At 36.2% G+C, this 72,089-nt stretch overlaps 1 protein-coding gene across 1 annotated transcript; it reads left to right on the top strand.

The window, feature by feature from the left end:
• Nucleotides 1-35,956: 35,956 nt before the first annotated feature.
• Nucleotides 35,957-36,316, top strand: LOC149144196 (aspartyl protease family protein At5g10770-like). Its single transcript, XM_089452065.1, has one exon. It carries the CDS (start codon nucleotides 35,957-35,959, stop codon nucleotides 36,314-36,316), a length of 360 nt encoding a protein of 119 aa, XP_089308191.1.
• Nucleotides 36,317-72,089: the final 35,773 nt, after the last annotated feature.

Here is a 72,089-nt window from a genome sequence, read left to right as displayed (position 1 = left end):
ATGTTGTGCATGTCGGCCTTAAATTCTACAAAACAATGCAGATTGTTGTACACTGTGGGTGACAAGCATGGCTTCTGGTTGATCCACATTCGGATGTTCATCTCCATGAGCACCCAGAAGATCTTGTTGTCATAATTCCTGGTAGCATCCTTCGTGGCCTAGAGAAAAGCGTACTTCGCAACCTCCGATAACTCTTTGTCAATCATGGGGAATTGACTATCCTCTGACAATTCCCCTTCTACAAGCACTATGGATAGCAACAACCATGGATAGTGGAAGGTTTTACCCTGCTCCTAGGCTTCACGACAATTCTCTAAGAATTCCGTGCAAAGGAATTCAAACCAGTTAAAATGGACCCCCTCTGCGCACTGCTCGGCCAGTGCAACCACTGGCGCAGGTACCTGTCGGTGTGGCACTTGTGCATAACTTTGCCTATGAGGACATGGGTAGCTATGTAGACTACTTTGTCCTTGATGCTGGAGATGGCGTAGCCCCTCTTCTTCTTTTCCAACTTGTACTTCATTTTCATGGCCTCCGCGATGGCCAAATCACTACCCTTTCCTTCCGATATGGTTGCGGGGTCCTTTCCTTCGTATGGGAGCAGGGAAACACGATGAATCAAGTCTGCCGTGATGGGGATCGACTCCTCCAGGCATAAGTACCCATCATGAACCAGGTAGAGAAACTGCCTGATGACGAAAATGGTTATTCGTGCATAGTGGAAATGCGGCACCCATAGTAAGTTTAGCAGCCCAAACTTTTCCACACCGCGGAACCACTTCTGCGGCTTTAATGTCGTCACCACCCTCGCGGTGTTCTGCTTCATGATATTTCTGGTCTCAAGGTGAGGGAACTTCTCATGGTCAACGAGGTCCCAATCTTCAAATTTCATGGTCGGCACACAGCCCAGGGGCATGCCTTCAAACATAATGCCATCTGGAAGGAGCAGGGACTAGAGCGAACTCTTGGGCTCATCCAGGACTTTGGGCACTCTGGCCTTCCCTTTTCATGGGGGCACATATGCAAGAAGTTTTTTCGCAGAGTGCGTAGGTTGAATATCCACCTCCATGCCTTCGTCTTCTTCCTCTGTGATGATAAAGGCTTGCAAATCTTGTTCTTCCTCATCTGTTTCTATTGTGACAACTTTCCCTTTTTCTTCCATCAATAGCTTGCTGCGCAATGAGTTCCATGGGGACATGCATATGGGAGCCATTACTTGTTTATCCTTTTTGGGTCTTGGTGTACACAGTGATTTTAGGATCTTTGCCACAATCCCGGCACCTTCTAGAACATCCTCCATAGTTAGGGCCTGTACGGCCTCGCCGACGGTTATCTCTTCTATTCCTAGACCATCCTTAGTTGTTGTCATTGTAGTTGTGCTACAATGTGTCACTCGCGAATTTAGGAGCTCAATCAATACTCGACTCACAATACTCAAGGCTCTGCTCAATCGCTCAATTCGAAAATGACCAAGTGTTGTTTGCTGGGTAGCCCTTTGTGTTTTATAGTGTTTTTTGAATTTGAATTTGACCATTCCCCCAAATTCCAATTCATTAATGCTTTCTTGGCGGTAGATTTTCCCAAATCTTGCCCATAAATCACGTCTTAAATGCCTGCCGCCCGCTCCATTTGGCCTCAAGTCGAGAATCCCATTGTGAATAATGACTTCAACGGTCACTTTCTAGCCAACGCGCGGGGTCGCGGACCTTGTGACTCTCTGCTTCTGCGCACATCTCCAATATCACGCAGCTCCCAGGCAGAATAGTTTATAGTCTTGCACTTCCTTCCAACTGCCTGGAGCACTAAGACTATTCTTCCCTTGGCTAGTCAGGTGGTCGCACCACCCATGTAGAGGTCCATCCTATCCTCTATCATGGTTCTTAGAGAATCCCCACCTTGGATTGTTACAGTTGGCGTCGCGCACTTCACCATCTGTAACGCGCTACCCTGGTCACTATGCTTAGCAATATGCGGTCCTAGCCAAGGCATTAGATTGGTCAATTCACAGCAATAGGTCTTAACCCTGTCATCGTGATCGCAAACCTCCTGTCTTACCATTTGGTCTTTTTGCAGAGAAAATATTTCTTTATTTCGTCCTCGATCTTCTTGACTTCTGTGTCCATCAAAGCGCTTTTCTTCCTGTTGTGGCCAACAACAACCCCCCTCCTTATTTAGTTTTACCACTAATACTAAATAAGTGGGGACCCTTATCCATAAAATTTAAAAAATAAATTAGTGCTTGTATTCCCTTTTTGAATAAATCTTACTATCATAAACTTAGGAGAATACTCGAAAAATCTAAAAAGACTTAAGTTTTATGATACGTTCGAACAAAATCGTTCTCTCAATAAAGAGCGTCACATCGCAAAAAGGTAATAGATGCTTTCCTATAAACAAAATCCTAAGATTGCGAAATTGCGATGCAAAATCACGCACTAAAGACACTCATCGCATCGCAGTTTTCATGTGCCTGAAGGTGAAATACCTCAAATTGCTGATATTCGATGGCGCGTCTCGCAAATCACATTTCGTAGAAAACATATGGTAATGGATGATTGCCACACGCAATGATTAGCGATATTGCGATCTGCAATATTGTGAAAATCACCTTATCGCAGATCTTCAGGGCTCGTCGTTCGAAAACATTTTTTCTATAAACCGATGCCCAGTTATGTGCGTTAATGTTAATTTAATGAGTTAGTTGGTAATCATTAATGAAATATGGTTTTGATCTTATCAAAGGGCCATTTCACATAGGGTGATATATTTTATATAATTTTGGCATTTAAAGCTTTCCCATCACCTTACTTCTTATCATTACTCTTTTGTAAATTGTAGGAGCAAAAGGCATAGAGGTATACATAGCAGTGTTCAGAATATTATGGGAAAAAAGGGAAAAATCTGAGTTTTGAAGACAAATAAATGATGCCCTTATACACAGACAACACCTGTAACAGAGATGTCGGCGTTACTACTTGGGAAGGCATGCACAGCCTACTCGAGGAAGAAAATCCTAGAGTAATGGAAGTTACAGCTACTGTAGACTCACGCAGGTCATCTGAGGCGTCGATTACAGAACTAGCATGCTCGTTCTTGCACCGGATAGCAACGAGACCCAAGATTCTTCCATACACGAACACGGTCAAATGGGTACTAGACTGTCTTGACATAATGGACAGAGAATTTAAAAATCAGAACCAAGAACTCACGGAGTCGTTATTTCCACAAAATTTAAGGTTTATATCCTCTAACAAAAAACGCGCAAGAGGCGAAAAATAGCACCAGGGAAGCCCAGATCGAGAAACAGAGGCAGTTTCTAGGGCAAAACCCCTTGAGAAGGAAAGCCTCTAAACACTCAGTCGCCTGTAAGCCCGGAAAATTGTGGGAAAATGTGCTAAAGGCGAAATGGCAAAACCTAAACTCTAAAAACCAGTGGTATTTATCAGGAAAGCAGAACAAGCGGCAGAAGAAGAATCCACAACAGCAAACAATGTCATTGACTGTGTCAATGAAAATTTACACAAGGCAAATCTCATATCAGAGACCACTCCAGGATTTCTACCAAATGTACTGCATCTACAGACAAGCTGGAGACAAAAGGCTCAAGAAAGAGCAGAGTTCATCAAAAGGTTAACCAAGTTGAATTGGGATTCTTACTGGATGTACTTGGTAAAACCACACAGCCAGTGCATGACCCTCAAATGTATCATTAACTCTGTCGAGAAGATGGCGCCAGAACTTTACGATTCCATTTTTGCAGGACAACTAAAGTCAAAGGTCGGCCAGCCAACTCTCCTCAAGCAAATGCTGAACGCTTGCGACTACAAGGAACAGATACATAGATAGTTAATTGCCAGTTTTAGTTTTAGATTCAGTTTTAGTTTTAGTTTTGCTTTATTTTTGCTTGAAATGAGGATGGTCATTTAAACCGCTTCCTACATTTTTGTAATAAACTATTTTTAGATTTAGTTAGTAGTATTTGAAACCTTCTCATGCATTTAGAGAAGGGTCCTGAAATTTGTCAAAAACTTGTCCTCAGAACATGCACTTTTGCACCCTTCGAGGAGGTTTTGATGAATGAATGGAACAAGATTTATTGATATCTGCGTTTAATATCTACTACTGAAATTTCACTTTTGTACTCTTAGTAGATGTTGGATTAAGAAGAGATAAATCATTATTGCTGAAGCTCATGAGTAGAACTAGTTATAAATGGTACTTTTATCTCTTAACGATTTCTACTTATGTGTTAAGGTGATATTCATGTTCAATTAGTTATGTATGAATGCTTGAATGCTTAAGTTATCATTTGGCACTTCTATACAGCGATAGCTATTTGTCTATGCTTAATATATGAGTAACTTATTATGCGATATGCTTTTCACAATTGTTTCGTCTAACTTTTTATACGAAACAGTTTATCTTTATTGAATTCTCTTCTCATAGCAATTGAATGATCTTTATTACCAATTGCCATTAGAAATTATTTTAGATCGCATAACTGAAAGATTAAATCCTGGGTTAGTTTTAGAATTAGATATTTATGTTCATTAGAATACAATTGCATGTTGTTAAATTAGATTTAGAATAAAAGCATTTTACTTAGAAATTATTAGGAAGGAAATATCAATTCTCAACACACACACACATAAATTGGGAAACTGGTCCCATATCCCCAGTCGGACCCACTATACCAAATGGAAAAGGAGCTGCTAACCAAGGTCTGGACTGGGTGGGTATCCCCCTTGTTGTAGACCCGATTTTCAGGGCTTCAACACTTCCTTAATTGTAACCTTTCTTTTTCAAGTTCATGGAGTCTAAGGTTTTCCTGGTGGATTTCTTCGTCAAGTCCCATGCGTTTTGTTCCTTGCAGTTGTGTGATCCCTCCTTCCCGGGCTTCGCAAAACATCGTATTTATGGGTGCTACTGTGCATGGTCTAGGTTCTCACTACTTCTTAGGAATTACAACATTTGCTTCATACTTAAGCTTTGGGAGTGCCCGCGTGGTTAGGGTTTTGCACATGGTCCTATAATCCCATAGAATCGCTGGTACGCATAGGTCCCAGTCAGTGCGTTTCACATGGTGGACTGCGTTCAATACTTTGCATATTTTGTCAAAGGCTTCCACGTGGATACTCTTCGCCATGCTTGGTCTTATCATGCTTCGTCATTCATGCCATTATCTTGCCCATTCCTGCTTGTTGGTCGTGTTTCCTATCGCGAGGATGGTGTGCATTCGTGCAAGTTGCGCACCATACGCCTGTACCCATCTGGAGAGGTGGGCGCATAGGCTGTTTCGTTCGTCATAACCGGCTTTCATCTGCATCTGAGGCTTTCCAAACTGCCTGAGCATCATCCTTCTGCATTCGCATTAGTCCTCAACACTTCTTTGATGCGTACCCCACCATCTTGTGGGCTTAGCGCACAGTGCCCATTTCAGAGCATCGAAACATTACTGTTTCGGTACTTCGTTTTCAAATGTGTTTAGGAAATTATCCACCTCGGTCAATCCATCATACATAGGTAGATATCTTACCTCTGTCGTCATGTAGCACAACGATCTTGTCATCATGTTGCAGTTGAGCGTGGTTACCTTGTGTAACCAATTCTGCCATCATTCTACCTCCTCATTTGAATTTGAGGTGTAGGAGCTTTCGCGCTCCCATGAAATCCTACCATCCGTTGTTGGATTCACCCTGTCCTGCTCCTGAGCAGTTATATTGTAGATACAGTCTAGATTGTCATCGCTATCATAGTCATGCATTGGCTCTATGTAGCGCGATCCTTCCACAGGGTCTAAAGGTACCACTACACGTAGTGACTTTTTCTCTAAAATCGTCTTACGCTTCTTTAGATTTATCACTCCATTCATGTTAGTTGCCCAATCTATTCCCAGTAGTGTGGGATAGGGATTTTTGTCATCAACAATCTCTATCACTTCGAAATCTGCAAGCACGCTCACACCTTCGATATCCATCGTTATTCCCTGCAATCTTCCCATGGGTAGGATCTTTTGCTGGTTCGCCATTCGCAATTGAATCAGAGACCATTACAACACGGGCTTGCCCATGCGTTCCTGTGTCTGCTTTGGCAAGACATTTGCATCCGATCCTAGATCCAAAATCACTTGATCCATTTCATATTCCCCGATCTATGCGATCAATATCATCTCCCTTCATGTTCATCTTCTGTGCTTCTCGAGCTTTTAGACTATGCGCGATTCTCCTCGCGCGGTCCCAACACATCTAGTGATGAGTTTTTGCAATCCCTTCACAGCTTTGCTATCGTGCAACAGCTTCATGCATGTCTCCAAAAAGGTAGCGAGCATTTATGGGTCCATTTTCTGTTCTAGTTTGTCTTTACTACATGAAGTGGAGGCCTTCGCGAAGTTCTTCTTAGCTTCCATGGATGTCTCCTTAGCACGCTCCAAATCAAATTCTGGCTCTTTTGTTGGAGCCTTGCGAACCCAGGAACTCTCTTCGGGCTGCTTTCCTTTGTCATCTCCTATCGTAATACCACTTCAAAATACAATATTTACATTCAGGTCTTCCTTGTGCGGCTCAGACCTCATCATTTGCAGGTTCTAAGTTAGGGGAGGTTGGAGCACTCCTTTTTGTGCAACCTTGCTATCAGTGTGGGAGAGTCCTCCGTCTCATGATCAAACTGGGTACAATATAAGAATGAAGGTCTCGTCGGATTTGTACAATCATGGGCATCATGCCCTGGCCCTCCGCAATTGTAACAGATCAGCTGCCCGCGACCTTTTCTTGGTCCCATTCCACCTCGACCTCTTCCGCGCCCTTGAAATCTAGTGCGCGTCATCCCTCCATTTTGATCGAGGGCCTGTGTTTTGGTTTGAACTTTATAGGAAGGAGACCGATCCATCATCAGTTCATAACTTCTACAGGTGCATTCATCATGACATACTGACTTGCAGAAATTACAAAACAACTGCTGGGAACTCTGCGTATACTTCTGTAATAGATGGCAGTTATCTGTAGCATGCTTTCCCCCTATCTAACAAATCACGCACCATAATGCAGGCACTACGCTCAGTCCTTCTTGGGCCTCTAGTCTCAATGGCATTGGTCCTCCCGCCGCTAGGTAGTTCACGAATACTAGACAATGGTCCTTGTCATGTCCCTGGCCTTTGGACTTTATGCACCATACCTCCTCGCACACTTCTGGGCGAGCCAACCTATCTTGTTTCAAACTCTGCATTTCAGGGCACAAGCTCTTCAACTGTGCATGGATCTATTGAACTCCTAGGTTAAGATCTTGTATCGGGGTCTCATGCAGTCTCTTTGCGATCTCCAAGGCCCCGGCTTAAGTGGATAGCTTCTGCTGTGATAGCGCGTTCCTTAGATGCAACGTTAGCGATGCTACAAACCATGCGTGGTGTTGCCCATCTGTCAAGGTCATATTGGCTTCATGAATCATACACTTCAGTCTCTGATCTAGCTCCCATGGGGTCTCTCCTAGAAGCATCGCGATGTCCTTAAATCCAATAATCGACTGTCTATGACTTTGGCCTGATAAATTCCCTATTTAGTGCAACTTGGATATTTGTGATCCCTGCGTTTGGATTTTCATTGGAATGCTTAATGTACCACGTCAGTGCATGATCCTGCAAGGCACTGAATTGCATTGATTTCTTTATATTTTCATCTGTGACTCCCTGTGCTTCCCATACAACCTTTACTATGAACCAAAATTGGTCCGGATCTTCGTTCCATACTCCTTTGAACACCGACAACTTTATTGCACTCACCATATTAAATTGTGGTGGTGGTGGAGGTGGTGTGGGTGAAGATGGGGGTGAAGGTGGTGAAACTGGTGGTGGTGTAGGTGGGGGTGGTATGCTCGGAATTCGTTGACTTATCAAATTGATCGCACTTCTTGGTGAAAATTTTGCGAGTTCATCCTCGCTTTCCCGCGGAGGTGAAATCAAGGGACTAGTATCTAATTCTGCGCTACCTTCGTTTATATAGATCCTCAGACTTCACGTAGCCCCAAACATCAATTTATTCACATAAGATGCTTTTTACATAGTAGCATCTTAATCCAAGTATTCAAAGATTTAACATACTTACCTCGCGGTCCTTTGAGGAAGCATCGTTCCGTCTCACTATAGCTGACTGAAGTATCTACTGTGAACTCGGTGATAAACCATCTAATTATTAGATCGAGCCAATATTCCACAGTGCACGTAATCTTATCTTCTGATGCTTCCAGACTGCGCACCAACTCTTGAGTCCACACAATAGGTTTGTTGAGCCTACACCTTCCTTGACGGTCTGCTAGCTTCGCAATCCACTCATACAGCTCAGAGGGGAAGGATGCAAAGAAAATTTCGTGGATTTCCATATATAAGTAGAAACCTAACCACTCTTCCTTTGATAACTGTGGATTCCTGTTTTCCTATTGAGATTGCAACAAGATGATGGAGCTTAGTGAAAAGAGTCGCCTTCACTAAGTGGGCCCGCAGGCAAATTATGGCGCAAGTTCTATTTTTTATCCCAGCATGGATGATCACAGTATGGGTGATCACAGTATGGGTGATCACAGTATGAGTGATCACAGTGTGGATGACCACAGTGTGGGTGACCACAGTGTGAGTGATCACAGTATGAGTGATCAAAGTCTATTTTTAGACTGGCTGTCAAAAATAGAAAAGTCAAATATTATTGTCTCATAATAATATTTGGACTATAAACTTGATCTTATTCTCTTGGAGCACTTCAGTTTGAGCTACAGATGTGGCCCATGCAGCTGTCAGAAGGAAGTATGCTTTTCTTATGAGTCAGTTGAGTTGTTGCATGCATGACTTCAGTTAGAACTCAATCAGTTGAGTTTGGTGGAGTTGATTGTGGAGTTGATGGAGTTGTGTTCAGTTTGACTTGGTTAAACTAGTTGTAGTTACTCTAACTGCAAATAGACTAATGATGAGTTGTTAAACTAATTATTAACTCATAATACAACTATAGAATACATCATTTAACTCAGTTGCATGTCAATGCATGTTCAGTTTAGCAGGGACAGGTGTTAGAGAATCAGATTACTATCAGTTGTGACTATAGTTGTGCATCAGATCTTGCACGATCAAGGGATTGAGTATGCCAATGAGTTTGCTCATGTATTTGCCCAGTATTATAGCCTTTGCTCATGTCTTACACAGTGTGAGTGATTCTTTGGAGGTGAAATACGAGTTTGGTAAACCATTCTCATTCATTCTTTAGCAGGTATTGAGCAGTGGAGGCAGGCAAGCAGTGGAATAGATTTGGAGATCAGATCTTAGCTGTATTGTGTGTAACAGGTGAAGATGGTACTGGATTGCTTGTGATAAGCATTGTACTTTGTAATGTTACATGGTCTCAATCATTAATATACAGATAGTTGGGGTTTTTAGCGAGATGCTTTCCCTGGGTTACATACTGTGTTAATGTGTGAATGCTCTTGATGTTTTATTGTTATTGATGCTGCTATATTGATGATCAACATAGAGGAGCTTATGTATTGTGTATGTATTCCGCAATAGTACATGATCAGGATAATCTCTATTGAATATGTGTTAAATTATTCAAAATTTCTACATGGTATCAGAGCAAGCTAGATAATTGTAGAAAAAATTTCTACATGATATCGGAGCGAGCTGATTTGTAGAAGAAGTTCTACATGGTATCGGAGCTGTTGATCATCAGATCTACTATTCAGGAAGTGTTTACATTCTATTTCTTTAGGCAGAGTCTGTAATCGGGCCAGGTAGCCTCTGGATTCATCCTTCCTTTGGAAGGTGAGATATCCGGTGAATGCCCATACAGTCAATCTCTGTACGAGAAATATTGTGTTCTCACGAATCTTAGATCCAAGGCGGTTGAGTTGGTTTCTAGTGGAATTCGAATTTGCAGCAGTGTTTTCTTGGTGACAACGCAGCAATGTCTTTCAACGGATTGCGATTGGAGTATGCTCTTGAGGGCAGCTCAAACTATATTGCATGGAAGGACAGGATGGAGGCACTATTGGATGATAACGGGTTGAAGGATTTCATAGAGACGGATGTCCCAAAGCCTACTGATGCTACTCAAGCTGATGCTTAGCAAAAGAAGACCGCAAAATGTCGAAGGATTCTGTTGGAGGGCGTGAAGGATCACATTGTGTCCAGCCTCCATGGAAAGGCTACTCCATATTTGATGTGGAAATCATTAACAGAATTATTCCAAAGTAAGAGCAATCAGAGGAAGCTGGCGCTCAAAGATAAACTCAGAAACATCAAATGCGAGAAGGGTGAAAGTATACCCAAGTATCTCACGAAGTTCACTCAGTTTCGAGATGAGCTGGGAAGTGTGGGGGTTACTGTCGATGATGAGGACTTGGTGAGCTTGGCTCTCCTTGGTCTTCCGAAGAGTTGGCATTCCTATCAGGACTCTGTCAATGGTCGGGAGAAATTGCCAGGATGGAAAAGACTATGGTCAGATCTTGTGCAGGAGGAGATCAGGCGGAGTACCAGGGACGGATCTTCGTCAAAGGGAGCTGATGAAGAGAATTGTGCTTTGGCTGCCAAAGCAAAGAAAGGGAAGAGCAAGAAGCTTCTCAGTCTGGTGCGAAAGGTAAGAAGCAGGATATGTCCAAGGTGAAGTGTTTTCACTGTCACCAACACGGACACTATGCCACTAATTGTCCGCAGAAGAAGAAGAACAAGCAGGGTGCTGGATCTTCAGTAGGAGAAGCTCTAGCCTCACAGTTTGAGCTTGATTTTTCATTGATCGCATGCTTGGTTTCAAGCATGATGGGATCGGTGTGGTTCTTGGACAGTGGTGCATCTTTTCACATGACGGGAGATAGAGATTTGTTCTCTGATCTGGAGGACAAAGATCTTGGAGTGCACATCGAGATGGGCGATGATGGTAGATACAGTGCGACCGGTATCAGTACCATTTCCTTTGAGAGGGAGTCTGGTAAACCCTTTGTATTGAAGAAAGTCATGCATGTTCCAGGATTGACGAAGAATCTCATCTCAGTGGCGATGTTAGAAGACAAGGGGTATGATGTTGTTTTCAGTGAGGGAAAGGCTTTCCTGCGCAGCAAGACAACTGGTGAGACCTGGAAGATAGGGGTTCGAGTGAGGAACCTTTATCAGTTGCATGTAGATGGATGCACAGCAATGGAGGGCAAGGCAGAAGGATTGGTGAGCCGGGATGATGGCGAGTTGTGGCACAGGAGATTGGGTCACCTTCACCATGGAGCCTTGAAGATACTGCAGTAGATCACTACAGGGCTTCCTAAAGGCACACTTGCGCAGTCAGATCAGTGCAAGGGGTGTACTTTGGGGAAGTTTGTGAAAGCCACCTTTCACGAGAAGGATAGTCGCACCATGACGATCCTTGAGAGAATTCACACAGACGTGTCTGGACCTTTCTCAGTTGCTTCGACAGCAAAACACAGGTATTATGTGATTTTTGTTGATGATTTCTCTCGTAAGTGCTGGATCTTCTTGATGCAGAAGAAGAGCGAGACATATTCAAAGTTCTGTGAATTCAAAGCACTGGTCGAAAATGAGTCAGGGAAGAAGGTGAAGGCTCTTAGGAGCGATAATGGTGGTGAAACATCTCGGACGAGTTCAAGGATTTCTGCAAGGCAGAAGGGATTCATAGAGAGCTCATAGCTCCCCATAACCCACAACAGAACGGGGTAGCTGAGCGGAAGAACAGAACGATTGTGGGTGTTGCATGGGCAATGTTGCATGATCAGGGCCTACCCCTTCACTTGTGGGTGGAAGCATGCAATACAGCAGTTTATGTGTAGAACCATTGTCCTCATAGGATACTTGGCATGAGTACACCCGAGGAGGCTTATTCTAGTAAGAAGCCTGATCTTTCTCATTTGAGGATTTTTGGTGCTAATGTTTACATGCATGTGACAAAGGATGCCAGGAAGAAGTTGGAGCCAACCGAAGAGGTTGGGATATTTGTGGGGTACACTGATACGACCCACAACTATCGTGTGTATTTGCCAGACAGTGGAAAAACTGTTGTGCGACGGGATATAAAATTTCAGGAGGAGAAAGCCATGAAGTGTTCGCTTGAGAGGGAGCTACACTTGCATGCAGATGAGGAGCTATTAGTTCCTAAGGATGAGCTTCAGGACGTGGATCAGCCACAGGATGAGGTTCATGGAGTGGAAGAGACCACTCATGCAGCGCCAACCATCAGAGGGCGAAAGCGCTTGACAGAAGCTGAGCGACTGGCTCAAGATGCAGAGAAAGTTGTAGGACCACCTACAGCCCAACGCAGGCAAAGATAGTCACCTGATCGGTACACTGGATACATGGCTCTGATGAGCAAGTGTGTTGTGACTGAGCCATCCTCTTTCGAGGAAGCTGTGGAGGATCCCGCATGGGTAGATGCCATGGTGGAAGAGTATGATTCCATTGTCAGAAACAGTGCATGGGAGATTGTTCCTAGACCGGAAGGAAAATCAGTGGTGGGTTCGAGATGGATCTACAAGGTCAAGCAGGCAGCTGACAGGAGTGTGGAGAAGTACAAGGAAAGATTTGTTGCCCGAGGTTTTTCACAGATAGAGGGGATCGATAATGAGGAGACCTTTGCACCTGTCACAAGGTATTCTTCCATACGGACGATTCTTGCTCTCTCAGCATAGATGGGATGGCACATTCATCAGATGGATGTGAAGACTGCGTTCCTCAACGGAGTCATTGAGGAGGAGGTGTACATTGAGTAGCCCAAAGGCTTTGAGGTCTTCAGCAGCGAGTCGCATGTGTGCAGGCTCAAGAGAGTGCTGTATAGGTTGAAGCAAGTACCACGTGCTTGGTACACACAGATAGACAGCTATTTCACAGGACTTGGATTCTCCAAGAGCGAGGCGGATCCTAACTGAGACCAGATTGTGGTGGAGGGTAAGTTGCTTATCATTGTACTGTATGTTGATGATTTGATTCTAACGAGTGATGAGTTGTTGACACTGTCATGCAAGAAGGATCTTGCTACAGAGTTTGAGATGAAGGACTTGGGCCTCCTTCACTATTTCCTAGGATTGGAAATATGGCAGTGCAGTGGTGGACTGTTTGTTTCTCAGGGCAAGTATGCTCGGGAGATACTGGAGAAGTTCAACATGCATGGCTGCAAGCCTGTTGATACTCCTCTTCCTGGAGGTTGGAGGAAGGAGGATGCCACTTCGGGAGAAGAAGTGGATGCCACTGTTTATCGACAGTTGGTGGGGTCGCTGATGCATTTGGTCAATACACGACCTGATATATGCTATGCAGTTAACCAGCTTTCACAAGCTATGGTTAAGCCTACCAAGCTCTTCTGGAAGGCGGGCAAGCATGTATTGCGCTACTTGAGAGGCACATCGGGATATGGTTTGTGGTACAGACAGGAGGATGAGGTGAAGCTATGTGGCTTCACGAATACAGATTGGGCAGGGAGCCCAACAGACAGAAAGAGCACATCAGGAGGGGTCTTCAGTATTGGATCGACAACAGTTTCTTGATACAGCAGGAAGGAGAGATCCGTGGCACTCAGTTCAGCGAAGGCCGAGTATATGGCAGCAAGTTTGGCTGCATTCGAGGCTATATGGATGAGGAAGATCCTGGTTGGTTTGTTTGGTTCTCATTTGGATCCTACTGTGATTTACTGTGATAACCAGAGTTGCATTAAACTCTCGGCTAATCCTGTATTTCATGATAGATCTAAGCATATTGACATCAAGTACCATCATATCAGAGATTGTGTGTAGCGGAGGATCATGTTGCTTTCATACATTCCAACAGAGGATCAGGATGCTGATATTCTGACGAAGGCTCTCACCAAGAGCAAATTCGAGTACCACCGAGGCAGGATAGGGGTTGCTGATAATCCATATCTTGTCGAGAGGGAGTGTTGAGATTGCAACAAGATGATGGAGCTTAGTGAAAAGAGTCGCCTTCACTAAGTGGGCCCGCAGGAAAATTATGGCGCAAGTTCTATTTTTGATCCCAGCATGGATGATAACAGTATGGGTGATCACAGTATGGGTGATCACAGTATGAGTGATCACAGTGTGGATGACCACAGTGTGGGTGACCACAGTGTGAGTGATCACAGTATGAGTGATCAAAGTCTATTTTTAGACTGGCTGTCAAAAATAGAAAAGTCAAATATTATTGTCTCATAATAATATTTGGACTATAAACTTGATCTTATTCTCTTGGAGCACTTCAGTTTGAGCTACAGATGTGGCCCATGCAGCTGTCAAAAGGAAGTACGCTTTTCTTATGAGTCAGTTGAGTTTTTGCATGCATGACTTCAGTTAGAACTCAATCAGTTGAGTTTGGTGGAGTTGATTGTGGAGTTGATGGAGTTGTGTTCAGTTTGACTTGGTTAAACTAGTTGTAGTTAGTCTAATTGCAAATAGACTAATGATGAGTTGTTAAACTAATTATTAACTCATAATACAACTATAGAATACATCATTTAACTCAGTTGCATGTCAATGCATGTTCAGTTTAGCAGGGACAGGTGTTAGAGAATCATATTACTATCAGTTGTGACTATAGTTGTGCATCAAATCTTGCACAATCAAGGGATTGAGTATGCCAATGAGTTTGCTCATGTATTTGCCCAGTATTATAGCCTCTGCTCACGTCTTACACAGTGTGAGTGATTCTTTGGAGGTGAAATACGAGTTTGGTAAACCATTCTCATTCATTCTTGAGCAAGTATTGAGCAGTGGAGGCAGGCAAGCAGTGGAATAGATTTGGAGATTAGATCTTAGCTGTATTGTGTGTAACAGGTGAAGCTGGTACTGGATTGCTTGTGATAAGCATTGTAATTTGTAATGTTACATGGTCTCAATCATTAATATATAGATAGTTGGGGTTTTTAGCGAGATGCTTTCCCCAGGTTACATACTGTGTTAATGTGTGAATGCTCTTGATGTTTTATTGTTATTGATGCTGCTATATTGATGATCAACGTAGAGGAGCTTATGTATTGTGTATGTATTCCGCAATAGTACATGATCAGGATAATCTCTGTTGAATATGTGTTAAATTATTCAAAATTTCTACATTTCCTACGCCGCGAACTCGTGAATCTTTCTGTCCAACCACTCTTTAATTTATTTCTTTGTCGGATTCCAGTGACACAACATGAGACATCTCTTATACAGATCCTGGTCTCGACAATGGAACCATTTGTTGGCTTATTGGGGCCTGACCCAGGTTCAGAGTTAATTTAGCCAAACAAATCCTAGTACTACTAGCCCTTTTAGCAAAAATCCATGGAGTGTGAATTAAGGTCTCACTCAAAGTAGTATGGGAGGGTGCTAGAACCAGGTTTCCACACCTTGGAGATGTTTAATGAGTTCAAGTGGTTCATGGTTCGGCCATATGCTCCCGTCGCTACGCACACTTTCCCGTACCTCGCAACTTGAGATATTACCTTCGCGCAGCCCTACTCGGGGGCCGAATGTTGTTATTACCCAATTCCTTACTAGTATTCCAATGTTAGTTGATTATTTTAGCCTACTTGTGTGCTTTAAGTTATACTTAACAACATAAATCATTCATACAGGTGCGCACAATAAATAAACAATATATTTGCAATTTATATCAAACATGCATTAACCCAAGAACAAATACACAAATTGATAACAAGCTTCTCTTTATTAATTCCTTCCTAGGTTACAGACTCGATCTGCCCTGCGCACTTAGCTGCGGACTACTAGGCCTATGCGCACTCAGTTGTAGAGCCTTCTCCTACTCTACGACCCAAAGACACACTTTACCCTTGCGACTCAATCTCTTAGACTTGTTCTATTATTCCCTCTCCCTTTACACTTAGAGCCTTGCTCTATTTATACAATCCCATGGTCCACGGACCATGGGTAGGTCTATCCAGCCGACATTACATTACAAAACTAGGGCGAACAACCCTGTGACTCTATCATACATTTCGTGCTCTGTGCCCGCAATTCGCGAAGTCTTTACAGCAATATTGGGTCAAAACTTGGGCTTTGAACCCCAAAACATGCCTTGGGGGGGATTCCATGCCCAACAATATCGACACAAAATTTCCATTCCAAAAAGCACTAGGGGGTTGGGGACTAAAAAATCTCCATTGGTTTTCAAAGACCCTTGTAGCCAAATGGGTCTAGTCACCTACCAAAAAATATATAAGCCATGTTATGTTACTAAACTAGAAATTTAGATGTCTGGATAATCCAAATATTGATGAGTGTTTTCACAGTGGCTATCAAAATAACATAAATCACATCACAAATAACTCCCTCTAATAGTGGCTTCGGGTATATGGTTGGAGAAGAAGCAAGCCATACTTGAATATAAAAGCACATCATCAGCTAGGATAGCCATACAAAGTCAAGACATTGTAAATAACTAAATCAGAAAGGACCCTCCCCACTCATATACTCTATTTAGTAAACTAAAACTAAAATGGACTCCCCTTGGGATTTTTTTGATGGGGCGACACAAGGCTCCCCCTCCTTGCATGGATATGGTGGAATTTTTCATATCTCAAATACTGTATCTTTATCATTTGTTACAAATATTAGGACAACAACAAATAACTATGATGAACTATTTTCTTTAAAATTAATCCTACAAATAGTCATTTCATAGGGAATAACCTCCTTCCACATATATGGGGACTCACAAACTATTGTAATTTGGATGAAAGAAGCAACATGAATCTATAATTACACTCTTCTTATTATTGTTAAAAAATTTCAATAACAAGTATCTCAATTTACTTATGTATCTTCACATCATATTTACAGTAGTAGAAGCTCCATGGTAGATGCCATATCGAAGATTGGACTAGATTTGGAGAGAGACACTAATCACAAAGAATGAAGAAGGTGAGTAGCAATAATATATTTTTTTGTTTTTGATATGGTATATAATAATATATGTGAGGCTATTTTTGAGATGAGAGGCTCATTCTATGGCCCAGTATGAGGCCGATTAACATTCAAATTTGAAGGGTTGGTCTTAATTTCATTTGGAAGGGCATATATTCATCTAACCCTTCAAAGATGAAAGGTTATAAAAAAAATGTACTTCTATTGATAAGTGTACATTAAATGAACCCTTCATAAAAAAATGCCAAAATGAAATAGTGTCCCTCCAAATCTTTAAAGTCTTAAAAATGTAAAGAAATGCTACATTAAAAAACTATAAAATCTTAATACAACTTAGTCAATAAGCAAACATTTTTCTCAAATTCCATGAAAAAAAGGTACACATATGTTTCTTCTATTCGTTCGATGACCTTCAAAAGTATTTGGACTCACATCATTGAAATTTTTTTTTTTCCTAGTGGAAAAGGCTTTCTAGTTTTCATTTTTTTTCCAAACATCATAAATAACATTCACATCTACCTCATTTAGAACATGAGGTGCACTAAGAGACAAAAAAATTAACATATCTAGTGTCTCCAATGAAAGTCTTGATCTATCATAATTTTTTATCCTATTTAATTTTGAGAAGCCTCTTTCACACATTGTTGTGCTTGCTGGGATAACGAGAATAACTTTCCATAATTGCATCAAATATGGAAAGCCTTCAAACCATTTAGGTTCATCTCCACATAGATCTCATGCTCCATACATATGATTTTGGGGTATGATTTATAAATAGTGCAAACAAATTCATCCATTTCACCCAAACATCTAGTAGTATCCACAATAGATGATATCTTAACACTAATTTTTTTACATAAACATTTCAACCACTTTTTGTTTGAGAGTCTCTATCATTCACTTCTTCATAATAATGTCAAGGAATGAAAAAATTAGCAGCATTAAATATGTGTAAATTTGTGAATCTCCTATCTAAAGTTTCAATCACCTTTACAACAAAACATTTTCTCAAAATAGTACAATCGTCTAGTGTCCTCTATCTTTACATATTTGCAAAAATTTGGAACCCAAAAATGCTTCCCAAAAATTGTTTGTGAAGCATGCTAATAGAAACATCTAAAGGACTGTCAATAGATGTAATATCAACATGATCCTCTTCAAACTTTTGATTGAAATTATTTAATTCAATGAGCACATCTGCAAGTATATGGATGCAAAATTTCACTTGAAATATTGTTTCCAACTCATACATTTTTTTCTCCCTTAACTCCCAATCCTTTAACAAAGAAGACATGAGTTTAACAAGTCTTTCAAAGACCTCACATCTAGAGATCCACCTAATTTTATGAATTTGTGAGACCTCTAACTTACTGATTTGAAATGATTTCATCATCTCTTTCAATTCTCCATGTCTTTTAGTTGATTTCCCAAGCCATGAATAAACTTTGTTTGCAAATTTGTCAATATATTGCAACTCTAGAAAATGAGATGAAGCATCATTAGTTGCTAATGCTTCCCTAGGAGCTAATAAATGGAAATATAATAAATGAGGAGCATCTCGGTGAGATTAAGATAAACCTTCATGAATACCCTTCATTGTAGATGCACCATCTGAGCCAAAACCAACTAACTTAATCAAAGATAGATCCATTTATGCTAAAAGAGTTCTCATTGCATCATACATACACTGAGTTGTTCCATCCTTTATTTGAAGCAAACATATAAACTTTGTTACACATTGACCTCTTCCTCCATTTGTCAAATATGTAATATAAACAATCAAATGGTGTTCCATAGTTCAATCAATGCTTTCATCAACTAAAATTGAGTAAAATGGGCTATGTAAAATCTCCTCTTTTAGTTTGTTCTAATACACCTCTTTAGCAACTCGAAGAAACTCTTTTCCTGATGATGTATTTGTGTATGCAGAATATTCATCTGTTAGAGGCATGTGTGGAGTGCATTTATACCTATTCAAGTCACATATTGACTTATACATTTCTAAAGATAAATCATGTACATGTTTTCAATCACTGATATAATCCTATCCTTCTCAGCATCTACCATTAGTTCAACATGTTTATTGATTGGAATATTACTTCGTTTTCTTATCCCTCTAAAAGTTGTAAAGATAATTTATGAGCTTATGATTCTACATGGCCACTAAGACGACTAATTTGAAGAGTGGTACTTCTCTCTTTTTCAAATGGAATGTCTCTTTTGATTTTAACACACTAAGAAAATTTTATCGTTTCATTAGCATTACAATATTTTACAACATAATCCCATGGAAATCTTGTCTTCCATTTAGATTTGAATATTCTTTTGCGTTTCTTTGGCCATTTTTCTCTTTCAACAAGCTCTACACTCTTTGATTCATCATCTTCATGTATATTAGCATGAACTTCATTTTGAAGATTACATTGTTGATTAGAATGTTGTGGGAGACCAAATGCATCAATAACCAACAGTTTCTTTTTATCCTTCTTAGAGCGACAAACAAGAGACATTTTTCAAGATTTACACCTATTTAATCAATAAAGACAATATAATAAGTAAATACACAAGCACAATAACATAGTTACTGATGAAAAAAATAAAAGCAACTTCATATTAATATAAAAAAATTAAAGCTTTTTAAATTATGGTCAATGAGTTGATGGGCATAGTATGATGGTCTAAAAAGATCCCTTTCAGTTAGGATCCCAATGTCAAAATCTATTGCATGACAGAAGATAAATTTCAAAAAGGTCTCCGAGACAAGAAAAAATATTATTTTACTTTATTGCTTTCTTCTCCATATTTGAGGTGGTTATACCTTTTTGCCTTTCATTAATGTGAAAACTAAAATAAAAAAGTAAATCCATGGATTACTTTGCCAAACTTTAAAGCTTCATATTTTTTTTGTAAATGTTTATTTTCCTTTTATTTTTTTTAGCTTTAAAACTTTTTAAAATTAAAATCCAAAATGACATAGTTAGAAATTAAACATGTTAATTAACTTGAAAAATCAACTTGCAAGCTTGAATATTCCAAGCTAAATTGAACAAAATAAAGATGAAACCCATGGATTATGCTGCCCAACTTAAAAATTTAGAAACATATTTGTAAGCGTTTATTTTCCTTGGATTTATAAACTTTATCTTTAAATCTTTTAAAAGCAAGAGCTAAATAAGACAGTTGAAAAGGAAACATATTTAACTTGAAAATTCATCTAGCAAACTTTAGTACTCAAAGCTAAATATTGCTCTTATATTTCTAATTCGGATCTTTAAAAATATAAGGCGATGCAAGTCTTTAAGAATCAAAATTCAACAAACTTAAGCTTTAAAAGAAAAATGAAAAAGAATATGAACACTTCCCAACAAAAGATGAAAATCAGGAAATACCTTAAACTAATTAAACAACAATATGATCAATTTGAAGATAACTGAAGTCAAATATTAAAAGAATATTTCATATTGACTTGAGAATAGTCTGCATGCCAAATAGTATGGTCACCTTCTTATGCTCAATCGCCCCGAGGCTACCAGCCTTACGTGATTCAAATTTGGCCTTCGACTCCATACTTTCACTCCTAGTTCGAGGCCGACGAGATATTAAAAATCCAACTAATATACACAAGAACACAGTAAGTCTGAAGACAAAAATGGACGCACGAGAATATGGGAGATCGAATCCTTGGGGACCTCTCAGTCATGCAAATGTGTACGTTATGAGGTTTTATATCCTTTCTTAATAATTCGAATCAATATTACTCAGAGCCTCAAGAGTGAAAACCTTCAAGCTCAGGTCAGAGGATTTTTCTCAGATGAATCTCAGAGAAAGAACATTTGTGGATAATGGATGCATCATGCAAGTTGCAACCTGTAGGGAAAGGCACATGAAGTTGTTGAATGGGTTAAACGTATTTAATGCGTTCTGCCGAGTGTAATAGGGCCAACTTTTAAGTTGGTGTTCAATTTAATTATAGGTGAAGTTTATTAGTTGAAATTGAATCCCATCTCACAAAAACTTGAATACTGCTCCATTGAAATAACAGTTGTACCATTATCACATGGATTAACCAATCTCCAATGCGTAAAAACATATTTTTAAATTTAAAAGCATCTATTAACGACATTCGCTCATTAATGTTTTTTTTTTTTTTTTCGTACCAAAAAAAAGCAGATTTATATTCATATAAAAGATATTTACATAGAGGAAAAGACTGATAAGTGCTATAGCATATATAGGTAGGATATTTGCTGTAAAGAGATCACAGTAGTATGCATAGTATCTAATCTCTCATGAAAAGGAAGATATTAGTAGCATAAACCGATAATGTTCAGCCAGAAACTCAGAAACTCATGGATATATGTACTGGACCATCTTAGAATTAGCCATTCCATCAAAAAAGAGAAAAACAAGGAGGAAAAACGGATATATCTTTTATGAAGAGGAAATAGTCTATGGAGCATACGAAGACAAAAAACCAAAAAGAAAACTAGGTACCTCGAAGGGAGAAATCTTCTATCTGATATGTTGTAGATTCCATTTGTATCTCCATTTTCCATGAACCAGGCTGAATTGCGAGGCCCTTCTTTGATAGTACGTCCACCCGAGAACTCTGAGACTTGTCCACATGTTTGATTGAGTAATCCTTTTTGTTGTTCCATAACATTTTAATCCTGTTCATCCATCCAGATAACAAAGGATTCTTAGTAGATAATTTCCCTGAAGCCTGTTCTATTATGATTTTGGAATCCCCATATATCTGAAGGATTTGAATATTCAGGAAGGAGCAGAATTGAAGAAGGCTCACCAAAGCCATAGCTTCGGCCTTATTGTTTGAACCATTACCACCATTCCAATAAATGGAGAAGTGTTGATCTTCATTCATCAATATGAAACAGCCACAAGCACACGAACCCGTTGTGCATCTTCGTCGAAAAAGGCCCACGGATAACTCATCAAAAAAAGCCCATGGATAACTCATCGAAATCTATGCTTTGTAATTCTGGATTTGCTTGAGGACAACTTCTTAGGGATAAAATTATACAATGAAATGATCTACTCAAAAGCATGCTTTTGATCTTCTATCCCATCTCGGAATATTATTTTATTTCTTCGCTTCCAAACTTACCATAAGAGGAGAAGAGGAATTGATATGTAAGATGCATTCTGCGAGCTCTGCATTCTGCGAGCTCCACCATAAAGCCTCTGTATAGTTGTGTGATCTACCAAATTAAAAGCAAAGAAAACGGCTAGATCCCTCCATAACTGATAAGTAAAGCTGAAGGTGAGGAATATTTGATTATTATTTTCTTCCTCTTTTTCGCATAATAGGCATATACTTGGCCCTGACCAATTCCTTTTTTGTAGATTCTCCCAAGTTAAATTTTTATTGTGAAAAACAAGCCATGAGAAATGAATAATTTTATTTGGCACCCCTGTTTTCCACAGTGACAACGGAAAGATGTTCTGAAAAGGGGGAGGAGCTTTTACTAGAACTAAATAGATATCTTTTACCTATATATCATCCCACCCCTTTATCCTCTTCCATGTGAGATAGTCCTTTCCTTATATGCCAGAGCTTCTCATAAACATCATGACATTGACCCATTGAGGAGCTAGTGCTTCACTAAGACCCAAAACTTGTAGGTCCTTCCATATAGGAATACCACCCTGCCATTCTGCAATTAGTTGACTCCATGTGAAGATACCTTTTCTATGTAGAGCCATTATGATGGATGTAGGAATAATGGAATTCTCCCCCAAACCCATGATAGGATCATATCCAATATACACATTCCTGCCATTTTGGACATTCCAAAAGAGGTTTTTGAAGAAGAAAGGTTCAATTTTCTGAAAGCTCTACCATATTGTAGATCCATAAGATTTTCCAATTGAACCTTCTCTATACCAGAATATGAAGTCTTTATTCCCCATATACTTCTTTCTGATAGTAGAACTCCAAAAACTATCCCCACTTATACCCCTCCAAATAAATTTGAATAAAAAAGCTTTACCAAAATTCCTTGCTTCCATAATTCCCCAACCCCCAATACTTTTGGAAAGAGAAATTTCGAAAAGCTAGTCAGGTGGTATTTATAGCTTTGTACATAATGCATTATGTAATGAAAAATGCAAATCCGCATTAAATGACTCGACCTGAATCCTGAGCAATACGATATCGTACTGTTGAGAATACGGGTATCTATTTGTTACTCAGTCCATCTAATTGTTGCAGGCCACCATTAATACTTAATTTATGCTATTATGCCCGTCAAGTTAAAGAACTTACGGAAAAGAATTGACACTTAACTTATGCCGTCAAGTTAAAGAATTTAGAAAAAAAAAAATTGACAGTTACTAAAACAATATTTTTTTTGAAATCATAAAAATTTAATTTAACTTTCAAGATTGAAAATTGATTTTTTGATATGTAAATTTTTTTAGTTTTTTAGATGGCTGGGATACATTTAATGTATAATTTCTTTTATGCTCAATGTGGACTTGACAGGGTTCTTAAAATAAAAATCAATATTCTCTAAATAAAAATGTAATGTTTTGTGTTCAACCTGGAGGTGTTCTTAAAATAAAAATAAAATATTATTTAAATAGAAAAGAAATGTCGGCTATCATAGAAAAAACTAAAATGAATATTCAAGAGAGAGTCATACAGGCCAGAATTTTAAATTTTTTTTGGAAAAAACCTGTGAACAGTTTTGAAACCAACGTTTCGGACTAACTTAGCTATGTTTGGTTAGTTTTAAAATGAATATGCTATGCATGTTAAAATAGTTGTCCATATACCTTAATATAATTTAATGTAAAATAATTAGAAGTAAAAAAATATGTGAATAGGATGTTAAAACCTTATACTTTTCAAAAATATTTCAACATGGCATTTAAACAAACTATTTGGATATCTATGTTAACTAATTTATATAAATATCAACTTCATATATATCTATATATAGGAAAAAAAAGTCACAAGAAAATATTTAAATGTTGTATATAATATAAAATATTTTAATACGATTTAATATTGGTATATACTTTAAAATTATTTATAACAAAAAATTCATTTTAATGTGTGGTGATAAAATGTCTAGATGCACATATTATGCAAAATATTTTAATTCCAATTATGTATATACTCTATATAGCATATTACACATTGTATTTTGCAATATAGAAGAAGTTTGCACGTGAAGAAATTTGATCTCTCTAGGCTCATGTTAGATATGTGTTAAAGTTGAATATATATTGGTTTAATTGTGCTTATGATGAATATATACTCTCTTATTTACATTGAGAGGTGCAATCCAGAGGGTTGTGTAACTCCGGGCATACTCAACTTAGAGTTGATAGGGATTCCTTCAAAAAAAAAAATTCTCAAAACTAAAAAAACAATGTCAATTATAATAAAAAAACAAAATTGAATATATATGTTTGGTTAGTGTTAATTAAAATTATTGGAAAACATCAATGTTGGCTCAGTTGATATATTACAATCCACTGTTAATGTTTTGTAGTAAAAATATTTTTCTTACTCATAGCCATAAGTAAAATATTTAATAACATAATTTTTGGGCATTTACAACCTAGTATATTTTAACAAATGCCCTATATATTTTATTAACAAATTAAAAATACTAATAACGAAGAAATTAATATCCACCATGATTACAATATTTCAATTTGCACCTTAATTTGATAACTTTATATATAAATATAAAGTAATCCAAAGTTAAAAAAATAATTTACTTTGTAATATGAAGAAGAAATGTAATTTAAACAAAAAAGACATGACTACTTGATGTTTAAACTTTATACTTTTGAAAAATATTTTAACATGTGATATCAACTTCATATATATCAATGTTATATAGAATAAAATATATTAATAATAAAAATCATGTGATAAAATGGATCAATATAAGTGTTATGTAATCTCCATAACATTCAAAATTACAATTTAAACAATAAAAAAACTCACCTAAAAATATTTGATCCCTCACCACTCATGTTAAATGTGTGCTTAAGATAGATCACATTTGACCTCCCACTCTATACTAGATATTAAAATACAACTACTAAACACAATAACATAGTAAGTCCAAAGACAAAAAAACAAAAAAAGGATGCAGGAGAATACGAGAGATCGAATCCTTGGGGACCTCTCAGTCATGAAAATGTATATGCTATGAGGTTTTATATCCCTTTCTTAACAATTCTAATTAATATTAATCAGAGTCTCCAGAGTGAAAACTCTCAAGCTCAGGGCAGAGGATTCTTCTCGGATGAAGCTCAGAGAAAGGGCACTCGCCAATAATGGAAGCATCATGCAAGTTGCAACCTGTAGGGAAAGGCACATGAAGTTTTTGAATGGATTAAGCGTATTCAATGCGCTCTGCCACCCTGTGTTGGATGTAATAGGGCCAACTTGGAAGTTGGTGTTCAATTTAATTATAGGTGAAGTTTCTTAATTGAAATTGAATCCCATCTCACATAAATTTGAATACTGATCCAGTGAAATCATAGTTGTACCATTATCACATGTGATTAGCCGTTTAGATTAACCAATCTCTAATGTGTAAAAACATATTTTTAAATTTAAAAGCACCTGTTAACGACATTTTCTCGTTAATGTTGTAGCTTTGTACATAATTGTTTTATGTACAATGCACTATGTAATGAAAAATGCAGGATCTCGATTGAATCTCTCTCCAAATCCGCTCCTTGTACTTCTATAAGGGACTCGACCTGACTTCTGAGCAATACGATATCCTACTTTTGTGAATAGGCGTAGCTATTTGTGGTTCAGTCCATCTAATTGCAGTAGGCCACCATCAATACTTAATTTATGCTGGTCAAGTTAAAAAATTAAAAATATTCCTTTTTTTTTAAATCATAGAAATTTAATTTAACTTTCGCTATTGACAATTGGTTTTGATTTTTTTTGAAGAGTAATTCTTTTAGCCCTTTTTTGAAATCATAGAAATTTAATTTAACTTTTGGTTTTGATATTTTAACTTTTTTCTGAGAGTAAATTTTTTTTAGCTTAGCTTTTCTAGATGGGCCAGAAGCCCAAGGAAGCACGGGATAGATTGAATTTTGAATGTTGAGGGAGATATATAATTTCTTCCATGTTCAACATGTGTTTTTAAAATAAAAATAAAATATTCTCTAAATAGAAAAGCAATGTCTGCTATAATAAAAAACAAAAATAAATATGCTATGCATGTTTAATTAGTTGTCCATATGTCGTGATATAATTTCATGTAAAATAATTAGAAGTAAAAAAAAATGTGAATAAGATGTTAAAACCTTATTCTTTTAAAAAATATATTAGTTATCCATATGTCGTGATATAATTTCATGTAAAATAATTAGAAGTAAAAAAAATGTGCATAAGATGTTAAAACCTTATTCTTTTAAAAAATATTTCAGCATGACATTTAAATAAACTATTTGAAGATCCATGTTAACTAATTTATGTTGATATCAAATTCATATATATCTATATATGGAAAAACAAAGTCAAAAAGAAAATATTTTAATGTTGTATATAATAAAATATTCAATGTGAGTTATCAATAAAATATTTTAATACGACTTGATATTGGCATATACTTTAAAATATATTTCTAACAAGAAAAACCATTTTAATGTGTCGTGATAAAATGTCTGCACATGCTATGTAAAATATTTTAATGCCAGCTATGTATATACCCTATATAGCATTCAAGAATACAATTTAAATAATGACCAATTACACATTGTATTTAGAAATCTAGAAGAGTTTGCACTTGAAGAATTTTGATCATGTAACATCCCCCGATAACCTAGCATGAAAATGTATGGAGTTCGAATTTTTTTATACAATTTACCTACATGTAACAATCCAAATTACTATTTAATATTCCTCATTAACCATTAGATATAATCTTAATCATTACATAGAGCAACTTTAGAAAAGGAATAGTAAATTACATAACCGTTAACAACCACTATTGTATCATATTAACATAAACTTTATGATGTAAACTTACATCAATTCCATGATTCTTTTAACTCAGTTACTTAATCGTATTCTTAATAATATAAATGTCACATCATGCAAGGAATCAACATCATAAATATAACACAATAGAAAACCAAACCCCGTAGGGTGAAAACCAACAAACATTTAATTTTATTATTAAAATTTCATGAAGGTGTTCACCCTTCGCTCAATGGCTATAAGGGAGTCCATCTCTTGACCATTGTCATAAAATATTACAGATGATATCATCTCAAAACTAACATAACTTTTTATAACCTATTACAATCATCATGACATCATTTACCCACAAACCCTTGAGCATTGAGTCTTTAGGGCATGGTTCTTGCCATAAGTGGGTTATTCTACAGTCGAAATTCCTCAATATGCATAGCCCACTAACTTATTTCCTTCCATAATAGTAACTTGATCCATGTTTATATGTCACAACCTTTTTCTGCAACTACTATTGTCAACAACCTTATATATCATGATTAAATCAAGTATTAATCAAACTAATTCATAAATATATACCAGTGGTGCTTCACCCTCTATTCATGAACATTCATGAAATGCAAACAAAATATAGTGACATGCTTCCTTTAACAACACTACATATGCATTAGTTATAAGCGTATAACCATCAACACATTTCTATAAACAAATACCACATTAACTAATATTCCCCTCGCATAAGCACACATTTTTGCACGACAAGTCACTACAACTGTCGAGACATTCCTTTAAAGGAAACTAACACATCAGTTATGATATTTGTGTCTACTAATTACATAAACTTGCCATCAGTGGGTTATCCTACAATTGGCATTCCTTCAATCTGCATAGTCCACTAAGTTATTTCCTACCATAACAGTAACTTGATCCATCTTTATATGTCACAACCTTTTCCTGCAACTGCTATTGTCAACAACCTTTTATATCATGATTAAATCAAGTATTATTCAAACAAATTTATAAATATATATCAGTGTTGCTTCACCATCTATTCATGAACATTCATGAAATGAAAACAAAATATCGTGATATGCTTCCTTTAACAACACTACATATGCATTAGTTATAAGTGTATAACCATCAACACATTTCTATAAACAAATACCACATAGCTAATATTCCCCTTGCATAAGCACACATTTTTTCACGAAAAATCACTACAACTGTCTAGGCATTCCTTTAAAGAAAACTAACACATCAGTTATGATCTTTGTTTATGCAAATTACATAAAAATTATCAAAATAAGTAGCTCTTCAACGATTACTTTTGGTGCATGTAAATACGTAAAGAAATTTAACACAATGAATGTTGTTCCTATCCCTGCAAATGCATATACTTTCCAAAAGAATCTTCTCAAAAGAATACTTAACACAATAGAGTATGAAAACACATGTTTCCTTTTTAAGGAAATCTAGCATAATAGGGCATGCAAAAAAATTGTTTGCTTTTCCATAAAACTAATGCAATATAGTATACAAATACATGTCTTCTTTTCCAAATATTCTACCAACATTACCCATATATATATTCCAAGGAAAACAACACATTACTATGGTTTTTGTGCATGTAATTCATTTTATTTCCCAAAGAATCTTTTCCAATGTAGGCTATCACAACATGCTATCATCTACCATATACAAATGTATGATCTTTTGAATGAAAGATAATACAAATCTTGCATGCATATACATGATCGTATTCTAAAAGCAACTAGTATAATAGTCATGATAACATAAAAGTAATCACATATATTTTTTCTAAAGGAATATAGCTCAATAGTCCTTCTATCTGTGCCAAGAACATATCTCTATACACAATGACTATTATTTGTGCATGCGAGGGTTTATCATGATAGCCCTTCTTTAATGTAAGTAACACATATTCCCTTCTCTAGAATTCTATTTTCATGCAAACAAATACATATTTTTCAAAAGGAAGTTAATATAACCTCGTTTTTCTATCTTTCTACATGCAAGTTTCTCATGTTTCCCTTTTCAAGAAATTACCATAGATAAACATCTTCTATGGATAAAACCCAGGAAACAATAACAAGGATAACTTAACCTTTTATGCACATAAATCAAGAAATTAACACTATTCATTTAGCTCGACAATCTTTTCAAGAGATTATTCTTTTAAGAAAATTAACATGATAAATTTCTTTATCTACACACAAAACCATATTTTATATATCACAATGACTACCCTTTTGTGCATGCAACATGCGTTTTTTTCTTTTCTAACATAACGACCTTTACTTCAAGGCACATAATCTTTTGAAGAAACAAACATGCATTCTTGTTCTTGTATGAACAAGGTTCATATGCATCTTTTAGGAAAACAATCTTTATTTTTCATCAATTCATGCACAAAAATCCTATGCAAGTATTTCTGCACTCAAATTCTTGTAGTGTTTAAATAAACAACACAGGTAATATATGCATACAAATTTATGATAACCCTTCCAGGAAAATTAATCTAATTAACTTTTCTCTTTTCCAAGAATCTCATAATGTATGCAAAGTCATTTCACTTAGAAATCTAATACAATGATGCATGCAATTAATATTTTCTTTTCAATAATTAACCTATAAATTTATTTAAAGAATTCCAATATAATGGATATTATTATTGTGCGCATATTTCTATTAAGAGTTTATAGGAATCATGCTAATATATTAAAGGAAATTGATAATCTAATTTTCTCTCATAATTTCCTCGCAATATTTTTTCTTTATTGATATAACTTATTTTCTTTCTCTTTTCATAAGAAAAAATTACACACTTTCTTTTCATGAAAAAATATTGTATAGAAACCATGCAGAACCTTCCAATGAAATAATTAATTTCTCAACCCAAAAATCCTTGCAACTTTCAAGAGTCTAGAGCAATATTTCCAATTAATAAAATAACCTATCATTCTTTGCAGAAAACACATGTAGTTTCTTCCCAAAGAAATTCATGGTTAGTTATCTTTTGTGCATAAAAACCATGAAGTCCCATGTGCATACCTTATGTTTATAGGAACCATGAAGTCATTTTCCAAGTTTATGAATGAATTTAAAGAACCTATAAATATTTCTTTATCTCAATGAGCTATCAATTAAACATGGTAAAAATAATCTTTTCCATTGTGAATGTCAACATAAATGTTGCATATAATGCAACATATTACAGATCCCCCTAGCCTTATGTTAGATATGTGTTTAAGATGAATATGGTTTAATTGTTCTTATGATGAATCTATAGTGGTTTAATTACATTCAGAGTATGTGTTTAATATGAATATGTATCGGTTTAATTGTGCTTATGATGAATCTATAGTGGTTTAATTAAATTGAGAGGTACATTCTTGAGGGTCATGCGTAATTTCGTGCGTGCTCAATTTAGAGTTGATAGGTATTCCTTTAAAAACAAAATTAAATATTCTCAAAACTAAAAAACAATTATATCCGGAGCTCCCTTAGATTTGTAAAAGACCCAGTGGACACCAAGAATATGAAGGGTGTTTACATTATCTCATGCTCTTGTGAGGCTCCCTACATTGGTGAGACTGGTCGCTCGATTAATCAAAGGATTCGTGAACATGCTACTGACATCAAGCATGATAGGACCCGCTTCTCTGCTTTGGCAAAGCATGCAGATAAATCTAAGCATCACATCTACATTAAGGAGGCCCAAGTCATTGCTAGGGTTAGTCATTTCCATCATCGTAAATTGAGGGAGGCCCTAGAAATTGAAAAAATTCCCAATAATTTGAATAGAGACGATGGTTGGATTATTAGTAGAAGTTGGGTCCCTGTCTTGTCTTCCCAGTTTTTTAGGTTTCCTTTCGGGTTTATTTTGTTTGTTTATTTATCTTTGTAGGTATTGGTGTCATTTTTATAGTATTTGTTGTTGGTTTATTCTTCATTAGAGTTTAAAATCTCGATCCTTTGTGCATTCTTAAGTATTTTATTCGTTCTTAACACTTTTTAGTAATTTTGTTATTTGTTTAATGGGCCTCAACCTTGTATTTTATTGTTATATATACACACACACACACACACACACACACTTGTGTATATTTTTGTTTAATTTTATTTATTTTCCATTAATTATTTTTATTTGTTATATGATCTTATCTCGATGAGGGTCTTGACTCTTTTTTATAATTTTTGGATTCCCTCCTTGTTTGGAGTTTGACTTTGATTTTTTTTCTTGTTAGTTATATTTTTCGATTATTTCCCATTAATAGAATTTTTTAATAATATTCAATTTTAATAAATTAATTTAAACATTATTTTTCAAAAACTAGTCATTTAATATAGTCGTTACTTGATAATATTTGTTTTAATAAATTAATATCATAATTTAAATATTATTGACTTTGATTTACATGTTTATTCTTATTATATTTTTTATTGTTTCCCATTAATAAAAATAAAATAATATTTTATTTTAGTAAATTAATTTAAATATTATTTTCAAAATCTAGCCATTTAATATAGCTGTTACTTAATAATATTTGTTTTTAATAAATTAATATCATAATTTAAATATTATTGACTTTGATTTTTTTGATTATGGTTAGTTATATTTTTATTATTATTTCCCATTAATAGAATTTTAATAATATTTGATTTTAATAATTAATTTAAATATTATTTTTCAAACACTAGTCTATTTTTCAAAAAGTAGTGGCTTAATATGACCGGTACTTAATAATATTTGTTAATATCATAATTTAAATATTATTTTTCAAAAATAACCGTTATTTGAAATTATGGTCTCTACATTGCTCTCTATTTAAGTTGTTGTCATGGTTTGCGTCTTCATTTGGTCCATAAAAAAACACTCATTGGTTCAAAACGGGTCTTTTTGAGAAGATTTTTTTGGCTTATATCACATTCGAATGCATTTCGACACTAATGAGTGTGGTTCATTGTCAGGACAAGTTGAAGATTCAGATCCAGGCTGCATGTTAAATAGATAGAGCAGAACATCCAACAGCTATATTTGACTAGACAACGACTATATTGAACTGGTCAGCTAGAATGGCTAATGATTATATTTGACTAGGAAACGGCTAACTAGACTGGACCAAGGGATATGGACAAGAAAACATAATCGTTAAAGTAATTCAGTTAAATGCCTATTACCATATTTAAATATAAATTAATTAATGAGACATAATTAGTTATTGAAATGAACTATATTTAAGTAATATAAATAAATCTTTAGTTAGTTAGTTTAAAATCAAATATAAACTAGATAATGTATTTATTTAATATGAACTAAAAATATTAAAATATGATATATATATATATATCTATCTATATATATATATATATATATATATATATATATATATAAACTTATTAGTAAATTAATGGTAAATTAGTTTTATTTATATTAAATTAAAAGGGGCAATTTAATTTTACATATAATTAAATAGTTAAAGGAAAATTAGTTTAATATCTTCATAAATAAGATAACAATCACTTAAAATTAAAAAGGATTGTCATTAAATTTATATAAGAGCTATATATTAAATATTTAGTATTATATTAAAATCATATAATTAAACATTTAGTTAAATTAATTGTAAGTTGGTCTTTATTCATATTTAATCAAAGGGGTTAATATTAAATCTATATATAATTAAAAAACTAATTGTAAGTCAATATTGTTAAAATTATTAACTGAATGTTGTTAAATCTATTAATGGATCTTATTAATAAAGCTATTAAAATAAATATAAACTTAAGCCTTATTAAATATATTAATAAAATATAATAAGAATAATTCCTAAAAGGATAACTCAATAAGTTAGGGATAAAAATTAATTAAATCAATGGGTAGAAAGTAAGAAGAATCTTTTAAAGTAGGTTAGTTATTAGTTCTCATCTTAAAAACCTTCATCAATAATTAAGTAAAGTAAAGAAAGCATTTATAAAAGGAATTTTATTTCTTGAGCAATGATAAAGATTATAATATTAATCGAGAGGAGGAGAAAGAGAACAAGAGAATAAAAACATAAAATCAAAGGGATTTTAAACTAACTAACTAAAGATTTATTTATATTACTTAAATATAGGTCATTTCAATAACTAATTATTTCCCATTAATTAATTTATATTTAAATATGGTATGTTCTCCTACCCATATCCCTTGGTCTAGTCCGGTTAGCCATTTCCCAATCAAATATAGCCCTTAGCCATTCTAGCTGACCAATTCAATATAGTCGTTGCCTGGTCAAATATAATTGTTGGATGTTCTGCTTTGTCCATTTAACATGCAACTTGGATCTTAATCTTCAAATTGTCCGAGTCAAATATAGCCCTTAGCCATTCTAGCTGACCAGTTCAATATAGCAGTTGCGTGGCTATATTAATATAGCACTTAGCCATTGTTCTTGACCAGTTAAATATAGCAGTTGTCATTCTAGCTGACCAGTTCAACATAGTCATTGTCTGGTCAAATATAGTCATTGGATGTTCTGTTCTATCTATTTAACATGCAACCTGGATCTTAATCTTCAACTTGTCCCAGTCAAATATAGCCCTTAGCCATTCTAGCTGACCAATATGTTCTGCTTTGTCTATTTAACATGCAACCTGGATCTTAATCTTCAACTTGTCTTGATGATGAACCACACTCGTTGGTTCAAAATGTGTCGAAAAATGTATTCGAATGTGATTTAACTTGTCTTGATGATGAACCACACTTGTTGGTTCAAAATGTGTCGAAAAATGTATTCGAATGTGATTTACGCCTAAAAATCTTCTCAAATAGCTTGATATGGATCACAGAAGCTTAAATTCAACAATCAAAACAAGTCGACGAAAAAAATAAATTTGTTATGTGATTTCTACCGAAAAACTTTTTGTAATGTCAATTATAATAAAAAACAAAAACCAATATATATGTTTGGTTAGATTTATAATAAAAAACGAAAATGAATATGAATATATATATATATATATATTTGGCTATTTTTAATTAAAAGTATTGGAGAACATCAATGTTGGCTAGGTTGATACTACAACCCGCTTAAAGTTTTGTGGTAAAAATATTTCTCTAGCCATAACTAAAATATTTAATAACATAATTTTAAGTGTTTATATCTTATTAACAAACCACTATTGTATTTATTATTCATAATTTTAAATAAATAAATAAGTATTTAATAAATATTAATAATAATAAAAATAAATAAATAATAAATAATTATTTCTATATTTTTATGGTTAAGTTAGTTAGATATTATTATTATTATTATTTATTTAGTTATAAATAGATAAATAATAATTTTTTTTTTTTAAGTTTAGATTAGTTAGATATTATCACATAATGTATTTACCAATGATTCAATTATGAAAATAAATTAAAATAAATAAATATTCATATATATAAATGCATATTAATAGTAATATTAAATAAATTAATATTATTAAATAAATTAGTATTTCAACTTTTTTCTTTATCTAATGAAAAATAGTCGTTATCTAGCCTTTTTTTCCCTTAGTTGTTAGAAGGTCTTGACTCCCTATTTAATTTTATGCTACGATCTGATTTTTCATCTTGCCCTGATGTTGAACTACTCTGGTTGGTTTGGTTGGTTCAAACGAGTAGACCTAAATCTACCTAATTTCTTCACTACTTAATATAGAGATGAGTAAAAGTTAATTTACTTTTTACTACGAGGAAGAAATGTGAACAGGAAATAGCATTATTGATATGCACTTGATATTTAAAAACAAAAATATATATAATAAAATATGTTTTAGTAAAATATATCAATGCCCATATTAAATAACATGATTTTGTATCTATTTTATATAGACAAAAATAAATTAACTTTAATTGAAAAATTTCTTACATTTTCACTCTACATAACTAGGAGATGTGTAATTTATTTCATTTCTAATATAGATTCTATAATTTATTTTATTTTTAATATGGGTTCGATATATTAGTTAAGTTCAAGCGTAGTTTATAAGTTCAATATACAAGTTGAGTATTCAATTTATGAGACATATTTGTATTTTTTTCAATATTTAATATAGATTTGATATTTAATGTTAATAATAAAAATAATTAGATGTATACATGGGAAAAAATATGAGGAAGCATATTTTAACATTTTAATATGAAAAATGTGAATTATAAATAAAATATTTCAATGTTAACTGCATATATATTATAATAGCCTAAATCCATTGCTTTGAGAGAGATCAAATATCTTTTCATTCTAAAAATTGTTGAAATCTCAATCTCTTTCAACATTTAATAGATTCAGAAATAAGAGAAATCTAAACTAATATAATAACATAAAAAATAAAATAATTAAAAAATATATTATATTTCAATTTTAAATTTATATATATCATTTTTATAACAAAATTTAAATAAACTATTTCAATTTCTATATTACCTTATTTATTTATTTTAGTATCACCTTTTTAATATTCACTTCATATATATATAAAATTATATCATTATCTTAAAAATCTACTACAAACTGAGTTGCAATCAAAAGTATAAGAATGCTCGCAATCCACAAACAGGCCAAGTCATGTAGACTCGTTAAATGCACTTAATTGACACAGACCCTCGACTACACAGAACTCACAAGGTGTTACAGTTACAGGAAAAAAGCCCAATAACTCATTAATTTATGAAATGTATATCAAACTAGAAAATGTCTATTCTTCAATCTTTCAAAAATTAAATAAGCCGCAGCTCGTCAAAACTTAATATCTACCTACATAGCTCATTACAATTTACAACAGTCAACTTAAATATTTAGACTCTAGATTTACTAGGTCAAATACTTTTACCTAGCTCATTAGAATTTAGAACAGTCAACTTAAATATTTAGACTTCAAATTTACTATGTCAAAATACTTTTACCTATCACCTTTCACGTTTAAGAATTTTCCTTCCGAATTACAAAAAAGAAAGAAAGGAGAAAGCGTTCTGCAAAACGTCAAATTCCAGGCATGTCCCGATCCCACGCCCTCCACTCCACAGAATTCGCGATGGAGAACGTACTCCCTCCTTCCTCTCGCTGCCATCGTCATTCGGGGCCTCTCGTTTCCTCGTACTCCCTCGTGCCTGGAATTCGCTTCTCAGATTGGATATGTTACAATGTGTCTGGTGTGACCAATATTCAATTCCCTGAGTTTGCATTCCATTTCAGTGATGGCTCAGACATGGTACTACCTCAGGGCAACTGTTTCGTGCCAGTGACCTCAGACACTTATTGCTTGGCAATCACTGGTGCTCTCGTTGAGTCTGTTGGACCTGCTGCTATTCTAGGAAACTATCAGCAGAGGAATTTGTATATACTGTATGACAGAGAGATGAATCGTTTGGGCTTCACTCAGCCGGCCTGCTAAAAATTCGTCTGATCCATTGATAGCCCACTGTTATGATCCTATCCATATATAATCTATATCCTCTTGATCCATATATACTGTAGTTTAGGTATTTTCTCTATGTATTTCCTCTTGACCCATATAGTCTAGGTATTTCCATGTTTGATCTTATGATTTAATTTGCAAAAATCCAGGGGCAAAGGAAAGCATGGACTTTATTTTACTAGAGATTGGGGCTACTTCTAGCACTATTGGGCTATAGGTTGAATCCCTTCTTGATAAAGCTATTTGCTTGATTTTGAGATTTGGAAATAAGAAATATTTGAAGTATTCTTTTTATCCTTGGCAAAGGAAAGCATGGACTTTATTTTACTAGAGATTGGGGTTAGTTCTAACACTATGGGGCTATAGGTTGAATCCCTTCTTGATAAAAGCTATTTGCTTGATTTTGAGATTTGGAAATAAGAAACATTTGAAGTGTTCTTTTTATTCTTACCCATATGCATTATTCTCAACCTATTAATATATATATTTTCGATCTTTTGAGTCATATTGAAAAAAAAAATAAAAAATTAGTTTGATGAGTATTTAAGAAACCATGATTATTATGAAGTTTTATTTAGTGAAAACTCTTGTACCATGAAGATTTTCCCTTATTTCACTTACCATTAAGGAGAAAACAAGTAGATTATCATATATAAATATGTTCTATAATAAAAAAAAATCTATATCATTAAAATTAAAATATTAAAATTAATTATAAAATATTATTTAAAATAAATTAAATTACATAATTAGAATATAAATATAATATAAATATAGGAAAATATATATTTTTAGTGGGTTCCATATAAATAGACTCAACCCTTTATTAAAATCATAAAAATAAATTTAATAGAGTAATTGAGATTTTTAACTCTGAACATCATTGCTGGATGGAGGATGAGAATGTATATGAGATGGAGACGAGTGTTTTTGTTGGATAATGGATTCTGCATGCAATCTATGATTATCCTGACGCGTGATCGCCCACTGGTTGATGAAGATGCCCACTGGTTGCTTCGCTAATGTTGTCGAGACTTTCAGTTTGCCAACCACTTGTCAATTTCATTGACATTTTGCCCCCCTTGTTAGCTAAAAGGGGAGACAATCTTCTCCAAAATATATCTGAACTCCCCCTGTAGGTGTAGGAATGTCTCACTGGTGTATTCCCCTGTTCAACTACATGAGAGTATCATCTTCATTTGACTTTTGGTTGCAATATGTGTGAGTGAATCCGCTTGTAAAACTTGTACAATCTTTTGGCTATGGATGAGCATTCCTAGGGATCAATCTATGAATAATTTATCTTCAATCTGGCTAACTGTCATTGGTTGCAGTGATGGATGATTTGACTTGCCACAATGGTGACAAGGATGGAGATCAAAACATTGATCTTCCAGATGACCGGTTCTTTGACGATGAGAACATTTCATTTGGTCTGCAACGTGAGTTTGCATGCATGTCTGTTTGTCTGCACTTTCAGTTTGTATGCATTGGTGTCTGTCTGCAACTTGTGGAGAACTTGCTGAGATGATATGTTCAAGTAATCCGGTAGTGACAAACTGAATGGGCTTTGAATAATCAGGGATACGTAAGTTGTCGTCATCTTTGACATATTCTAAGCCGCGTCGATTTCGATTACTTTGGATTTCTTCCCATGGCTTGATGATGGGTTTGGAAGAAAGTTGCATTGGAACAACTTCAACACTTGAAGATGTTTGGATGAATGAGTTCTAATGATCAACTGTATCTAGATTGGTCAAAGACTTGGAAGCAACATGCTTCTCTTGCAACTCATTTCTTTGCAGTTGCAACTCCAGTTTAAGGAATTCAATCATTTCATGTGCTTGTTGAATATGCACTTGAATGTCAGCAAGAGTAGTTTTGCTGATGTGCACCATGTCATTAGCTGATGATAACATTAAATTGTGAAGAATTTGGGATAGCTGAATGTGTTTCGCCATGTTGTCTTGTTTACTTTGATGTCAGTCTCTCTTGTCGTAGAAGTCGTTCTTAAAAAATTGCTCACTTGACATGCTCGCTTGTACTGGTTGTTGATTATTGATGCTTTTAAACACTTGCTTGAACTTATTGATTGTACACTCGCTTGATGACGATTGAATGTTGCACGGTTGCTTGCTTTCACACTTGCTTGCTTTGATTGTTTGAATGATGATTGCTAAAAACACTCGCTTGATTTGATGCTCACTTGAACATGCTTGATTGATTACTGACACTTGTGATGCTCACTTGAACATGCTTGATTGATTACTGACACTTGTGATTTCTTGAATGTACTCATTGAATGTGATGATTTGTAAAGAAAAGGAAACGGTGTCAAACACTGTCGAAAATACACCCAAGATACAAATGACAAGTTCAATCTTGATGACTCAGTTGAAGACTTATTGGATTTAATGTATTCACCTGGTTTAATTGATTCCCTATCAACTCAAATCTCAGGTGTCAGTTTAAACTGAGAATGCACCCTTACAATTCAACTCAATTTGTCTTTGATTACAATCCAACTTAAAAATTACGATTTGCAAGTTTTTGTATTGAGCTTATTAAAAAAATGGTGCAAGTGCAATTGCCAAAAAAATGTTGTTGAATTGCTCCAATTGTTGTTGATGTAGATGACAGCTTCATTAAATTGATTGGATGTTGATGTAGAATCGTCTTTGACAACTTGATTATGTAGCATCCTTAACTTGATTGCTTTGAGTACATAATGTGAAATGTATTCTCTTATGATGTGACGATTTATGCTTGTGTACTTAATTGATTATGGGAGTTTTGATATCAGGAGCTTGATCAATGACTTGTATATGTAAACTTTTTTTATGTGCATGTAGTTGCTTTTTTGAAGCATAAGAAAAAGAGCATTTTTACAAAATCGACACAAGTCATGCAAGCACATTCACAACACAGTGTGTACCTATGATCCCCTTATTCAATTTCGGGCAGATCTAGGACATGAACACCACAAAATATATGTTTTTATTAATCTTCAAGATACATCATCAAGACAATGTCTTCAGTGAGGTGTCGACTGAGAACTCTTTGGCATCAAATTGTCTTCAAAAATTGACTCTAAAACAATGATAATGCCAAGCTCTAGTGTCAAAGTTAACTTTAATATCTGTTTTACCTCTCTTTCACATAAACCCTCACTTTTCTCAGTTGTTATTGTGACTTCTCCATTACAATTTAACTTGAAGCTACCTCAAAGTAAAATACTACTTTTGGATTTCAACAATAAGATACCCTTAAAAAAAAAATCACTCCATATTACCAATCACTCCCTTTTAAGATTCCACTAAAATAAAGTCACTTTAAAAAAAAAAATCAATGAAATCACTTTTAAAAAGTGAAGATTTATAGCTTTAAACTTTAAGCATATAAAAACCATGCATGATACTTCGTTGCAAATATTAGGCATCATCATGTTTGAGAGAGACACGCATTCACTCCAAAACATATTCCATGCAGGCGCACAAGGCTTTGCAAACATGAAGTTCATCAGATTTTAGATGAAGCTGAATAATGAGACAATCTCTAACAATAAAATACATCATCAGTTCTAATCTTTGATGGGAAAGGTTGTGGCCAACAATCCAGAATTAATTCGACTCCCAAAACAGTAAATACCCAGCAGTTTTTGTTTCCAAAAACCCATAGTCTATTCTAGCAAAGGACTGGACTGGATTGAGCCTCTTCATCAACATGCTTCTATTGAGGATGATGAAATTGTTGTTTTTGCTGCCCAAATGCAACCATGCCTTTCATTCGGAGTGCATCGATATGTGGCTCCTCTCTCACACAACGTGCCCTATCTGTCGAACAAGTCTAGTGCTTGAACCTGATGGGAACCCGACGAGAACCAACTATGGAGTTATCGAGGCCCCTGAGACTATAGCACATGTGCACGAGGTAGTGGTAGTGGTGGACGAAGCGAGGAGGAACTGGAGCCTTTGCTTTTGCAACGATTTCGAGACCCCTGTGGCTCATAGGAGTGTTGCTTCTCAAGAATCGGCACTCGGCTTGCTTAGTCTCGATCAGGGCAAAGACTCCAGATTTCAACCCAAAGGAGTCAAATCCTGCTTGGTCTCCTGTCAAGCAAAATATTGGTTTCAGTAGCAACAGAAAGATGATAGAAAGGGTTAAAGACTTTGTCATTGGAAGATCTGATTATATATGAAAGATCCAAGAATAGGTCCAATCCTCCTCCTGGAAAGTGCTTTATACTTGGGTGCTCTTTGGCTTAGATAGAACTAGTCCGAATAGAAAAATGAGCAGGTAAAGAAGGATGAGGTAGAAAATGTGCAGTCACCATCTTCATCCAAGGATAAGAGAGCAAATACTCAGAGTTTGGCACTTTAGAAATAATCACTACAAGTACCCAAACAAACAAAATTACAAGAGAGCAACTAGTACCTCTCTCTTTGCATTTATTTTTGCATCTTGCACAGTAGTCTGAGAGCGTATGCGAATGAGACAGTAAAGCAGAGGAGAAATGGCTTCAACGTCTGTTATTGTCAAACGCTATGCCATTCTGGTGGTCTTGGCTGATATTGGTTTATTCTCTTGGAAGTGGAAATTCCCATCAAGTTTCTCATAGCTGGAAAAATTTGCTGGTTGGCTAGATGGAGTTGCCAACACTAGAAAATTGGAGCTTATTGAAGTCCAGCTTGCATCGTACCTTGCAGAAAGAGATAGAGTTATAGTCCACCCTTTCTTCCGATATGGGCTTCCTTCTATTATTGCATTTCCTAGGAATGGCAAGTGCCTTGATTGTCTTATATGGTACTCAGGAAAATTAAACGTGGATGCTATGGTAGAATGGATTGCAACAGATATTCTTGGACTCCCTTGTATCCCCTATTACTCACTGGAATCATTGTTTACAGAGGGTATCTGCAAGGCTAGGTCACATAAGGTCAAAGTAATATGCTTCTCAAAGACTGAACAACGTGCAGCCCCCTAAGATGAATTAAAATAGAACTAATTCAACCACTGCACAACAACTTCATTCTATTGCTGGATAATTCCTAAAATTTTTGCTAATCCATCGCTATATCATCACCCATATACATAGATCCCATATTCTAAATCAAAAATCTTTCAACCGTAATTGTCACCTCTAATATTTTTTCCTCCACAACTTGATTAGTCTCAAGCCACTTTCAACCAGGCTTCGATACCACATGAAGGAAAATCACACAACCATATTAAACACATATGCAAGTTAAACACAATAATATCAAACTAGCAACACACAAAAGACAAACTGGCAGAAAAGGAAAAGAGCCATCATGAGGTCTCTAATACTCATTCTTAGACTCACTTGGTTGAGACATTTTCTCAACTTACACACTAATTTAGGAGAACTAGTTGGAGAGAATCTCTCATCCAAACTAGAATCCTTGGTTTGAGGAATTCTCATGATTTTATTAATTTAATTTAATATTTGGATTTATTATTGATTTTTAAGAGAGTGAGGCTAACATAGTTGTTGTGAGTATCTTGCATTAAATAGTCCAAGAAACCAACGACGACGCCTCCGCCAGCAAACTGCTTCGTTGATCCAATTCCCAGGTAGCAGCAGGGGCAAACAACTGAGCTCTAGGAATTTGAGGGGATGAGTCCTGTTGTCCTTTACCGAGATCACAACACAATGCAATCGTAACTTCTTGTAACTTTACTTCATGACCTAACAATTTTCATGCTCATGCTTTTAGGAACAGGTTGAACTTCGTTCCTTTTCAATGTGATTTATAATTGATCTGGCAAACCATTAACACGATGACCAGAGCAGACAGAAGAGGAAATACATTAGAAGGCTTAATCACCAATAATCTCGGATGCATTTGTTGATGTAAACACAACTCAAAATCATTCGAATCCAAAGCAACTACATGGGGTCTCGGTTGCATTTATCGATGTAAACAAAACCAAAAAGCATTCAAATCCAAAGCAACTATATGGGGCACAATATTTGAAAATAAGAACAATACTCTAGCAATGAGGGTGATGGTTTGGGTTTGAGGGAAGCACCGTTCGAAGCTTGGTAGAGGAATTAAGAGTTCGGAGCCCAAAAACATTTGAATTCATAGCAGCTATACGGGGCACATTGTTTTAAAATGTTTGAAAATAAGAACAATATTCCAGCAATGAGGGTTTGGGTTTGGGTTTGAGGGAAGCACTGAAGCTTGATAGAGGAATTAAGAGTTTGACACTGTAGTAATGAAGGGGTTGGATTCAAATATGACAACAAGACAATAAATTTTAGAATCTGTAGAAACAAATGATACATGACAAGTGAAAATTTCCTCATCAACCAAAGCTGGGAAGAGGGTTTGGTTCAATGCCAAACAATATAGGTGATTTTAAAACAATGGCTACCCCATCTAAAATGGGAGTAGACAAGAAAAAAATGGTCTCAAAGGGAAAATACTCGGGCCCTTCGCAATAAAAAATATTCAAACAAGTCCACTTTGCAAGAATATGGCAACAACAAGTCGAGAGGAAAATTCATTAATGATTTTTCCTTCTATAGTCCCACACCCACACCTCTCACCTAGTCATGTGATCTTTATGTGAAAGAATTGTTAAGTGCAAAAAAGAGGTTGGAGGTTTTAGAAGCTAAAGAGCAAGAAAGAGATCATTCAATTCATGTAATAGAAATTGAGAATAAGCTTTAGCAGGAAGCAATAAAATTTTGAAGGAGCAAGTGGCATTGCTACAGGAAACTCTCTTATAGGGAAGATAAAATGACAACGCATGAAGGCAGATGCGAAAAACATGACGAAATTTCTAGTGGGGAGTACAAAGGTGGTGAATGCGAAAGCATCTCAAGATAAAGGGAAAGTTGTTGCCCAAATAGACAACCATGAAGAGACAACAAGAGAAGAAATGAAATGAGGTTCCACAAAAGTTTTCAAAACTTCGGCTCATGTTATTAGCAATTATGCTGATAGGGAAGGAGAAGCAAACATTCAGGTTGGAAACATGCAAGATAGAGAAAGCAAGGAAAGACAAGATAGAGCAGAAAACATAATTATTAAAGGGGTGAATACTATGCAAAAAAATGAATCTAATCTTGACCTTGTAAGGGACTTCTTGAAAGACAAGCTGCTATGGAAAGGAAAAATATGCCAACCATGGAGAGTAGGAAAGTTTAATAGTGAGAAAGCTAGGCCCATAAAAATCATCATGCCTTGCTTGCATGATAAATATATGATTATAAGCAAGAAGCAACTCTTGAGGGGTTCTCGCTTTTTTCTAGAAGAATATTTAACTTTAAGACAACAAGAAGAAAGAAGGGAGGGAATGTCAAAGGTTAGGGGCATCATGAGATGAGGGAAAGAGAGCATGGATTTATAAGGGTAAAGTTGTGATAGCATGATTTGGACCTCCTTCCAAAATAGGTCAGCAAGATGATAATAAAGAAGAGGCACCAAAGTCTTTAGCAGGAAATCAGGAAGCAAGGTCAGTATGCGCAAGCAGGGACAAAGACTCAATTGTGAGTCTTTAATGTCAAAACAAATAGAAATCAAGTCATACCTAGGTTTCCTTAAGATTAGTTTGTTGGAAATGAAAACGTTACACATGGAGATGAGGACTTGGGTTAGGGCCTATTGCGAAAGATAGAGACATAATTTTCCTCATAGAAACACATGAGCATGAAGGGTGCAAGACACCTTTGCTTGAAGGGTACTAGAAGATCGTAGCGTGGAACAAGGCAACAAGGAATGGAAAAGGACACAGGGGTATCATGGTATTAGTAAGAGAAAAAGAAGGTCATTTCATCCAGCTAGAAAAAGAAGACTCAAGTAAACAATATGTTTGGTTTAAAATATCAGAAAATGGAAATCACATCAGAATTGCATCATGCTATTTTTTGCTGCAAGTTTCAAAAATATACAAAATTATAGGGCTTGACCACAAAGATCCCTTTGAAACCTTAAAGGCAAATATTGCAACATATTCTCAGCTAGGGGAAGTCATTATAATGGGTGATTTCAATGCTAGGACTGCAAGTGAGCAAGCTAGCATTCTTTATTGTAAAGAAGACTGCGACCCTATCTGGCTTACTGAAGAGAGTAATCATCAGTGGGAAAAAATTTCAGAGGAAAGGGGTTTCAACCTTGGTGAACAATTGCTTACTCTATGTGGGGCTTCCGATTTAGTCATTTTTAATGGTTTAACTAGATGGGAAAAGTCCTGTAATTTCACTTACAATAATTATAGTGGAGAAAGTATAGTATACTATGTAATTTGTTCACATAGTTTGTGTGAGAAAATGGAGGAAGTTTTGATTGGAGATCAACTTTGGGACTTAAAATCAGATCACAAACCAATTTATTTAAGTTTCTCTTAGACCAGAAAGAAGCAGTTAGGGTTAAAAGCTTAGTGTGTTCAACAAAATCTCCAAAAGGGTAGAATTATTTTGACTCCAGAAAATTGTAATACCTTCAAAATGGCATTAGAGAGGCTCTTCAAGAAAGAGAAAATTGTAGGTTTTAACCCCGTACAAAAATTACCTGCATACGAACTCTAAAAAACATAAAATAAGCAATGTGAGAGCATAACACATAAAACACATATACACAGAGATTTTCCCCTGGATCCCAAAACCGGGACTACCAGCTTGATTTGTCATTATGTTCCTTTCAATGTAATAATACATATTTATACATGTCGAAGCATCCAATACCATGGACTGAAAACAATCGCATCCAAAAAACATGTGCAAAAATCATGCACAAAACCATAGGTGGATCCAGCCAACCTAACATAGGGTCCAAAACCAAAATTTTCTGGGGTGCTACCCCAGACCCCATAAAGTGGGGTTACAGGTACACATCAAACCCCCTGTGACCCCCCCCCCCTGCTACACAATCAGCGCAACAAAGGGGCACTCCGCCCCCCCTCTAACCCCCGGTTAACTATGTGGGCTAGTCGTGGAAACAATATAACACAACCCAACATTCTCCCACTTCTTGTTTTCTTTCCACAGGGGGCCAAAAGAGAACTTAGTCATTTTTCCAGCCCTGAAGCACCCATTGCCTCTCTACACCAAGAGAGCTTCTCAGAGCTCATAGATTTCTTCAATGCATTTGCAGTATTCTTCAAAGTATCCAACTTTACCAACAACATCTTTTTGTCTTCTATCATATCCCTCACAAAGTGATATCGAACATCAATGTGCTTTGTCTTTGAATGATATGTGTGGTTCTTGCCAAGAAAATTTCACTTTGGCTGTCACAATATATCCTTATAGCTCCTTGCACTAACCCCATACTTGAACACAATCTCTGCAATGAAACTGATTCCTTGCTTGCATGAGTGGCTGCCATGTATTCTACCTCTGTAGTTGATAGTGCCACTATAGATTGTTTCTTACTCATCCAATTGACTACACCTCCAAATAGGTTAAACACATACCCAATTGTAGATCTTCTCTGATCCAGATCTCTAGCCCAGTCCACATGAAGAAAACCATGAATATCCAACATTCTATCCAATCCTAATCTTCCTTGGTAGCAAAAACCATAATCATTAGTGCCACGCAAACACCTGAAAACCCGTTTCACTGTTGTTCAATGCTCCTTCCCTGGTTTTGACATAAACCTGCTCAATACTCCCACTGCATGTGCAATGTCAGGTCTAGTATAGACCATTGCATACATCAGGCTACCGGCTGCACTTGCATATGGAACACGAGACATGTCCTCTTCCTCTCCTTGTGTCTTGGGACACTGTTTAGCAAATAAACTCACACCTACAGGAATAGGAACCTTCACCGGTTTACTATCCTGCATATTAAACCTCTACAATATTGTCTCAACATATTTCCTTTGGTTTAACCAGAGCTTCCTCTTTGCCCGATCTCTTTTAATTTCCATGCCCAAAATATAGTTTGCAGCACCAAGATTTTCATGTCGAATTTGGAGAACAATTGGGTCTTCAAATCTTGGATAATTTCTTTGTCATTTCCAACCAGCAACATATCATCCACATACAAGACCAAATAAATAACACGGTCACCAATTAATTTAAAATACACACAGTGATCTGCTTTGCTTCTGGTGAAGCCAAGTCCCCGTACAAATGTATCAAATTTTTGATACCACATCCTTAGTGACTGTTTTAACCCATACAAAGACTTCTTGAACTTGCATACCAGTTCTTTCTTACCCTTCACCACAAAGCCTTCAGGTTGCTTCATGTGTATTTCCTCTTCCAGATCCCACGTGAAGAAATGTTGTCTTCACATCCATATATTCTAGCTCAAAATCAAAATAAGCAATAGTATATAAAAGTAATCTAATAGAAGTTACCTTGGCAACAAGAGAAAAAATATCACAGAAACCAATTCCCGACACCTGGGAATAACCTTTTGCTACTAACTGAGCTTTGTATTTCTCCACCTTTCCTTCTGCATTTGTCTTCTTCTTGAACACCCATTTGCTGCCAATGGGTTTCCTTCCAGCCGGCAACTCCACCAGATCCCAAGCCTCATTTTTGTGCAAAGATGTGATTTCATCAACCATGGTCTCTTTCCAGAGTTTTCCATCCTCTGAATCTACTACTTCCTTCACATTTCTGGGATCATCGTCAGTAATAGATAAATCAAAATTTGAATAGAAAGCAGATGGACTATACCTTTCTAGCTGTCTTCTTTCTCGAATTGATCTTCTCACAACCGGAGTTTGTGGCTTTTCATCTTCTGATTCCTCCTCTACTGTAGAGTCTGATTCTTCCTCCTTTAGCTCAAACTCTATTTTCTCAGGTTCCTTTGGTTGGACTTCATGTTTAATAACATCTTTCACCTCTCTGAACACCACATCTCGGCTATACACAACCTTCTTTGTTACTGGTTCCAAATCTTGTAACCCTTTAAACTATCCTTATACCCAATAAAGATGCACTTTTCAGATTTATTATCCAACCTGGTTAATTTCACCTTTGGAACATGTACATATGCATCACATCCAAATACCCTAAAATGTGAAAGAGAGGGTTTCTTACTAGTCCATACCTCCTGTGGAGTTTTATCCTCCAATGCTGATGAAGGTGACCTATTGATCAGGTAATAAGCAGTATCCACCACCTCTGCCCTGAATTCGTGTCCTAACTTGGCACCACTGAGCATGCTTCTTGCCCTTTCCATCAACGTCTTGTTCATTCTTTCTGCAACTCCATTTTGCTGAGGTGTATATGGAGTAGTCTACTGTCGTGCTATACCACACTTCTTACAGAATTCTTCAAATTACTTGCCACAAAACTCTCCACCATTATCTATCCTCAACACCTTTATCTTCTTCTCTGTCTAATTTTCCACGAGAGACTTAAATTCTTTAAACCTGTCAAAGACTTCAGATTTCTTCTTAAGGAAATATATCCATGTATGCCTTGAGAAGTCATCTATAAATGATACATAGTACACAGACTTATCCAGTGATGGAACCTTCACAGGTCCAAACACATCACTATGCACAAGCTCTAATATCTGTTTTGCCCTGTTACCACCAAAGGGGAAACTCACTCGATTCTGCTTCCCATATACACAATTTTCACAAAAATCAAAATCCAGAGAGCTATTACTCATACCTTCTACCATACCTTTACCATGAAGTATTCGAAGGCCTTTCTCTCCAATATGTCCAAGTCTTTGATGTGACAGCATGGTCTTCTCTCCAGAGACCACTAGATTTTCTGCTCCACTTTCAAGAACCACAAAACTATTGCATCCATAAACAACTGTGCTACCTTACAGCTTGTACAGAGTTCCAATCTGAACTCCTTGCATCAATACCAATGCTTCCCGAACCATCTTGCGGGTATCCTTCTCGAACACTGTTTTTATGCCTGCATCATCTAGCTTGCTTACAAAAATTAGATTTTTGGAAAATGCAAGAATATGTAGAACACCCGGAAGTGTTCTAACTCTTCCACCTTGCAACTTCAACTTTACATTTCCGCGACCAATGATTTTAGCCTTCCTGTCATCCCCCAAGAAGACATCACCACCATCATATTTCTCATACTCGTAGAACCACTCTCTATGGGGAATGAAGTGAAAGGATGCACTTGAGTCAATCAACCATGCCTCATGATCTACATGTGTATTTGAAGAAGCCAAGTACACATCCCCACCTTCATCTGAGGTGGTTTTCGCCTCTGCAGAAGGAGCCTCATCAGATCTCTTTCCTTCGTCAGGAGCTTTAGATTTATAGTCCCTTTTGAAGTGGCCTTCCTTTCTACATTTCCAGCACACCACCTTTACAGGTTTTCCTGGAGATTTAGATCTCCCTCTAGATTTAGATCTCCCACTCGATGACTTATTTTTGTTTCTGTTCTAGGACCGTCCTCGTACAGGCAAGGCATCACCATTCTGGCTCTCCATATTTTTCCATCTCATCTCCTCCATCAGCAAGGTTGAGACTATTTCATCAAAATGCAAGGAAATTGCATTGCTACCTATTGCACTAACTAGACTATCCCAAGAATCTGGTAGAGAACGCAACAAACTGATGCACTTATCTTCATCTGAAATTTTAATATCAATAGATGCTCACTGGCTTACCACAGTATTAAATGCATTCAAATGCTCTGTCACTGAGTCTCCATCTTTCATCCTCAAGTTATACAGATTTTTCCGCAGGAACAGTTTATTCACTAGAGACTTAGATTGGTACAAAGTCCCTAACTTGTCCCACAAAGCCTTTGCCGTTGCTTCCCCTGATACATACAACAATACTAAATCTAAGACACTTAATAGTATTGTGCTCTTTGCCTTCCGATCCAACTTCTTCCATTCTTCATCGGACACTCCCGTTGGTTTAGTACTTAGATCTACCATGGTCCACTCATCTTTATCCACCAACAAATCCTCCATCTTGAGTTTCCACAACTCAATACTCTGACCATTAAATTTCTCGATCTCTATCTTTTCACTGCTTGCCATCTTCTTTCACCACAAGAATTGATCTCGCATATCTCCCACTGAATAGGGTCTACCATAGGCCCAAGCGAAACCCCTTAGTAACAAAGGTGTCCCCTTGAAGCCAAAATAGCTTTGATACCAAATGTAGGTTTTAACCCCGTACAAAAATTACCTGCATACGAACTCTGTTATGAAACCAACTCAAGAAAAGATAGAAAAGATAGAACAACACCTTATAATTCAGCCTCTTCGAGGGGGCAACCTCCTTTACATTACATAAATGAACAATTCTTGGATGATTCAAATGACAAAACCTCCTTTCTGTATATAGGAGTCTGAGTCACAATATAACCCAGCTAACCTAACAATAATAATATAAAGCCACAAAAATAACAATAGAGGGATTCTATGGGGCACAATAATAACAATATGGGGGCAATAGGGGGCACAACAATATTAATAAGGGATACAACTGCAATAGTAATGGGGTAATCACTAGTATTATAGGGACCCATCATGCCCCTCTCCTTCAAAAAATTGTTGTCCTCAACGCTTCAGTAGTTCTAGATGCTTCTGTATAAAATTCCCATCCTCCCATGTGGAATCTTTAGCGGATAAGTTCTTCCACTTGATAAGATACTCTGAAATTGATCGATTTCATAACTGTCGAGTTCTTGTTTCTGTGACTGCTTCTGGTTCCAATATAATTTTTCCTTCCTCGTCAAGTTCTGGCAATATTGTTTGAACTGGGAGATTGTCGCCTATAACCTTATTTAAACATGAAACATGGAAAACTGGGTGCAATCGAGAAGCTGCAGGAAGCTCCAATTTGTATGCCATAGTACCAATCTTTTGCAACACCTTGTACAGACCATAATACTTTGGTGATAATTTATATCCTTCTTAGCTTGCTTGAGGGAAATTTGCTTATATGGTTGTAGCTGTAGGAATACCCAATCACCTATATCAAAAATTCTTTCGCTGTCATGTTGATCTACCTGTTGTTTCATTCTATTCTGTGCCAACACGAGGTTATCCTTTAAGAGTTGGAGGACATGTTGTTGATGTTCGATGTGATGTTCCACTACTTGAACCTTAGAATTTTCTCTTAAATAGGATGTGATGGATGGTGGCTGATATCCATAAAGTGCCATAAATGGGGTCATTTTTGTTGCTATATGGAAGGAAGTGTTATACCACCATTCAGCCAGAGGCAACCATTTGACCCATTGTGTCTGTTTATCAGATACAAAGAAACGAAGATATCCTTCCAAACATTTGTTTACTATCTCGGTTTTCCCATCAGATTGAGGATGATAAGATGAGCTATGAGCTAACTGACTACCAAGAGAAGAAAACAATTCTGTCCAAAAATTTCCAGTGAAAATGGGATCTCTGTCACTTACAATGATCTTTGGGTTTCCATGTAGATTTTTAATTGTTTCCATAAATGCAGTAGAAACTGTACTGGCTTTAAATGGATGTGATAATGCACAAAAGTGTGCATACTTGGTAAGTCTGTCAACTACCACCATGACGACACTCTTTCCCTTAGACTTGTGTAAACCTGTGATAAAATCCATTGAAACCTCCTCCCAACGTTGGCTTGGAATGGATAAAGGTTGTAATAGACCCGATGTCTTAATTGTTTCAACTTTATTTTGTTGGCAAACCAAACATTCCACCACAAACTTTTGAATATCTAATTTAAGGCCCTCCCAAAAAAATTCCTTCTTAACCCTATGGTAAGTTTTTAAAAATCCTGAGTGCCCTCCTAAGGGAGAGGTGTGCAATTCCATAAGAATCTTTTGTTTTTGCTGGGAATTATTACAGAGGTATAAGTGATCTTTGTACCATAATGAATCATTTTTCCAGCTAAATGTATCAGACGTACTGGAGTCTTGTTGTAACTTTCGAATAAGTGCCCACACTTCTTCGTCATTCTTCCATTCCTCCCTTGCTTCATTTATCCAATCTGGTTGGATAATAGAAATGGCGCACAACAATGCTTCCACATCCTCATCCTTTCTTCAGAGTGCATCTACCACCACATTTTGCTTCCCTTTTTTGTAGATGATTTCAAAGTCATAACCCAACATCTTTGTGACCCACTTTTGTTGCTCTTCAGAGGATAATCTTTGTTCTAAAAAGTATTTAAGGCTATCATGATCCTTTTTTACCTTGAAGTGTCTTCCCATTAGGTAGGGTCGCCATTTCTTAAGTGCATGGAGTATCGCCAACATTTCCTTCTCATAAATAGCTTTGTGTAAAAACTTTCCCTTGATTGGATGACTTTCGAAAGCAATGGGTCTTTCATCTTGCATTAAAACAGCACCAATTCCATTTCTTGAAGCATCACATTCCACAATAAAGGTTTTTGTGAAGTCTGGTGTAGCTAAGACCGTTGCTTGGCACATTGCCTCTTTAAGATGCTCGAAGGCCTTTGTTGCTTCTGGAGTCCATGAAAATGCATCTTTCTTAAATAATGTTGTTAGAGGTGCTGCTATTCTCCCCTAATTCTTAACAAACTTGCGATAATACCTTGTCAACCTGAGAAATCCTCGCAAATGCTTTATGGATGTGGGGATTTTCCATTCCTTAATGGCTTTAATTTTGCTAGGGTCTACCTTAACTCCTTCACGAGATACAATATGACCCAGATATTCCACCTCTTGTACTCCAAAGAAACATTTGGATCTTTTTGCATATAATTGTTTCTCCTCCAATAATTGTAGCACCACGTCAACATGTTCAACATGATCCTTCCAAGACTTGCTATAGATTAGTATATCATCAAAAAATACTAACACAAATTTTCTAAGGAATGGTTTGAAAATGGAATTCATCAAACCTTGAAATGTTGAAGGTGCATTGGTAAGGCCAAAAGGCATGACCAAAAATTCATAATGACCCTCATGAGTTCTAAATGTTGTTTTCAGAATGTCTTCAGTCTTCATTCTGATTTGATGATACCCTAAATGAAGATCAAACTTGGTGAAGTAAAGTGATCCATGCAATTCATCCACTAATTCATCAATGACTAGAATGGGAAACTTATCTTTAATAGTGAGCTTGTTGAGCTCCCTATAATCCGAACACATGCGCCATGATCCATCCTTCTTGTGCACCAATACTACTGGAGGAAAAAAAGAACTTTGACTCAGTTGAATTATACCAGCCTCTAGCATTTCTACAACCATACATTCAATTTCACTCTTTTGGGCATAGGGATATCTGTATGGCCTGATGTTTGGAGGAACACTTCCTGGAATTAGGTGAATAGCATAATCATGATCACGAATAGGTGGGAGACCTTTGGGAGTCTCAAATACCTTGGAATGATTGTCCAAGACTTTTTTGAGATATGGAGAAATAGATGATTCCAATGTGGAAACATCTAGCGAACATAATTGTGCAATTACACCTCTTTGTTCCCTTTTTAGAAGCTTTGTCATACCGTTATAGCTTATTATCTTTCTCGGTTTCCCTAAAATACCCCTTAATTCAACTTCCTTTCCTTCCACAGAAAATTTCATGAAAAGTTCTTGAAAATTAAAAGCTATTGTACCCAAGGATTGTAGCCATTGGACTCCTAGTACAACATCAGCACCTCCCATTGGAATGGAAAGAATTGGGCTAGTCAATACATATTCTCCCGTGGATAGCTTGATATTATGGAACTCTCCCGAGAAATTTATTGTTCCTCCATTTGCAACCATCACTTGACACTCTGGTGCTGGATATAAGAAGCAATTTAATTCTTTTGCTACCTTACAATGAATAAAATTGTGGGTACTTCCTGAATCAATCAACACTATTACCTTTTTCTTCTTGATTTGTCCTTCTATCTTGATGGTTTGAGGAGTGGTAATTCCTGCCAATGCATTACAAGATATGGTTGGATTCATTTCTTCTTTATGTAGGCTTTGTTCCTGAAGTATATCCTCTTCTTTTGACCTTTCTTGCTCCTGTTCTTCTTCCTCTTCACAACCTATGTAGAATAATTTCTTCTCAGCACACTTATGACCTTTAGTGTATTTGCTATCACAACTGTAACAAAGCCCTTTTTCTCTTTTTTCTTCCAATTGTTGTGGTGTCAACCTTATAGGTTGTGGAAGACTAGGGGTAACAACACTTCCATCTTTATAGTTGTGAGTGGTATGCTTCATGGTTGCCATAATTTTGCTTTCCATTTTTCTTGCTACCCTGAATGCCTTCTCTAATGAATCAGGTTCCCAAAGGCGAACGGCATGTTGGATATTATCCTTTAAAGTCCCTATGAACACATCAATCCTATGCTCCTCTGGAATATTTTTTACCCTTATGTTCAATTTTTGGAACTCCTCAATGTGCTCCATTATTGAACCCTTTTGTTTGAGACTTATCAATTGGCTAAAAAAAGTGTTGCATTTTGTATCCTCATAATGTGCTGTCAATTCTTCCGTAAAAATTTCCCAAGTGATAATTTGTTTACGAGAGCAAAGCCATTTATACCATACAAACTGATTTGGTTCCAAATATAAAGTTGCAATACGTACCTTTTGTGTGTTTTGCACAATATTGAGATCGAAAAATTGCTCCATCTGTAATATCCATGTTGCGGGATCCTTGCCATCAAACTTCCTCATATCGATTTTTGGAATATGGTGGGTCTTCGATCCAACATTAGAGTCTATGGAATCATGATTAACATTTCTTTCGTTCTCATCATGAGTTTTCTTTACTACCCTTTCACCATTAGTGACCATTTCTTGTAGCAACTTATTCATATTTATCTTCAATTCTTCCATCTTATCATCCATGCCATCAATTTTAGCGTCCATGCCATTCATCTTAGCTTCCATGCCATCCATCTTAGCTTCTACACCTTTCTTTAAACAATCCATCTTAGCTTCTACACCTTTCTTTAAACCATCCATCTTAGCTTCTACATCTTTCCTTAAACCATCCATCTTAGATTCTGTTGCTTTTTGTGCAAGTGACACTTGTTGCACTTGGTCTCGTAATTTTGATATATCATGTTGCATTTCTTCCTCTTCTTCATAAGTCATGCTAGAGCTTTCAGGTTGCTTACTAGGTGTTTGAATTTTCTTTCCTCAGGGCATCAATTATCGATTCAAACTAATTTTTCAAACCAAGCTTATGCAAAAATTAAAAAAAAACTACACACCTTTTTTCACTTTGTAGAAGCTTGATATTGACTTTGATGTATCTCTGCAATTTCAGATCATCCAATTCTAAAATTGTGATTTGTAGTAGCCCTTTGTGTCCTCTTTCCAATGCCACCAGTCTTATCCAAGTTGGATTCTCCAAAGAAGAGTTATGTACAATCTCCCAAGATGACCTGATTATAGACTAGTTGAGTAGAGCGAACTTGTACGACATGCCACGAGTCACTGTTTCGACCTTTGGATCTGAAAAAGATATACAAGAAACTAAAGTCCATCCTCTTTCTGTACCTTCTTACGAAATTTTAATCCAATGCTCAGAGAGAAAGTTATGACGATTTTCCCAAGGTCACTTGTTTGGAATGTAATTCAGGAGTCTGCAAGAAGACCAACTTCCTCAGGTCATATCTCTGAAAATATAGTGCAAAAAGCTCTGAAATTCGAACCCAAGCTTCAATGCGATCTCGTATCAAATGGTTTTTTTTTTAGCTTCCGAAACGTCATAGAAAAAAGTTATAGCGAAAATTCCACGATGACCTGTTTGGAGCAGTGAAACCCTAGAATCCAAAGCTCCGATACCAAATGTTATGAAACCAGCTCAAGAAAAGATAGAAAAGATAGATCAATGCCTTAGAATTCAGCCTCTTTGAGGAGGTAACCTCCTTTACATTACATAAATGAACAATTCTTGGATGATTCAAATGAGAAAACCTCCTTTCTATATATAGGAGTCTAAGGTGTCACAATATAACCCAACCGACCTAACAATAATAATATAAAGCCACAAAAATAACAATAGAGGGATTCTATGGGCAATAGTAATAACAATATGGGGAAAATAGGGGCACAACAATATTAATAAGGGATACAACTACAATAGTAATGGGGTAATCACTAGTATTATAGGGACCCAACAAACTCTAAAACACATAAAATAAACAATGTGAGAGCATAACACATAAAACACATATACACAAATATTTTCCCCTAGATTCCAAAATCGGGATTACCAGCTTGATTTTTAATTATGTTCCTTTCAATGTTATAATACATATTTATACATTCTGAAGCATCCAATACCATGGATCGAAAACCATCGCGTCCAATACCATGGAATGAAAACCATCGCGTCCCAAAGACATGTGCAAAAATCATGCACAGAACCATAGGTGGGTCCGCCCAACCTAACATAGGGTCCAAAACCAAAATTTTCCGGGGCGTTGCTTTGGACCCCATAAAGTGGGGTTATCAGTACACCTCAAACCCCCTATGACCCACCCCACTACACAATCAGTGCAACGAAGGGGGGCTCCGCCCCCCCTCTAACCCCTCGGTTAACCTATGTGGGCTAGTCATGGAAAGAATATAACACAACCCAACAAAAATCCCATTTCATGACCTCGATAGTCAAGAATTAACACATTTAGTTCAAAGCGCACTTGCAGAGTGCAAAAGAGAAAAAATTAAGAAGTCCAAAACAAATTGCTTTCCGATTAATGCTTGGTTTGATGAGGAATGCAAAAAGGCAAGGAGAATGTGGAAAGAGTCAAACAAGGATAACATAAAGTTCAAAACTTACAAGCAGATATTAAGAAAGAAAAAGGTTAATTTTATGGTTTCGAGGAGAGAAGAACTAATCTTCCTTGGGAAAAATAAACCCAAATTATTTTGGAAGGAGCTCCAACCGAAATATGAAAATGAAAAACAATATTACAAATTCTAAATGGTATGGCTATGCAAGACAATTTTATTAGTAGGATCCCAAGGTTGACCCTCCTCCCTTGGTCAAAACTAATACAAAACTCTTCATGGTGCAAGAGGTATAGATGTGTATCAAGAAGTTCGGTGTTGGAAAAACAAAAGACTTAGCTGAACTCCAAGCAAAAGTATCTAAAGTGGGGTTTAAAAATTCTTGCACCTCACATTACAAAAAATTTCAACAACATCATACAATAGGGGTTCCCCACAGATTGGACAACTGTTTAGGAAATACCTCTTTTCAAGAGTGGTGACATCAATAATCCCTCCAATTATGGGACCATAATGATAAACCCCTTGTTTGCAAAGTTATTTGGAAAAATTTTAGAAAATAAAATCAGCAAACGGGCAGAAGAAAGAGATAAACATGCTAACGGGAAATCAAGTTTTAGACCTAAACATTCCACAGTTGATCATGGTATAACTTTAAGGAACATCATTGAAAAAGTTTGGGGGAAAAAGGAAGAATTGTTTTGTTTCTTTGTTGATTTTAGAAAAGCCTTTGGCACGGTTCCTAGGGATAATATTTGGCACAAAATGGAGGAACTTGGGGTTCCTATGCATTTAAGAGCTGTTATGCATAGTCTGTATGATGAGGTGAAAGTCAAAATTAAAACTTCAGCAACCATTTCTGAAGTTTTTAGAAGTGATATCAGGTCAAACAAGGTTTTCCATTGTCTACTACCCTCTTCTATTTATATATCAACAAGCTTGAAGAGTGGCTAAATTTGTAAGGGGATGATGGTATCCATTTGGGAAAGTTTGTTATAAGGCTTCTTTTGTATTCAAATGAACTTATTCAGATTGCTAGATCTGCTCTTGGTTTGTAAGAGCACTTACTTTCCCTTGAGCATTTTTGTAGAAGAGTGGGGATGCAAGTCAATATTAGCAAAACAAAAGTAGTGGTGTTCTCTAACAAAAGGAAACATAACCAACATAAGTTATACTTTGAAGGCAACATTATGGAAGAAGTGACGTATTACAAGTACCTAAGAATTGACTTCAACAAAAATCTAAGCCGGGATGGATGTAGAAAGAAAATAACTTAGGGGGGTTGGAAAAATTTTTATGCTTTTCAAAATAGGTGTAGAGAGTTAGAGTTTTGGGATTGGAAAACCACTCTAACTCTTTTTAGGATTTTAGTGATTCTGGTGATTCTCTACGGTTATGGACTATGGGCCAACAATACATCTGACATGCAGTGGAAACAAATTGAGAAAATTCAGAAGTGTTTGATTACAAACAAATTCAAAATTAAAAGTGTGATTCCTTATGCTATCTTGTTAAGTGAAATAGGGGCTACTCCTATTGAAGCAATTGCTATGGTGCAGTCATAAGGCATTTAAAAAAAAATTGAAAAAATGGAAGATGGAAGATGGCCTAAAGTTGTGTTTAATGACATATTATGCAAAATAAAGAAGACTTGGATACGGAAAAATAAAAAATGGTTTAGCAAATGAGGTATTTTCTTGAGCATGTGTCCGACAAACAGTAAAGAGATAAAATATTTTGTTATGGATAAGTTCCACAAATGTACTTGGGAGAAGGAGCCAAGGAAAAAGAAAAAATATTATATTGAAGTATTTAATCCTACTCATAATCATCAACAAAAAGCATACATAGGGGCCAATATTTCTTGGAGATCCAAAATTCTTATTGCTCAATTAAGGACTAATCTCATCAACTCCGTTGTGAAACAAGGTGCTGGAAAATGCCAAAAGAACTGTGGGAGGAAAGAGTATGTATTTTTTTCTCTTTTAGAAAAGTGGAAACATAAAAGCATTTCATTTTAGGATGTAAGGCCTTCAAAGATAGCAAGGAAAGTTATGCATATATTTTGGCAGATATCTCTTGGGATAATCTCTTTAGTTAAGGGTTTTTTGAGAAGCTCAGAGCGTTTAATTTGAAACTTCACAGGAAAATGGCCGAATACAAGAGCAAGATAGAGACTAAATCTATCCAATAGAGTATCTTTAGCCTCATGGATGTTAAAATAACTTCTTATTCTTCTTCTTGTATAAACAATTATTGTTATGTACTTTTTTCCATGGATTTTTTTAAAGCACTTTTATTTATAAAAACAAAACTACTATAGTTGATGTGCAGAAAGTATTCAAATTTTACATTGAAAAAGATGTAGTTTTAGTCTGTAAATAATCGCTTGTAATTCCAAATTTATTTTTCAAACAATTCTATATTGGGATTTATACTATTGAAGAAATATTTATATTTCTCATTAAAATTTTCGACAAAATATTCTTTATACATTGAAAAAGTTCAACTGGTATTCCCTTAGGAAGTTAGTCTAGATTTACATGAAGAGACACCGATTAAAATTCTCTAAACTAAGAAAAATAAGTTGAGAACTAAGGGATGTGAATATATTCAAAGGATTATGTAGGCTTTTTTTCATGATCTTCCAAATCCCATTTTCTAGTACCACTCCATTCTTAAATAGTTGGTTTGATTCATAGTTCATGTCCTTATAAACATGCAAGAAATAAATCTAAATTAAGGATAATTTTGGTTGGAGAATAGCATGAAAAGGAGGTTGTAATGTGTATTTGTACAAACTAAATACTCCTTTCATCCAGTGGATCACAAGTAGAAAGTCTCTGTAAATTTGGATTTGGCAAATGACATTTTTCTTAGTGAGCATTAAGACTAGTTTTAGAGTCATGAGTTCACAAAAGTTATTTTTGTCAATGCCCAACTTAACCTTGAAATAGATGCTACAAGTATGTCATTTTATATAATAGGCTCTTGGAAAGGACTATAAGTATTAGAAAAAAGGCTTTGCAGATAGGTTAATAGCATGACATGAATTTATAGGGAACAATGCATGGAAGAGGAATCTTAGTCCTTAAAAGGGGAATGATTACATTTAATCCAAATGCCCTAAGCTATAATCAAGGGGAGTGATTTCTAGTTTTTTGTATCCTAATTGTTAATCCAACTTTTAAGAGTTGTTGTTATAGGGTCCCCACCCCAGATGCATGATGTCCCTTTAGACCTTTGGATTTCAGTCCAAATAATCACAGAGAAGAAACATTCAAGGATGGGGTGTTGGTTGGTTTATTATCCTATTTATAGAGGTTACAACTTCTAGTCCCATAGAAATTTTTACACTGTATTTTGTCCCAAGTGGACACTTTATTGTGTAGTAGAAGCCACATGAACATTTTAGCTTTTGTTGGAAACTTTAGCTTCTACACTTATTTCCCCAACCAAGGAGGGGGATCAACTCCAATTGCATGTGTCTTTGGTTGGGAACTTTAGCTTCTAAACTTATTTCCCCCACCAAGGAGGAGGATCAACTCCAATTGCATGTGTTAGGGAAATGTATCCCAGATTTAGAACATATCCACCATTGGGGTTAAGGTACTAAATCAATTTATATTCCTAGTTATATTGGTAGATGAAAGTTCTTTGGAGAGAGTTTGTATAGTGGTTTCAAAGATGTGCATAGTCCAATCCAATTCCAACCTCTTTACAAGTCATCTAACGAGAGTGTCCAAAGACATAATCCCTTCTCTATCTAATTGAGGAAGTAGAAGCCTCCTCTCTATAAGTTTTGAATCAGAGGATCAAGCAATCAGCGGTTATTATTGTTACATATCTAAGGATTATTTTCTAGAAGAATTTGGGCTCCATTTCCAATTAAACAAATCAATTAATTATATACGAGAGGAAAAGAGTTTAAGATAACTTTCCATATGATCGATCTAGTAGGTACTTTATTTTTAGGGTTTTTAATCCAAACTAGTAAGGAATATTAAGGATGATTTTCCTAACGAACTCCTGTCTAAAGGCTAGTTCCTTGTATCAACCCAAAAAAATTCTTTTATAGTGTGCTTTTGAGAAAATAAATATGTTTTTTAGTCCCCAACCCCCAAGGAAATTGGGATCTAATAGCTTCCTCCAAGATGCTAGCACTAGAGATATTTTATCTTCTGACCCCGACCAGAGGAATTTGGATAGTTTCTTGTTCTTTCTTAGGATTCCCTTGGGGACCCAATTTAGAGTGATCCACTACATGGGCATGACTTCTAATAATTTCTTTCCTAGAACTAGCGTTCTAGCTCTAAAAAGCTACTTATTGTACCATCTATTTACCTTCTTTCACAAATTATCTAGGAGCTAGAAACAGGATGAAGAGAGAATATTTAGGCTTCATGACTTTCTTGGTAACCATTTTTCTTCCTAGTGACTATTTGTGGCCAAAAGCGATGAAGAGAGAGGAAAAAAAGGGATGTTGAGCCTAAATCCTCTTCCTAAAGATCTAAGAGATTTATGGAATGTTGGTTTTATGCTATTCCATTATCCCCCAGGTGAAGAGAGAGGACTTGTGCTTGTTTTCATCCTAGTGGCTTTACAAAAGGTTGATAGTGGATCCTCCAACCATTCCACATATTGGATCACCCCTTCACAAAAAATTACAATGACATTCACAAACAAAAGATGTGAGATGGAAATGGTGGGGTTGATTGATGTACCTTTCGTTTTTCCACTATAAATTGCATCTTTTCTTAGCCTTCTAAGACCTTCTACAAGTAGGAGGAAGAGAAGCAGGGATAGAGGACATTCATACCCAAGGCCTCTTCCATTTCGAATAAGAAGGTGGCTAATTTGTTTATAAATAAAGTAAACGATGTTAAACATATACAATTTAGAACCAAAAAAATCAAAGAAATGATTGAACCCCATGTGTATGAGAAGTATCCTAAGGTAGACCAAACCTACCCTGCCAATTGCATAGGATAAGTCTAGTTTAAAGGTGATACTTTTTTTCTTTCCTATGTGGATGAAGTGAAGACCCTCTTGGGCTAGTCCAATTACTTCATGTATTTGGTGCCCTCTTGGAAATATAGGATATTCAAGGGATATATGGGTGGAGAGCATATCTTTCAATCTTCGAGAAATCAATTCTATGATTATTTTAAAGAGGCCATTACCAAGTGAAATACGTTTGAACTAGTTAGAGGAACTTGGGTTAGTAGATTTTAGGATTGAGGCAATAAAAGTCACATTGAAGTTTGCTACAGTTTGAAAAGAAGTTTTGGATTACTTGATTACCTTTGGAAAGTCACCCCCAAGAAAGTCAAAACAACCTAGATAAATTTTTATAAGAATCCTATTAGGACCTAGGATTTTATCCTTATGAATGTTGTACAAGACCCTAAATAGTTCCTCCTTAGAAAATTCAACCATCATATGATCATTTCCTTCTTATTCAATGAAGTTAGGAAATTGATTGACAATGTTTAGAATGGAATCTATGGGAACCTATGGATCTACCTTGAATAAACTCTAAAAATGTAGGGTCCCTTCTATTGCAATTTACTTGAAGGTTATGGCCTTTGTCCCATCTACTCTACCAATGGACCAAATTGTGATGATGGTCTTCCCCTTTTTTCAAATTGGTGGAAAAGAATTGTAGTTTCATTCCCTGCTTACAATCATAAGGCTCCAATTTTCAATATCAATTGTTTTTCTTTGTCAAAGTGTATACTACTCCAGGATTTATCTAAGGAATTTATTGAATCCTTTTTTTGATATGATATATGACACTACCATTCCTCATTGAGCCAAAGTTGAAGCTTAGATTCTAGTTTTGAAATACATTGTCTTCTCTCTTCATCCCTTTTTTGTTCCAAGAGATTATAAATTACTTTTGATATTTGCAATGAATTGGAGGGGATGGGATTATTGTGAGGATGTGTCATAAGGTATCCATATCCCCTTGGTCACTTCCAAAAATAATAGGTCCTCCAAATGTTGATTATAATTTTAAGGGAATGGGGGTTAATCTAATCAAGGGGTTAGTTCTAGCACTATGGGGCTATGACTCTACTTTTCCAGGGACATGCAAGAAACGATAAGAAATCTCATCATTAATTGAGAGAGACATGTCATTCATTAGGAAGGATAGATTCAATGGGAAATAATAATCCAGGTCTAGAGATATGAGCTTTGGAATGAAATATATGTATGTCTTCTCATAAATCATGTAGAGTAATTAATTGAATTCATGGTCGTTCATATGGACAAACACATTTGATATTGGCACTGATGCTTTATGGGGCCTGTTATCCCATATCAAAATTAATTCATTCTGTGACAACAAATGAAAATCACAGTATGGGTTTGAAAAAAGCTAATTCACTCGTTGGTAGAGTTGACGTAAATGAGGGTGTTGTTTTTAAAAGGATTCGAGCTAGAGCTCACATAATAAACAATATTAGTATAGGAGGACTCTAGCCAGTTGATTTCATGATTGGAATAGTATAAAATCCCCTCCAAAGAGGGTATGCTTATATCGGTAAGGTTTAATTCCCTGGTCTAGAAGATTCAGGGAGGTTGAGCACTCTCTCTCCCCCAGCATGACCTTTTTGATAGTTGGAATCGACCGTTTGAGTCCCTTATTTATGAAACCCATTTCCTATTCCAAGGATTTTCTTCTAAGAAAGATTAAGAGATAAGAAATATTTCAAGTCTTTTTCCACCCTTTCCTCCCTTATATGCATACGTTTCAACCTATATATATATATATATATATATATATATATATATATATATATATATATATATATATATATATATATATATATATATATATATATGTTTTATAATAATACTTGTTCTAAATTATTGCTTGACTAACTATAAATAACTATTTAGAAAATAAATAAATTACATAGTTATAGGATCAAACTAACAAAATATATATTTTTAGTAGGACCCACATAAATAATGTCAAGCCTTCAATAAAATAATTTAAAAAAACAAAAAAAAATTATTAGATTAATTAAGATTTAATTCTTTATACATATCATGTATAAAAAGTTACTATTATGCACTTTATTTTTTCCATGGAAAATACTTAGAAAATTTATTTATAAAGACAAAATTACTGTTGAAATTGGAGTGCAAATAGAATTTCTAGTCATGATAATTACTTGTGACTCTTTATATATGTTTTTTATTTCATATTTACTTCATTTATTAGGTCATTAAGAAATTATACAAGTACAATGCACAAAAAAAGAAAAGAGACACTAAAAACTAGGTCAGAGGCCAAGGAAAAACCCAAAAGGGGAAAACCAAGCAATTCTTTCCTTTATAGATTTTTCATCAACAAGAGAAATACATGTCATAGAAAAATTGACAAGTAATTGAAGTGCCAATTCATCCCTCAATCTGACCATAATACTGTTCACAATACTATCCACAAATTTTCCCTTTCGATGCCATATATCATTGAAGTAAAATCCCTCAGGATCTTCACTTAACCACAAATAATATGATTTGAGAACTTCATTTTCCACAAAATAATCGTGCTTCAGAGACCTCATACTTCATCACATAACTACATGCTTCAGATCTTGGATTTGTGCCTTAGAAGCTTCCACATGAATCTCACTCTTCATCATATAAATGTATGCCTCAAAATTTGGATTTGTGCCTCAAGAGCTACCATAGGAACTTTGATCTTTTTCATAGAGTATGCTATAAATAAATTCAAATTCTTCACAAAACTTCTTTTCTTTCATCGCCTCTTCTACTCAACCTTCTTATTTTTGTTCTAGATCAAAGATGAGTATGTTGTGTTGTGAATCAAATTGTACTTTGGAGGAAGTTGAGTATCATATATATACTCTTTTGGTGGGGTTTGAATGGGTGCCAATAGGAGCTGAGATGACTTGTCATCTAGAGGGCCAACTTGGAAGTTGAGAATTTGACTAAAAAACTCATAAGATTTTGTTTTTCCTTTTTCTTTCAAATGTCCAAATGGGACATAAAAAGAATAATTTTTCTTTTGACTTCAATAAATTATTTTTGACTTCTTTACAAGAATATAATCATAAAATATATACATTATGAAGACCAAAACTAGTTAAATTTTTAAGAATCAATCTTAGCCAATGTGGTACTCATAATGACTCATCAAGGTATTCTCAAGTTGAATGCTTCTATAAGAAAGGATTTAGATTGATAAACATCATTATAAACATCATCATGACCAACATTGTCAAATTACCACGGCCTTGACAAGTAATCTCTATCTCTCCACTAGATCAAAGCACAATGCTGGGTGGAATTCAATAGGACACTGCACAACTGCCTCTCGAAGGCACATACTCCACCTCGGTTGACCATAGTACATCCTCCACAGGACCACTTCCTAATCTGTTGTCACAATACTTTACACAAGGAAATGTCAGTCCTATGGACCATTCTTATACCAAGTAAATGTACTTGAATTATTGTTGTTAGTCCAGGTCAGAATACATGTCTCAAGAATGTCAATCCATGATGCTAATCCAATCTACCATTCTCCCTATTCGTGTTCATGTACTTGAATTATGATTGGTAGTCCTAGTCATAGTACATGACATATGGAGAGGTGGGTTTCCATCCCCACTCCCTCTCAACTTGGGAGGAGTAATCCACAAGCCCAATCTTGTCTTAGAAGTACTCATACTTTCCTTACATCATCTACCTACTCATCTATGGAGATATATTGTAGCTTCTCGATTCTTATTTGCACCATACTCTTTAATCATAAAGTGCTTGGACCTTCCATGAAAAACCAAGTTATTTGAAAATCTTTAAAGAGTTTCACGATTGAATCCATCACGTTGTCAAATAGTCCATGAATCATTTTGTAGAGACAAACTACTTCACAACCAATTGTATGAATTTCCATATCTTCTATCTATGTAGTGAAATAGAATCTTACTTCGTGTTACTCCAAGAAACCTTACCATATCCCAACTATCAATAGTATCTCTACTCATCATCAACACTACCAATCCAATCGATGTATCCTTAATTTGATCCAGGTGGATATTGGTGGCCACCCATCTATCCCACTAGGACCCCTACAATTGTCTCTTTTAGTTTTTCGGTTTCCTTAATTGTAGCACAATGTACTATTTTTAGTAGTTTTTAGGTCCTAAACTTCTAGAGCCATTTTGAGGCCCTAAATGATGATTTTTTGGCAATCTACCATTGGTGATGTGTCGTAAGACGCTTTTTTGTCATAGTCCTTGGAGATATCTTTCCAATGGGGTATCATGCGTGTCAAACAGAGATAATATGACCAAGTCACGACCTCGGGAAGTTGGCTGCCCAACTAACCCCAATGAGGCCCATAATGTCTTGGTGTTACATCTCCTCGGGTTAGGTTTTTGGTTGTTTAGGGTTTTCTCTTATTGTTCAATAATAAAAAGGCCCTTGAGCCTCATTGTAACACAATTCAGAGGCATGTGACACCACATCTCTCCTCAGGGATAAGTTACCATCGCCCGAGCTAGTCTTATTTCCATTTATGTTTGTAAGCATATTTCAGTATTTTACATTAATGAAATGAAGTATTATTTTTTCTATAGCTCTATATTTATGGTTATTTTTGTACTTTTTTGCATTCTTATTTAAATCTAGTTCATAAGTCCCAAGTTGTAGTGTAAGATCCTTCATGTCAAATTATTTTTCCAGCTTCCTCTGATGTCAATATATCTTCGTTTGACTCATGATTCCTTCTTTTCAAGGTTCGAGGTATTCTTTAATCATGAGGCTCCTTTTCAAAATCCTAGGGTAACTCTTCTAACTGAGGCAAGGTTGTTAAGATTATTCTCTCTCTCTTACTAGGAGAACCTTCTTGCTCTCATGTTAGATTTTTTACTTCTCTAATGTATACTTCAAACTACTCTCTCTTGTCTACATTCACGTCTTCTATGATTTAGGAAATTCCTTTTTGTTTATCTTCATTCTTCCAGTTCTTCCATCTTTTGCCGATACCTGATCAACTCTAGTTGCAATGCACACTAGGAGATTACGGGAGAACAATTATATCCAAACAAATAATTCAAGAAAAAGAGATTAACTACTAGAAATAATAACAATAATCATGTAAGGGAGATACACGATACTTATATTTTGAGAGGATATCAACTCCCTCTTGGTATTAACTTCTCTACCATCCATCTACAAATTTTATTGGTTTTTTCATCATGATGTCATTCTTATGGTCCAAGGTCTCTTCTTTTAGTGGAAACATCCAACCTAGGGTTTGTTTATACACCCTTTTTGTTTCTAGTGTTTATTGACTTTAGAGATCCAAATGTCTAGGTAGGGTTTTTATTTTCAAATCCAAGATTTTCATAAACCGTAGATACATATAGCGCTCATTGTTACCGGGAATAGTGTCTATGCAGAACTGCTAATCCCACTAAGGCTGGTAGCTACCTTAGAAACAAACAAAGTAAAACTATTTTCGTTTTCCTTTATGAAAGATAGATGAGAGAAGAATAAAAGAGACCAACCTATGTCTTGCGCTTGGTTCTTCGCTCGATTCCTCTCTCTTCTGATAGTCTTTTGCTACTTGCTTTCTTATATACCCAGCTTCATAGATTACCTGTAGAATCAAAGTAGCATAACACTATACGAGAACATGGATCTATTATCATCAGCAATATAGGATCAGATGTATATTAACCACACAAATGCATGAAACATCAATCACACAAGTGTATGGAGGAAAACTAGAATAGTTTTATTGATAATCAAGAAAGAGCCAAGAGAATTACAACCAGTTGTTCTGACCCAGCATCATCCTCTCAGCAAGTAAGCCCTTCTTCACCTCATGAAAAGCTTAGATCACCCAACACTATGATGTTGCCTCAAGAAACCAACAACAATTCCTTACAAGATGCAAAATTCCAGCCTCTAGATCTCTGGGATGAGGGATCCATATATAGATGTCTGCAAGGGAGATGAGTCAGCTTGTGATTTCATTAGTGTCTTCCCTCTGATAGTTCTTGATTCCACTTGGAGATTGATGATCTCTTACTCATCCCTAGTCGAATTCAGATAGGCAAGTGTCACTGGAGAAGTTTTTGGAAAATTCCATGCTTCTCCACCTTGTGGATTGACCCTGCCATTTGTCCCTTCTTGCCGATCGCACCCCATAGAAGGGCTTTTTGAAATGCAACGCACCTACTGTGTGTATTTAGGTGGGAAGCAACACACTTTGCCTATGGAGCAGGTGAAATGGTTCAGTTTTTACCCGTTCTGAGTAGTTTTTCATGGAGAACTTCTAGGAGATGCTGTAATCAGTTGACCTGTTCTTTTAGGGGTTGGAACAACACCTTTAGGGACTTAGGAGTCCTTGGTTTATGGACATTTTATGCTTGGGGTTGCAGTGCCCAAAAATGTCTATAACAGTTGCCCCCTAAAGCATGAGGTCGTTAATATTTTGATATCAGGTGAAATGCTTTATCATGAGGATCTGAAGTTCTTTCAAGCTGGAAGGAGACCTGTAATAAGATACAACACAATACATTATCTTCATAATTTTTTCATGATCTAGCTGAGGCGGGCATTCCCATGCTCAACTTTATAAATTCATTTTTCATGTACATGAGACAGACAATCGTCTGAGTGTAGACTGATGATTTTGGTAGATCCATCATCCCTTAGATTGGATGATTATCTGTGCAGCAATGATGTACATTTGATGTCTTTATTTTCCTGAATATATATCACAGCCCGGATGGATGAAACTAGATCCAGGGTCTTCAATCTCGTTCAATCTTCACTCAAAGTAGAAGTCGATCCATGTGAGAGATGTTATGGAGTCGAACATGGAAAGACATCGCTTGATTACCAACCAATGATGTAAGTTGTTAATAGGCGCGAGAGGAATCACCGATAATGATAATGATTCTCAAGGTACTGCAGTACAATTCACGTGGTGTGAAATAAGGGACTTGGAGTCGAACACCACGTAAAATCTTTCGGTCGAAGGCCATTGATGTAAACCTGTCGCCGGAAGTGAGAGAGGCATGCAAGCTTCAAAGTACTGAAAGGGTTGCTCCTAGATCGCCTTCCTGGATAATGAGCTAATGTTGACAAGAAGCGATCCGTCATAGGAGGGCGTTAATGAATCCCACATCAATGACATGGAATGGAGCAAATGATTTTAATGGAGGTGAAAACGATCTGGTGATATATGGTTAAGGGTGGCAGTCATGAAAGAATGGAGCGAAAATGTATTATAGTGGGTGAGACACAGGTGAATTGTCTGAGTGACTTCTCTTGAACATATCGGCAACACTGACATGATGGATTGGTAGCATTAACCCCAAACGTGGATGGTGTGATGGAACCATGGTGATATGACCAGTGAATGGAACAACCCAACCTGACTGGGATGTGGAGTGAAAGTGTCATGTTCAAGAGCGACTTGCTACCAACAAAGTTTCTTCAAGTTTTCTTCCCAATTTTTCCCCAGTCATTGCTGACCAGTAACTCTTTATTTTTGTCAAGCTTGAGGAAGATAACATATGCTTGTTCTATAATTTTCCCTTCGGGCAAACCCATCGCTATGTTTTAAGAAGCCTAGCGATAGTGAAAATTGTTCTTGTCTATTATGGACAAGTTTGTCGCTATTAGGTTTTAACGAGTTTAACGACAAAGATACCTCGGTCCTTTTCAATTTTAGAGAGTCTGAAAAGGAACGTAAAGGAAACTCCAAATATCCTTTTTCGTCATCAAATCCCTTAAGTCCTAAAAAGTATAAAATAATACGAAAGGGATGAATTTTCGGTAATTTTAACAAGGCGAACAAGACAAGCGCTTGATCTTTTTGTGTAATAATCCCTCAGGTCCAAAAATATTAAAATCTAAAGGAGGGATAGCACTTTCGATCACTTTAACGAGCTGGAGAGGCCAATGGCTTGGAAATATTTTCATATTTTACGAGTCAGTTGAAAAGAGCTTAAAGGAGACTCGTTTTTGAGGAACGAGTGATAAATTTGGGTAGTAGCTGATTCCAGGTAAGGTTTGGAATTTTCCAATCACGACAGTGTCACAAGGATGGCTAACCAGATCACTCTTCGCAGCTGTTCCTCAAAAGGGGTAAACAATCAAGTGGAGGTGAATGATCAGCCAATACAGAGTGGAGGTGATGATGAGAACACGACCAAGGCTTTAAAGGCTGAAGTACTACATTCACGATGGTTATTTACCGGAAATTAGTTCATTTTTTAATAAGCTTAAATGCGGGGGGAAACACTTGCTCATTGCTTATGTTTATTTTTTAACGAGCTTGAATTCCACAATAAAACTGCTCGATCCAGTCGTATAATAAGGATGTCTCATCTAAGATGCCATTTTTGTGGAGCTTGCACCTTACAAAGCTTTGCTCCGGATCCTTTCTCTATGCAAGTTAGGAAACGACTAATCCTACGAGTTTAAAGGGTTAGAGGACCTACAAATTAAAAAAAAAAAATAGTCGCTCTTCGCTTGGAAGCCAAAAGGTTTGCATGAACCCAGGTATAGAGAAAAATTTCCAGGTTACCAAGAAAGTTTCATCCGCATAGCGGATAAAATTATTTCTCGGCGATGCCTATCGAAATAGGCAAAGAGGAGTGTTGTCACCCAGCATAACCTTAACGAAGGTATCTTATTTCAGTCTGTTCCCATTTTCCTATAAGGATGGGTTCACCAGATTAGTCATATATTCTTCACAGAAATCAACCCTATGCCCAAGGTTCTCCTGCCGAACCAGACCAGGATGCATGCCCCCTGGGTTTCAGTCATGTCCCCCGAATCACTCGCGCTCATCAGGTGGATGGATTGGGGATTGATGAGACATTCCTTGCATGAAAAGACCATTCAGGGATGGTATATGACTATTTTCCATGCGTGAACCAGGGAATGAAAGCTGTTCTACGAGCTTGACCACTCTTCCTTCATGTGGAAAACACATTACTATAAAGAGTGAGGAGACAATGGCTCCCATGCAATAAATATAGTCTCGTCCAAGGAGTAGATTATAATCCAGGGGTCCTTGGACTACCATTACATTCATGTGAACGGTTTTCCCTCTCAATGTAATGGGCACATTGGGAAGGATCCCTAACGGTCGACTGGTTCCTTTGTCAAAGCCTGTTAGATTTCTCATTTCAGGAAAAAGCGATGGCGAACCAAGAACTTTCCAAGCAGTTGAGGAAAGGATACTCACAGAAGTCCCTTCATCTATGATGGTACCGGCCATAACCATTCTATATACTTGAGTGATGATTTGGAATGGTATACTGGCCGGTAAACGGGGTCTGCCTAGTAGATTCCAGTAAAAGGAAACGACCAGGTTGCTTGGAGGTGGGACTGAATAGATGGTCAGGTATGACTCTAACGAACTTCCTTCCTGTGGTAAAGGAACGGGTAAAATTCCCTGATGTTCATCGGAGTCTGTGTTTACGAAGCGAATTTGGACAATGTCATCTTTGTTCTCTTCGGTGACTGTATCATTTGAAGACGGAACCTCTGAAGGCAAGACCGGGTCAACTGCCGCCTTGAGCTTTTGACTTTCGTTGGGTATGGATTCAAATGGTTTATCTTCAATGATAGACGCTTCGGCTGACCACAAGGGCGTGTCAGCCAGATTTTCAACTAGTGATGGACTCGGCAAGAGTTCCTTATATCAAGGAGGGAGCTGTAACGGTGAAACCGGACAGTCGTCCAAAACTCTTTTAGCCTCATCTAAGAAGGGACAACGGTGAATGGCATGATCGCCTCCACACAGTCTACAAGGAAGTTTACTTTTTCCTTTTTGTCCAGGGGCTTCACTTTCACTAGTTAATGGTGTACTTTCAACATGATCACCAGAGGTTGACGACACTGGGTTGTGCAAGCGAGGAGACCAGTCCCTTAGGATCCGAGGGATGCAAGGACAATCTCCATGATAGTGGTCTCCTTTGCAAATGACACATGGCGATTTAGGCCTGGTCAGTGCAGTGTGTGGATTTTCGCTAGACGACGTTTGGTTGCCCCTTCACCTTTGGATCCTTCTTCCTCTTCTCTTTCTTTCTCTTTTCCTTCTTCTTCTCAGGAACTAGATTTTTGGCTTTACCAACTTCATCAAGCGAAGAGGAAGGAGGAGAGGAAGAATTGGACGAAGTAGAGGGTTGGGGGGTAACTCCGATACCGTTTAGTTGCTAACTTGATTGTTCAGGAATCGCCGTGTTCTGAACGATAGAGGTTGAGAAGAGCCATACGGGCAAACCAATTGTTAATCCTGGAAGTGACAATGTGGCCATGTGGGGTGCACCAACATCTCCCCAAGAGGAGAAGGGACTAGGATTTCCTCTAAGAGGAATTCCTTGGTTGGTGGACTCCATTTTCCTCAACCCAAGACCAACATAGGAAAGGTGATAACTATTCCATTTAACATAAATTTTAGACGCTTTGAAACAACTTGTTTTTCAATTTTAAAGAGTCGAGAAAAAAAAAAGATGAATCTAGTCGCCTTCGATTTTTAATGAGCCTGAAGTGACAAGTGCTCAGATGGACCTTTTCCATTAAGGAGTCTAAAAAGGAATGAAAGGGACTGCTCTGAAATCTAGACAGAGGGGTTACCAAACCAATCGCAAAACTACAGAATACTTTTTACGGTACGGTAGTCAATCTTCCTGAATGTTGTGTTCATTGAATTGCGATCGATAGGGCGGCAGACACGGCTTCCTATGGATAAAGGATTAAGCCTATTGTGGTCTCCCAAAATATACTTGAAGGTATGTGGGAGCACAAGTCCGTACTGGCACTTATCATCTCAAAGTGGAGGAATCACCCAACCAATAGTGAAAACAACAGTTACCAGGCTTTACGACGCTGGAATACGTCTCTAGCCCAGACTTCTAGATGTTGTGCGTTAGGTTACAAAGCGTTGTTAGATTCATTAAATTTATTTTATAGTTGATCTTGCTTAAGAAATTTTCCTTTCAGGTTCACCGCGTGATGTAGATGTACGATTCGTAAAATGCAATATAAGATGATAAACAATCGTTTTATCTTCTTTGTGCAA

The sequence above is a fragment of the Pinus tabuliformis genome, chromosome X (assembly GCF_031772625.1).
Source record: "Pinus tabuliformis cultivar Carrire ecotype Pingquan chromosome X, CPIR1, whole genome shotgun sequence".
Classification (NCBI taxonomy): Eukaryota; Viridiplantae; Streptophyta; class Pinopsida; order Pinales; family Pinaceae; genus Pinus; species Pinus tabuliformis.
Note: the sequence above shows the minus strand (reverse complement) of the source record. Positions and strands in the feature narration are given on the sequence as shown.

What these genes read in the sequence shown, in the direction of transcription:
- LOC149144196 (XM_089452065.1), top strand. Translation starts at nt 35,957, where the DNA reads ATGGAGAACGTACTCCCTCCTTCCTCTCGCTGCCATCGTCATTCGGGG.